At 44.1% G+C, this 61,035-nt stretch overlaps 1 protein-coding gene across 1 annotated transcript; it reads right to left on the reverse strand.

Moving 5' to 3' along the window:
* Positions 1–1,620: 1,620 nt before the first annotated feature.
* Positions 1,621–25,752, reverse strand: LOC310776547 (vasodilator-stimulated phosphoprotein-like). Its single transcript, XM_083636727.1, has 13 exons — positions 25,502–25,752; positions 19,805–19,976; positions 12,942–13,122; positions 9,597–9,639; positions 8,261–8,627; positions 7,175–7,272; positions 7,036–7,084; positions 6,101–6,137; positions 5,618–5,660; positions 5,351–5,431; positions 2,576–2,645; positions 2,322–2,379; positions 1,621–2,153 (listed from the first exon to the last, which is right to left on the reverse strand). Exons 1-13 carry the CDS (start codon positions 25,504–25,506, stop codon positions 2,104–2,106), a joined length of 1,254 nt encoding a protein of 417 aa, XP_083492853.1. The 5' UTR covers positions 25,507–25,752; the 3' UTR covers positions 1,621–2,103.
* Between the last annotated feature and the right edge of the window lie 35,283 nt (positions 25,753–61,035).

Raw genomic sequence — 61,035 nt, forward strand, 5'->3', positions numbered from 1 at the left:
AGACAAGAGATACACATGGCAGGCGAATAACATTGGGTTAGGCAAAACGACCGGAACACGGGAATGAGAGTGACTGCAGAGTGACAGTATTCACCTTATCATTCGCCCATATCAGGACGCTTCTGCATGACGTCATTTTGTAATCGTCTTTATGTTTTAGACCCGGAAGTAGATTACTCCCACCTTTATCATTTTTAGACTTGCCAAAAAGCAGTTTTCAAGCAAAAAAACAAACTGTTATAAAATTTTAATATTGATGACGGATGAGAACGTAACATTCCAAATATGTGACCAGTTTATCAGAATAACGCCTATTTGGAAATTTCTAACGAGCAGCGAGGAGCGCGCTGGCTGTGTGACCGGTCGGACTAAAGCTAGCTAGTCTATCTGTCAGCCCCTACTGTACTGGCAGTGAAAAAACACTATCGACGTGCTTTTATAACTAACGTTAAATGCTGACCGGGTACAGCCATCGGCTCCTCGCAGCAGTAACGCTATGAGTATGCAACTGAAGTTGGCCACAGTGTAGCTGCTGAATGTTGCCAAACTTCATTCATAGTTTACAGTTTATCGATGTTTACCGGCCGGCTAACGCTGAACCTGAAGAACAAATACAATTGCGTCTTACACAGAAGAGAAAAAGTGGGCGTGGCAACATAAGGTGAATATCGGTAAGAAGCCAACCATATAATAAAATACAAACACTTCAAATACTCTCAAACGCTTTAGATTATTGGGTTCAGCGGCAAAGCGAGGGAAGGAGATTGCTCGAACCCATTGGCTATTGATGGCGTGGGAGAGCATGAATAATTGTGATTGGATAGGAAGGAGTATGAATGAAACTGGGCGTGGCTAACTGAATGAATAGGGAGGAATGTGAATGAACGGGGCGTGGCTAAGTAAGTAGTCATTACATGATTGAAATTAGTCGAAGACTTAACATAGTGAGACTGCATGTATGCTTCAAAGACGGAGAAAGAAATCAAACTATTAAGACATAATTTATTTTCCACATTATGTCTATAGTCTGTAAAAGAGGATTTGTGTATTATGTCTGTCTAATTTAGAAAACAAATGCATTGACTCACAGTAATATTTCTGACATTTCTAACATTTTCATTCAAAACATTAGCAGAACCTTTATGTGTGTGTGTGTGTGTGTGCGCGCGCGCGCAAAATGTGGACCTGGAGACACCTATTGTAGCCTATATTATTGACATCTATATGCATGCAACTACCACAGCAGCGGTTTTGAATATTTTGCCAGGTGTTTATATGTCTCTCTGTCTCTGGATAGATTTAATTCGATGACACCAAAACCGTGCAACCGTATTCTTTTGATTTGTCTTATACTTGTCATTGTCGAAAACAATGATTTATTTGAATTGATATTATAATATAGACTATACAGTATGACTTAATGACTAAAACATATCCTGTATACGGCATTTTGTGATGAAGGATAGGTTAGCTATGCCGCCCCACTAAAAGAGTTTGTAATACACTTGAAAAATATATTTTCAATACTGTAACTTTGTTTCTAAACAAAATATTGTTCTTATTTCACAAAAGATGCAGAACATTTACCACAATTTGCAAGAAAGGCATTTTTTACAGCATTTTTATTAAATTTGTAAAACTTCTCTAAAAGGAAACAAAAAACTTTTAAAGAAGAAAATAATGATTTATTAAAAATAATAATATAATAAACTCCAAAAGTACGATCTGCTGTCATTTCGACAATGCTTCCAATACAAATAATCTAAACATAATTCTCAAACTTTTTAACTTTTTAAATAGAATTCTATAATTGGAGGAGTGCCGAGACATGAGTCACAGTCACCCTTTGTAAAGCGGTGTAGAACAGCAGTGACTCAAACTGCAGCATAGTAATACCATTTACCAATTTGTTCTCTCTTTACCTCTGTTTCTGCAATAAAGCTTCATTTTGTGCATTGGCCACTCCTGATTATGGGAGCTTGGAAATATTTTGTAGATGTAAAGAAGAATGCTACATTATTTCCAGAGGGTAAACATTATGCAGATGGCCTGAGCAGAGCATGTCCCTTCCTTCATATTATTCTCTGTCCCTTCCTTAGTCTTTCAGGAGTCTTCAGTCTTGATCTGTGCACTTTGTAGCTGCTGAATCAATGCTGGAAGACAGAGAGGAATAACAGATTAGGTATTCAATATTAATAATAGAGCTTCTGAATTTGACATTTTGAGGTGCTTCATTATAAACAAAGTCTATATATTTGGCATACATTGTCAAATTAATCCTGGATTAGAATGCGATATACGGCATGCAAATTCGAACCCACCTGTGATAATCTCATCTTTTACAATGTGAAGTTCTTTTTTCACTTCTTCAAGGATTTCCTTCACACACACACACACACACACACACACACACACACACACACACACACACACACACACACACACACACACACACACACACACACAGAACATTATACCTTTGTATGAGAAGCTTCATAAACTGCTTGTTGCAGGGTATTGAATGTAGGCATCAGATTAACTGTGATGTGTCTCAACTAAAAGCAGAGGAGCCAACCTGTTTGATTCGTTCCATATCTGTTCCGTCACATGCTGAACCATCAGAGTTCTTTTTCACCACCTTCATCCTGAGAGAGAAAGATGAACCTTTAACCTAACCTTTACCTAACCGGCTTAGTTTCCTTGAGATCAAGAAGGTATTTTTCAAGAAAGAAGCAGCACACTTGTGTCAGACGGAACACGTATACAATCTAGCAAAAGTTGGAGAAAGAGGGAGACAGAGAACAGCAGCACAGTCCTATAACAGTGGAGTATCTTGAGAACGTTTGTCCGATCTACTGTACTTCACACTTGGGGAGTGCGTTGCAGGGAATCTGAGGAAGTGCAGTGTCGAATTTAGGGCAATTTGGACATGTGCATAGTCATAGCGCCAGTCCGCCACCTACTGGCAACACAGTAAGTGGTTTGTAACTCGACATAGTCCAATTTGCCCCAAACTTCACGTTTGACATCTACATGCCAAAATTCAGTTATAGTCATAGTGCCACCTCCTGGCTACAGTAAAAGTGGTTTGTAACTCCATACAGTGTCAAATCTGCCCCAAACTTCAGTTCACATCCTTGATGAGAGTCCTGGCCTGAAGACATCTACAGCAAATATTCAGTTATAGTCATAGCACCACCTACTGGCAACAGGACATAACATGTTTCATACTTTGATGTACTCCTAGTGGGTTGACTAGACCTTTTCATGATGTGATCTACTCTTGATATACTGGAACATGAGGCATACTTAGTGGGTGTTCTCTAGCACCACATGAAGCAAGGCATTTCTGTCTGTAGTGTGTGTGTGTGTGTGTGTGTGTGTGTGTGTGTGTGTGTGTGTGTGTGTGTGTCCTTCGCATATCTCCAGAACTGATCTACTTCACACATGGTGGGTGCATTGCTGAGGACCCAAGGATGTACAGTGTCGGATTTGGTTCAATTTGGACACACTCAGTATATTAACACTTAACAAAATTTACATAAAACTTTGAAAACAAGCGACATAAAACTTTGAAAACAAGCGAAGAGCACTCTGTACAGCAGCAGGCATGCCGAGCAGCGCTCTGTGCAGCAGTGGGGTGAACAGGCACTGCACTAGTTGTCAAGTCTTAGTCCTAGCCTACCTAGGCCATTCTATTCAGAGAAGCGATTGTGAAGACTGCATTCAAGATTAAAGACACTAAATTACAAACTCAAAAAGGGGCATCATCTCAATACCACTGAATGAATAGGCCTACCATTTGCCACCAAAGTCTGGAAATGTGCTTGCATAGACTGAATTCTTTGGGACATTTGGCACAATATGATGGTGATGACCAACACGTTATTATGGTAACACTTAGTTCCTTAGATAGTCCAATGTTAATACTCATCTATCAGGTGACAGAAAGTAGATGCTCAACAAAGTGTCACCGTTTTCCTGTATATCTACAGACTGTGTAATCCCCATGACCCCATTCCAAGAGAGGATACAAGGCTCAAACTTTAACCCTTTATGTAACCCTAACCCTAAGATTAACCATAACCCAGAGATTAAATCTCTGTAGACCTTTCACACTATTGTTTGTATGACCTGAAACTCATAGACTATTTAGTGACACATTATAGTCACTTGATAGTAAGATGAATATCAGCATTGGAATATCCTACTAAAGTGTGACCAGTTATCATTTGGTCAGTGTTATAAATTATTAGACATAGGCCACCAACCCACCATTTTAGAGGTAACATTGGTCCAGAATGCTCCCTGATGTGATTTATTTAGCCATGGCTGGTTTCCAAATACATTTCTGGTCAGTTTTGCTTTATCTTAGGGAGGATGAGTTGACACCCATGAAGTCAAAGAAAGAAGATGGACGCAGCAACAGGGACGTTGCACCATCATGGCAACAGATTGCAGTGGAGCAGAAGCTTGGGTAGCCGTAGCCCTTCTCAGGACGCTGGTATATTCAGATGACCTGAATCCAGCGTCCTTTATAAGACAAGCACCCAGGGTTCAGAATTAATTCTCAACCCACAAAGACGTCGTCCGCGCTAGACAAATGTCGCACCGAAATTTCAAACTCACCACAAGTTACCGGACAGTCTCATGTGCAGAGTTTCGAAAGTCCGCAAAGCTGATAAACATTTTTTATTATTTTTTTAAAATGGGTCGACTGGGACCACTATCTCTTCTTGTTAAAACCCGCCCTACTCTGCATCTCATTGGCTTAACCTGGTATTCTCAACCAATTGTCACTCCTCATGCCTAAACCCAACCCATCGGCGCCATCTTGAACTGCTGTTTAGAAAGAATCGACCCCAGTCAACCCATTAAAAAAAAAATATTAAAAATGTTTATCAGCCTTCCTGACTTTCAATACTCTGCACACGAGACTGCAAGACTGTCCGGTAACTTGTGGTGAATGTATATTGTATTGTATGTGATGTTTTTTGTTTGTTTGTTTGTTTGTTTGTTTGTTTGTTTTTATAACGCATACGATGCGAGAAGCAGCTGGCCCCCAGGTATTTTCACATCATCTGGCCCCCATTCAAAAAAGTTTGGACACCCCTGCTATAGCTACATAGAGAAACCAGTAAATATTAACTGATACATCTACTCTAGCGATTTGCAAGTGCACCACTGACGTAAAGAGCAGCGATACTGATTTACTGCTCATAGGGAATGGCCAAAGCGTACACAGCAGCAGGCAGTGAACCATCTCGGAGCAGGAGAGAGCATGGGCAGTAGCTGCAGACCAGCAGTCATTGTGCCGGTGAGCGGATATGGACGGAGAGAGGACAGGTACCTGGAGGCTGGGGAGTTACAGGGGGCTCGAGTGGCAGAGGAGGAGGTGTTGTCCTTTTGAATGGTGGTTAAGGAATTAGCCCTGTTTCAAAACATGCACATCCTTCAAGACAAGCTGCTGATTTGGCCTATGGATTTTGTCGGCTCCACAGAGAATGGTTATCATGCATTCAATGTGTGTCGATCACAGTGGAAATGTACTTTAATTGAGCGATTGATCAGGTTGATGGTGCAAGCAAGATTGCGCCTCATGTATCATGGCTCTTACCTTGGCATGGTGGCAGATTTGTCCCTGGGCTTTGCTGGAAATTCTGGCAAAATATAATTATACAGTATGTATTAGGGCATGTCTGCAGGATCACATTATGCCTGTGTGTGTGTGTGTGTGTGTGTGTGTGTGTGTGTGTGTGTGTGTGTGTGTGTGTGTGTGTGTGTGTGTGTGTGTGTGTGTACAAATGTTTGCACCTGTGTTTATGTGCATTTTGCATCAGTATTTTTCTCTCTTATTTTAGTCTGAAGTGACATTTGCCATGGTATGGTATAGTAGTCATTACTAATCAGCCATAAAAGCATGATCAACTGTAGATTACCCTTGCTGCAGTAATATTAGCAAATGTGAATTGTTAAATATACAAATGTACTTTTTTGACATGACTGTTTATAGAGTTCAAGATGATAAAGTCTAGTTATTTATATAGAGTTCAAGATGATACAATCTAGTTATTTATTTGGTTGTATGACAGTAACTCACCTCCCAGTCCTAATTTTGAGATAGAGTCAGAATCCTCCTGTGAAAGGAGACATACAGAGTTTTCATCCCTTCCCATGTGACAGCAGATACACAGCCTGGTCGCAAGAATAAAATGTCTGCATTGTTCAATCCACGGATACGTAGGATATCACGTTTCTCAACCAAAAACACATTACATATCAGGTTTCTAGATGTGTATCAACGTTATACTGTACACAGAGTGTCACATATATTATACACATAAAGTTATACTGTACACAGAGTCTGCTTTTGAAATAGTGTTATACTGTACACAGAGTCTGCTTTTGAAATAGTGTTATACTGTACACAGAGTCTGCTTTTGAAATAGTGTTATACTGTACACAGAGTCTGCTTTTGAAATAGTGTGGTGGCAACTGGGGTGTTGCGGCCGGGGTGGACTGAAGGTGCAAGTTGTTTTTCACACCAGAGAGCCATGTTCAATCCAACGTGTCTGAAGTCTACATATCAACTGTAAGTCACATTTAACATTTTAGTTATGCCTAGCCCAAACCATAATTTTACTTGCCAAAACATAACCAAAGTTGTTTTACTTGCCTAAACATACCCAAAGCTGTTTTACTTGCCTAAACATAACCAAAGCTGTTTTACTTGCCTAAACATAACCAAAGCTGTTGCCTAAACATAACCAAAGCTGTTAAAGTTGTTGTATTTGCATTTAACATAGGTAAGGAAGCAAGGTTTTCAGATAGGTTTTCAGAAACGTAAAATGCCACATTTTAGAGACATACTTTACCAACATTTTGTTTCAAATTTATGTTGATATTCTACATATCCCGGTTTGCAGGCACGTGAAATGCCAATGTTTTATTCTGGCGACGAGGTTGATATACGACACCTAGTCTGATGAGAAGAAACCCCAGGCATTATTAAACAATCACTGACTGGGGACTTACATTGCAAGGTCCTTCATTCTTTGTGGCTGGAGCATCCGAAGCTTTCTTCCTATGCAGACAATCAGACACTGGGGTATGTTATACACATGCACACATAAACATCGACCTCTGTCATATGTCTCCACGACTATCAACTTACCGCCTGGCAAGGATATTGGCCATCTCTCCCATAAATCCTCCACCTCCTCCACCTCCAGATGAGGGGGCTGCTTTGGGTGCTGATGCTCCACCATCATCCTATATACACAGAGAGACAATTAATTCCAGCCATTATATTAAATAGATTAAGATAGATTAAGAATATGACAACTATTGAGTTGTGAGGGTCATTAAAGAAATGATTACAGCAAAAATATCACAATAACTGAACATATTGAATTATCTCACTACTATAATAAGGCGAGGGGTTCCACACATGGTGCGGTGCACAATTGCTCAACAGTTGAGCAGACGAGCACGCAAAGTGTGCAGGGCACACTAGAAATGAGTGTGCGAAGCGTGCAATATTTCTAGTTAGTATTATCAGCAGATGGAGGTAATATGTACAGAAATGTAACATGTACTACATAATGTGCAGAATGTGAATATGTACAATGTGGGGTGAAAAGCTTGTATCTCCCACATGACAACTTTTAAGTTACTAAGAGCATCCTTGTTTTCAGATTCACCCCAATGTGTTTTGAGCAAGGGGCAACCTTCGGTTCTGAAAAATGAAGCCAATGTGTAAGTGCGTTAAACCTGCATTCTTTCTACTGGCCAGCAGGTGGCAACTCTACTGGCTGCAAAAAGAAGTCCGATTGTATGGCTAGAAGTCAATATGTAAAGGACCCCACAGTTCTCACTTAATTTATTACCTCAGTAAACACTTTCCTAATGAGTTGGTCTCAAACATTCTCAATCGTTTAAAGTCTTCTTCAATACAGCATGATGTTAATTTTTTAAATTATGGTCCCATTTCGAGTAAAATATACGATAAAGCAGATTTTGGGGCATGATTGACAGGTTGCCTGTCCAGCGATCGGGCAGCTTGCCAATCAGGACCAATAGCAGGTGGCGCTGTGGCCACTGTGGGAACCCTGTGTGGTTTCTTCTTAGGAAATATACGTTCTTGTTTTGTTTTTCTGTACCGCTTAATGTATGCATGTGCGCATGCAAGTGTCCCAACATAATTAATACTAGGGTACCCGAATGAAAAGCAGCAGTAGGCCTCTCTGCAGACTCTCACCTTGGGGGGTGCTTTACGCAGCTTAGCCCCGGCCAGTGCCGACGCCAGATTTGCCATTCCTCCTCCTCCATCCCCCCCACCTCCACCTCCACCTCCACCTCCACCTCCACCTCCACCTCCTCCCCCAGGTGGGGGAGGAGGTGCGGGTGGTCCTGAGGCAGGGGGCGGGGGTGGGCCCGGGGGAGGAGGAGGTGCAGGTGGTCCTGAGGCAGGGGGCGGGGGTGGGCCCGGGGGGGGTGGGGGCCCTGGTGGCGGGGGCGGAGCAGGAGGGGCGGGCGGGGCGGCCGCAGCCTGTCTCTCTCTCTCAGCTTGTCTCTCTCTCTCCAGACGCTCCCTCTCCAGCTGCTCCTGCCTCTGCTGCTCTAGTCTGGAGGGAGGATGGAAAGAAGAGAAGGGACAAAGACAGGGAGATGGCTCAGCCCAGTCTCAAACAAATTGTGACATAGCAAAGTTGCAATGTGTGTGTGTGTGTGTGTGTGTGTGTGTGTGTGTGTGTGTGTGTGTGTGTGTGTGTGTGTGTGTGTGCGTGCGTGCGTGCGTGCGTGCGTGTGTGTGTGTGTGTGTGTGTGATATGAGGGATAGAGTGGGGGACAGAAGGACCTTTGATGTTCTTTCATTTGTATACTCTTTTCACTTTACTAGTCGTCTTGGACATGATATGACATTCGGATGATATTGATTTATCTAAATTCACTCTTTATTGAAATTTATACTGAATGCTGTGTCCTAAAATACTTGTACATATCCTTGGACATCTGATGCTGTTTTTTTACATTTAATAACCTAAATAAGCGAGCCTCCTAGCCACTAGGCGGAGTCGAGTGCACCCATGTATGTACCTAAACACTTCCTGATATGTATGTTTCACATGACCTGATAAAGACCCAACTTCGATCGAAACGTTAAATACATTTATAATTTTTGGGGAGCAGAAAATTTGTGTTTGCGAGAATGCCAGCCCTCCTTTCTCCTTGCTCCACAGCCCAAAAACGTAGTTTCACTAAAACAGCTTTAAAACTGCACCATTATTTTGTGTTTAATTCATTTTTAACTTTTGTTTTCATTATTTCAATCCCTTTGCTGGGTGTTATACAGTATGCAAGTATTTCCCTTCTCTACATGAATGAAGGTGAATGCTGCGATCATACAGAAAACACAGGTCCACATATTTTATAGACTGACAAACCAGTTGAGAAGTGTGGGGTTTTCAAGTGCCTGTTAGCAGTCTGTTCTATCCCACCTATCTTTGGCAGTCTCTCCTATCCCACCTATCTTTGGCTTTTCCCACATTTCAGTCCAAATTTGGGAGTGTATTATTACACCTGCGATACAGTACCTCCTCTGGTGTTCCAGCTCCTCTGCAGAGGGTCCACTCTGACCTGAGGAAACATGTTTTCAGGGATGTAGTGAAAACTCAGCTTACACACCATTTTAGACTCACATCAATGTTGATGGCATAAATTCATAGTATACTAGGTATACTATAGGTGGTACCAAGCTGATGTAAGTTTTTTTTATTTGATTTGATTTATTATGGATATAAAGACACACCATCCAAGGGAGTAAAACATGCAAAAGTGCAGACACTTATTTCCAACATGGTCCCTGGTATTATAAAAACATGACATACATATACTAGAACGTAAAAGAGCAATACAAATCAATCAATAATAAGATTTAAATAAAAGTTAGGCAATAAAAGGCAATACAAAAGCAATAAAAGATATAAAGATTAAAGTCCCTGGAAACCAAAATCCACAAAAACTTATGACTTACTTAAAACTTATGTTAGTAATTGTGTGCCTCAGAAATTATGATACATTACTTTCAACCCAAAGCCTTAAAATCGCCACTTTTCTACAAGGTCTGGATTTCCATTTCCTCATAGAGAGCGGAGCGCGCGGTGCTAAAATGCAGGAGCTTATCACGTCATAAGATTTAATCGAATCACACACACGCATGCACGCACGCGCGCACACACACACTGACACACACACACAGTAGCGCTGTGCACTCGCAGCGCAGCGGCGAGTGTGTTCGCCGAGCAACGCGCGAACACACACACACACACACACACACACACAGTCCATCTCTCTCTCTCTCCTTCTCTCTCTCTCGCTCTCCGTTAACGGAGAGAGAGGTCTCCTCTGAGAGAGAGAGAGAGAGAGGAAAATACCTGCTGCAGACGGACACGCCCACACAGTCCGCGGGAGAAAATACACTCTAAAATGTAATTGATTCTCATGACTTTTGCCATGACTGTCAAACCTAAATTTATATACTTTGCGACGTTCATCATCGTTCAAATTTGGCTGGTGGCTTATTAACATAGGGTCCTGTGATGTGATGAACTCAAAATGCTAAATAATAATAAAATATTTCTGGTTTCCAGGGACTTTAAGATAACTATATAAAAATTAGGATAATTGCTCAAGTAGAAATAGATAAGACCCCCTAGTTAAGGCAACACAAGGTTAATTACATAGGCACCTTTTCCAACAGCCATGACTAGTTATACCCATTTAAAGTGATGAAGAGTGGGAGCAGATTTGATTTGCAGATCCAAACTATTCCACTCGGCAGCTCCAGTGTAAGCAAATGTGCTCTTACCAGTAAGACTTTTAAATCGGAACATACACAGGTTAGCAATACTTGATCTTGTAAATACACTATGTGCTTCCCTGACATGGGTAAAATACTTATCTCAAAACTCAAGGACCAGACCATAGGGACGCTTCAAGGACCCCACCAGGGGTCCTTGAGGGCATCCCAGGGGGTCAAGGCAAATTGATGAATAGTTAAACTCCATTATTTCATACAGAACAATTATAGAATGTAGGAGAATGACTATTTTGATCATAAGTCGGGTTTCCATCCACCTGTTTTTATGCGAAATTTCAATTTGCGCATAAAAAAAACAGATTCGCAAAAACCTCCAAATATCGCAAAAGGGAGGTGGAAAAGTCGGGTGTATCGTGAAAGGAAAATGCGATACGTGCAGTGGAAACAGATTAAGCGATATTCCGCTGTCTCTGCATTCAAAAACCAAGCAGTTTGCCTTGATCACTGCAGAACATGACATGCCGTGTAGCCTACACCAGGGGTTCCCAAACCTTTCCGACCAAGTACCACTACGTACCAAACCAAATTTCCCAGGGACCACTTCCACTGCGTATATCCCCCCCATAAAATGAAATTTGCTGATTTAACCATGCAATATAGCAGCAGAAAGGCTAAATAACAATATAAGGCTACTAGCTGGTTCAAAATGGAGACACACGGACACGGACACTCACACACACACACACACACACACACACACACACACACACACACACACACACACACACACACACCTGCCAACATTAGGCTGTGAAAAAGCGGACCCCTTTGAAAAAGTTTTTTTCCCTCGCCAAGATTTAGCCTAACTTTTAAGGAATCGATTTGTACCAACCATGTCATGCTAGCTTGTCAGGGAGGTAGCTAAATAACACTCCAGTCTTCTAGTTTCATATGATACCAGAAACTTCACTCTGGCTTTAAAACTCAGCCTGCTGCAGCCTCTGAAAGTAAATGTTCAAAATTGTGATGCTTCCCAAATATCGCGATATTTCCGAAAATCGGCCCAATCCGGCAACTGCTCAGGGTTATAATGTGTATGTAAAAACTGTTGTCTTTTTTTCTGCAATTCTCTGGCGGACCACCAGGCCGAGCCCCGCAGACCACAGTTTGGGAACCAATGGCCTACACAATAGGGCTACACATGGTAAATAATGTTAAATACGCAGCACAATACCCGCCGTTGTAAACAGAAGAAGACTGGGATATTAACTTTAAGGCGACTCACTTATATAGAATTGAATGAAATTGTATTCGCTTACTATCTGCTCCGTGGATTATAACGTTATGCTTGCCAAGTCGCACCTGGTAATCCAGAAATTGCTTTATGGTACCTTTGTCTACTTGTAGATCACCAAGAAACTTTAAATGAATAACGTTAGATGTGTTTAATAGATCTCGGGTCTAGCAGCTGATCAGCAGAGGCAGACAGCCTCAAACACGAGGTGATTGACAGCTTTATAATTTGCATAATAGCAGCGGAAGGAAACGCATTATTTCGCATTTTATTTTGCCGACTTTCTGAAAATTCGATTAAAAGTTGCGATACCTTTGGATGGAAACCCAGTTTCACTGTTATCTATCTCCCTACAATACAGATGGTCAGAAAGTTCTGGACAAAATCATTTCTAACAATACAAATATTCTCAGATTTTGGTCCAAGGGAAAAAATTGCATCAAATGTGGTCTGTGACCCTAATGTGGACTAAAGTACGGTAGTGTTCCTTGATATGGAAAAAGGTTGAGAACAACTGAATTATAGGATCAGGTCTTCTAAGGAAAGAAAAACATTTTCTGAATGTAGTAGAATTATCCTGTAATAAGAACTACAAAGTCTCTGTGTGTGAGTGAGTAGAAATTGTGTCCGGGCACAGCTATGCCATCTTACGTCCGACAGCACTGAATCTTTCAGGAAGTGTAAAGAGCATCTCTGCTGGTGACCTAATGGAGCTGGATCTTTTTTAATTAGGTAATTAGGGTTGACTAAATGGGCAAAAATAGCTAATTATTGGTCAAAGTGAGTCTGAGAACTGAGATCTACCTCTTGCTGTGTTGTGCTCACCTGGGTCGGCCGGTGCGTTCATCGACTCCAGCGCATGCTGCATGGAGTTTGCAAAGAGGGCGGCATCATCCTTGCTGCTAAAGTTCAGCCCCCACACCTGTCTCGAATCCCGCCACTGGTGGAAGTTTGGCGTGGCTTGGTTGTACTTAATCCCTTTGACGATCGGACAGTTGATCACCACCTGGAAGAAAACCGATTATATTGATTTTGTGTCTCATGTTCTCTGCCTCCAAGTCTGAAGGTTTGAACAGAGTGCAATGAGACTGAAATTCCCGTAGATGGCATTGAGACTGTATTGTTCAAAAGAAGCACTGGGAATGGTGCTTATTCCCTCTTTGATATTTGACTTTGTGCTGCATGCGTTTGTATGAGAAAATGATCTTCCTAGTTGGGGGTGGTGCACTGTGCACACAAAAAAGAAAGACACAACGCAAAATAACACGAAAGCAAACAATAACAAGGCCAAAAAAGACATTGACAATAATAAACAACACAATCTATAGTCTATCAAACTCAGTCAAGATTTAGTTAAAAGTCTACTCTGGACTAATGCAAGATGCCATGGAAAGCAATTGACATTGACTAAATAGCTATTGATTAAATATCAACTTAAAACTGTTGGGCATAGGCTACTGGGCAATAATGGATGCACATTGATCATTAAAATGACCATCAAGTATTCAGCCAAGCCATAGTATAAATGTTTTTTTTATTTGAACATGTACAGGAAATCTGGGGGAGAACAGTTTGTACAGGGCCAGATGCAACTGATAAAATTAATAAAAGTGTTATCTATAATTTACAGGTTCTATGCTTAAATTTCTGGGTAAAGGAGATGCTGGATCATCAGCCGCAGCCAGTACCAGCACACCAGAGGTGCACAGCCTGAATCAGATACAAGCAGCTGAGTCAGATTCGAATAGAACAAGTAGAATAGAACAACTAGAGGCAGCCACAGCCAAAGCTCAGTGTTGTATTTTTCTACATTTTATATTTTCTACTATTTCTTGTTTCTTGTTTACCGTATATTGATGTTAATAGACCCTTTTACTGTTTGTAAAAAGCATGACGTATTTTGTGGGCCGGGACGAATTAGTTGCAGAAAGTTACAACTTTACAACTAAATATGGAAGATCCTGATCCACCACCAGAACCACTGGCTGCAAAACAACAACAAGATGGCGACGGTCAAAATGCTAAACTCGAGGCTTAAAAACATCCACAAACCAATGGGTGACGTCACGGTGGCTACATCCATATTTTTATCTATGGGGATAACATGTTGAGCCTGTTCGTTGATCCTTCCAACAAGTTTTTTTAAAAGCGTTTATAACTGCTTGTCGTCTGACTTATTGCAAATAGTTAATAGCTCCCTTCTGACCGGCACTTTTCCTGAGTCCCTGAAAACTGCAGTTATTAAACCCCTACTAAAAAAGCGTAGCCTTAATACATTGGTAATCAGTAACTACAGACCAATATCTAATCTCCCCTTTATAGGCAAAATAATTGAAAAGGTTGTTTACCTACAACTCAATAGATTCCTAACCTCAAATGATCTCCTAGATAAACTCCAATCAGGCTTTCGCCCCCATCACGGCACTGAAACCGCACTTACTAAAGTCATAAATGACATTAGAATGAACTCAGACTCAGGCAAAATTTTGATTCTAGTGCTATTGGAGCTTAGCGCTGCTTTTGACACTGTTGACCACTCAATATTATTGGACAGGCTGGAAAACTGGGTTGGGCTATCGGGTACGGTCCTCCAGTGGTTCAGGTCCTATCTTCAAGACAGGAAGTACTTCATTTCCATTGGCAATTACACATCTGACCTAACTAGTATGACTTGTGGGGTGCCTCAAGGATCCATTATGGGGGGCCCGTTCTTTTCAACCTTTATATGCTCCCTCTAGGCCTAATTATGCAAAAAAACAAAATAGCTTATCATAACTACGCAGACAACACTCAGCTGTATATAACTCTTTCCTCATCTGACTATACTTCCATAGAATAATTATGCCACTGCATTGACCAAATAAATAACTTGATGTGTCAGAATTTCCTACAGCTAAACAAAGACAAAACAGAGGTGATCGTCTTCGGTCCCAAAGAACAAAGGCTTAAAATCACTGCACGCCTTGAGTCTCGATCCCTGAAGCCTAAGGATCAAGTCAAAAATCTTGGCGTTATTATTGATTCCGATCTCAACTTTAACTCCCACATTAAGTCAATCAGAAAATCAGCTTTTTATCATCTTAAAAATATAGCAAGAATTAGGGGCTACATGTCCAGACAGGATCTAGAAAAACTAATTCACGCCTTCATCTATAGTAGGTTAGACTACTGCAATAGCCTTTTCTCTGGTCTCTCCAAAAAAGAACTTAAGCAACTTCATCTCATTCAGAATGCTGCTGCTAGAGTTCTAACAAAGACTAAGAAAGCTGATCATATCACCCCAGTTCTTAAGTCCTTACACTGGTTGCCAGTGTGTCATAGAAAATATTTTAAAATACTGTTATTAGTCTACAAATCACTTAACGGCCTAGGCCCAAAATACATCGCTGAATTGCTCCCACGCTACGAACCGTCTAGACCTCTCAGGTCAGCAGGGTCCGGCCTGCTAACTGTCTGACTGACTGCATCCTAGGATCAAATCAAATCATGGGAAGGCCGCATTCACCCACTATGCTTCTGCTAGCTGGAACAAACTGCCTGAAGACCTCAGATCTGCCCCAACTTTACTTACTTTTAAAAATAGACTAAAGACTTTTATGTTTACCGTCGCTTTTAATTGCTGACAGCTGTTTTTTAGGAGATATGTGTAGCCTATATAGGTTCCACTCCAATAAAGGTTTTCCAATCATGTGTTTGTAATCATGTTTCTTATTTAGTCATGATGTCGGTGGATTTAATATAGAAAATTTTATTTATTCTATGTGTGTAATCATGTTTCTTATATAGTCATGATGTTGAGGGATTTAATATAGAAAAATCGATTTATTCTATTATGCAAACCCAATGAGTCCTCTATAAGTTTTTAGCTCTTTTTTTAACTGCTGCGCCTGTCGCTTAACTCATTGAGTGCCAGCCACTTTTGGAAAACGGATGCTCCCAGTGCCAGAGTTTCAGAGCGTTTTCAGTGATTTCTCGAGGCCCACAGAATATTGTGTGATATTACTATGTAAACACCGAACACGCACAAAGAACGATGAGACTCTCTTCTATCATCAGCAAAAAAAAGTTTATTGATATCATTTTCCGTTCTTTAGTTATCAGCCGGAGAAGATAGGTTGATTTCAGCAAAAACAGACGTTTGAAATTAGAAGCTGAGATAATGAGCCTTTTGTGAAATGAAGCATTTCAAGCACATCACTGACTCTGAAGCTAATATTTTCTGACCTGAAACATCTGAACAGTAATTTCCTCCAATAAAACAGCACCCCCACCCCCCTCAACTCCAAACTCCTCCTCCTGGGAGTGTCTCTGGTGTCTCTGCTCGCTCTACTGCGTGTGTCAGGCGACGAATCTCTGCATGGAGCTGGGATAAACTCATCCCCACTAACACACAGCTTGCATGCCAGAGCTGGGAGAAACTCACCCCCACACCAACACACAGCATGCATGCCGGCGGAGCTAGGAGAAACTCATCCCCACACTAACACACAGCCTAACACGCAGCGTCTATTTTCGGAGCGCTCCGTTTTTGTGCGCCGGCTCCCAGCGCGACACCGAAAAGCCAAACCGGACTGCTGAGAATGGTTTGGCCCTTCGGCGTCGGGTGCTGCTTTTCTGGCGGCTAATCGTGTGGAGAAACTATGCAGCAGAGACAGAGGGGCTCAGTTGTGGGAGCGGATTGACTGCTGTTCGCAGCTAACGTTAGCTCCAGCCAGAGCAATCTATACGGCTCTGGCTCTGGCTCTCATCGGTTTCCGTTTCATCACGGGGCTTCTTCTGCTGTTTTTCCTCACCTTTCTCTAATCTGGAGAGCACTGTCGCCACCTAATGGGTCCGTAAAATAGCTTCTACACATTCGACATCCCCCATACTTTCACAGGAGATGCATCAGGCTTTGATCCACGTCCCACCGTCAAAAAACGCAATTGACGACAATCGTCGTCATTGGCACTCTACGTTACTATTTGAATTGACGACGATTGTCGTCATTGGCACTCAATGAGTTAATGCACTTTTTATGCTCTTTCTTAAAGTTATGCTTTTAAATGTCCATTTTATTCTCTTCTTTTATTCTTTTAATTTCCTGTGTCAACCATTTTATGTGAAGCACTTTGAATTGCCTCTATGTATGGAATGTGCTATACAAATAAACTTGACTTGACTTGACTTCATTAAAGTCAAAGAGAGAACAAACGCATGTAGAGCAACACCAGGAGGGGGGAGGGGAGAAGTAGCAACATCCTCTTTGTGACAGGAAGTGTGTGTGGGAACTGCGGTCCTAATTTAGAAAGAAACTCAACTAACAATATCTGGTGTGAGACAGAAGCTACCAGCCATCTCAACCATGGTCTCACTTGTTTACAGCATTTATACCACGGTATCACAAATCATTTGACAATGATCTATTGATGTTCAAAAATGAAACACACATCACCTTTAACACCAGACCCATCTGTTCATATAACACTGCCAGCATGCCTGTCTTCTTAGAGCCTGAGAGCGGTCCTGAGTTGTAGAGAACCAGTGCAGGGAGTATGTGAAGTTCACAGAAGTGAAACGAGGAAGTAGGAAAGTGAGGGAAGGTACTCAAAGAGTAGGAAGTGAGCTATGGGTCTGCCAAGTTACTGCTTGAAATACAGAGATACGCTATTTCTAGTTTTATTTTTTATTTATAGACAGACAGATTCTTTTAGAAATGGATTTCTGGAAATTCTCAGCTCAGAGCAGAAAAGCAGAAGTTTGACTAGAGGGGGCATCATTTGAATTTCCGGTGATTGGCAGATATTGTTGTTGTTTTTTATTATGTTTTTCTGATCCCCCCCATTTTCTCCCCAGTTGTACTTGGCACATTTTTCCCTGTGCTGCCCTGGTCGCTGCTCCACTCTCTGCCGATCTGGTGAGAGCCAAGACTAGCACCATGCTTCCTCCAAGACATGCGCAGTAGCCAGTCTCTTCTTTCCACCCGACAGCGGGAGCTTCACCGGTAGGACGTAGCAGGTGGGAGGATCACACCATTCCCTGACAGACGTTGGTTAACAAGAATTTCTCACTTCATTTCCATCATTGATTTCATGACCTCCGCCAACAGAGTTGGTCAGGACTGGAGGTATTGCCCCTCCCCCATTTCTCTGTCTGTTTGTCTGCAAAAAGTGACCACGAAACTTTGTAGAAAGGTTGGTCATAGGCCAAGGAAGAACTGATTAAGGGCGTTTTCAAATGGGAATTGCTTTCGTTCCGTGCCTGAGTAGGATTGCCCCCCTCCCCTCTCCCCCGCTGCTCAGCTTTAACATTACAAATGTATTCCGTGACCGGGAACACTTGCCTATCTGGTTGGCTTGCGATCCGCCAATAAACACAACACAGAAGAACAGTAGGCTAATACGTTAAATTTCAACATTTGCCAAGTGTAATATGTGTAAACCAGTTTATCCTATGGTTTGGACTACAAGAGGTAAATACAGGCCCGGTTCTACGGGGGTGCAAAAGCATGCATTGCACCCTTATTTTAATTGTCTGCATGCTCAGTTGAAAAGTTTTTTTTTTTTTTTTTTTTTAATAAATGCTACAGCTGCACACTTACGGTTTAAACTTGAATTATAGTTGTTGTTTTTCTTTGTTCTTTGATGTGATTTCATGGCTTTTTGGCACCTATATGTAACCTTTTAAGGTTGAGATAATTGTATTATCATTATATGGTCCAAATATTTCAGTAAAGCACTTGAAACACTTGAAATATTCTTGTTTGGGTGGTATCATTCTACTTGAAATGATGGTCAAATGCCTTATTTTTAGTAAAATAACATGTCAAATCTTTCGGGCGGCCGGCCTTTGGCCGGCCACCCAAATGGGCCCGGCCTTTGGCCGGGCATCTGCACCCCTTCCTATCTGGGATGCACCCCTAGTCATCTTGTTCTGGAACCGGCCCTGGGTAAATACAAGTTTGTGTATTGTTTGTTTTCTATACAGTGACAAAGTAGCCTGGCATTGCCAAACCAATTCACATTGCACTGCATTGCATTTGCAAATGAGCTAGCTGGTAGCTAGCGTCAGGTTCCAAACCATAGGATAACTGGTCATCACACAGTAAAGAAATAAGCACTCCACTTCAGTGTTGGGTATGCTTGTGTTCACACTCAAGTGTGCCCGAAGCCCGAGCACGCCTGAAGCGTTCCCCAGACCACCTTTTCAAATAGACCCAGGCATGGTTCGCCCGAGTATGGAACACAGCGCTCACACTGATCAAACGAACCGGACCTGGCGTCAGTTTGGGGTCAAGTGTACTTGGAAACGGTCCCTGGTCCCCAGTGTAAAACCACCCTAAATTTCCATGCCCACTGGCCAAAAGAAGGTGCGGGCATGGTCAAACACAAAAGGTGTCTAACTTCCAAAGGGATTCATGTAACACCATGCAACTTTGTAGAAAGGTTGGCAGAGGCATGCACTCTACACAGTGCCCTCTAGATGGTAGATTTGTGGTCATTCACATTGGTATTGGAGTGGCTCAGATTTAGGAGGCAGACTTTCTTAGAATCTTGTCAAGGAAAAATGCATAAATGAATGCTTTTGTTTATATTGGTGGTCACCTACTGGCTCTCATACAGTTTGTCCACCTTTTTATTTGCCACTGCCAGACTGGATAAAAGTGTGTGTGTAGGCATACACTTTGCAGACTACATACTGTACTGTACCTGCTGGTCGGCCTGCATCTTGCGGCCCACCACCCGGAAGGTGTTGGCCGTGGGGTTGTGATAGATCTGGACGCGACTCGCAGACGTACCCTCAGACCCTGCTGGCACCCAGCGCTTGTTGGTGTCGTCGTACAGCATGACTGTCGCCCTCACCTGACAGATACTGGTCTCACTTTGAGAGAGATGGGGAGAGAGAGGAGGAGGGGTAAGAGCATTTTCGGATTATGACATGATGGGCTCCTGGGCCTGCATGCATGCATAAAAGGGCCCCACTCACAGCGCACATACCGTAGAATTTCATATAAAAGCTACATGTTTTGGTAAATAAATGGCAGTCTCAATTAGTATTTTTTTTGTATTATGGTATGTTTTTGTGTTGCGCTCAGACTGAATTCACAGACAAGGTAATGACGTGGGCAGTGTGTGTGTTGTTGGCGGAAGTCAGTCTGGTTTAGTATAGGCGAGAGGAGAGAGGAGAGTAGGCTGCTTTCTCCCCCCTGTCAAACAGTTTTACGCTTTGTTTCTACATAACATGTTTCATGTATGCATACTGCATTGTTTGATGCTACAGACTGCACAACATAAACAAACAAAAAACAGGTTGAGTGGCCCTATATGTTCGAATCATTGCACAGATTCGGGTTTGGTGAGTCATTTATATCCTGGCTGGGTAAAGCTCATATATGCAGTCCAACAAGCTCAGTTATAATCAATGGCGACAAGTCAACCAGGTTTCCATTACTTTGCTCGGTCCAGCAGGGTTGCCCTCTCTCACCGGCCCTCTTCGCCGTCGCACTCGAGCCCCTTGCCTTAAAAATACATAGTCACCCAAGCCTTGCAGGCCTGGAGGTCGGAGGCATTGAGAACACGTATCAATTTGTACGCCGACTATGTAATATTATACCTACATAATTCAAAAAAGTCGATCCCCCCTCTCCGGATACTCAATTAATTGGACAAAGAGTGACTTTAAGCCTCTCTCTCATGTCTTCACTCTAGGGCATTCACAGACTAGTCGACTAGTAAAACCACTAGTCAACACTGTGCTTAGTAGTCGACTAGTCGTTTTAGCAACATTTTTTTTTTTTTTTTTATCTTTAAGAAAGAACATGAGGTATTTACCCATATCCCACACAAAGAACATCAAAACACAACAAAACAAAACAAGAAAACTGCATAAGATACACAATAATCCAAGAACAAACAAGACTATTGGACAAACAACCAAACAAAAACAATGCATTCAAAGTAAATACATAGATCTTGCCCTGTTGGCAGCTAGGAAATGCATAGCTTTAAATTGGAAAGCATCCAATCCCCCAGCTGTAGTTCACTGGTGGAATGAACTCTCAAGCTACCATACGTTGGATAACATTTACTACAAGAGCAAAGGCAGATTCTTAGACATCCCCAAAATATGGCAACCGCATACAGACTTTAACTTTAAGAACTTTTTACCCCAGTGTCATTAGGCTTATCAGGATAGGAGCTGAATGCATTGTTTTTGTTTGGTTGTTTGTTTGTCCAATAGTCTTGTTTGTTCTTGGATTATTGTGTATCTTATGCAGTTTTCTTGTTTTGTTTTCTTGTGTTTTGATGTTCTTTGTGGGGGATATGATAGTCCATGTATGTCGTGTAAATACCTCATGTTCTTTCTTAAAGAGATATATATATATATATATTTTTTTTTATTAAAAACGACTAGTCGACTAGTCGACTACCTTTAGGGACGACTAGTCGACTAGTAAAATTCACTAGTCGTGAATGCCCTACTTCACTCCTGGTTTCCTGGAAAATCTCCCATTCAAATTGGCAAAAGACTTCTGAAGAAGACGAGAGTGACTCGTCGAAACTGTCAAGGTAAATAAAAATCATCTATAAACCTATGTCTGAACACAAGAAAACATAAATGTCTAATGGCAAAAGACTGCCTCACCTATATTGGCTTGACCATACCCAGAGACCCTAAAACTAATATTTAAGTTGAACTTTGCAGACTTTGTTTCAAGACTTAAACAGTGTATAGAAAACTGGAAAATCCTGCAAGCCGCTCCGAAACCACCCTCTCCAGCTGGACCGAGAGAGTTACGTCGACTACGAGGGCGAGTGGCATGTTCACACTGACCCAGTTGCGCCGTGTTCGGCCCCAAAACTCAGTTAAGTCGACTTAAAACGTTCCAGTGTGAAAACGCCCTAAATGATGGCCTCTCGCCTATAGGCTAAATGCAGGATGTCCTCACAAGGAAAACGATTACATTGGTTTATTTTCAAGTGGGTTAAAACGACCGATGTTTCAAATTAGGGTTGGGCGGTAATAAGGTAATACCTTATTTGAAAATAGCAACGGTAAAAAAAGGGCTCTGCAATATAATAAATGGCAATGCCTTAGGCGTGTTTGTCCAGCACCACAGTCTGTGAGGTTGATGTGATGAAAGTGATGGCATAACTTTTTGTAAATTATGTGTAATTTGTCAAATAAATAACCTGTGACAGGCCAAGCAATGCGCACAATATAGCCCATTAGTGGCAACAAAGAAGCGCAAATGGCTCTCCAGTGTGAAGCTGAAAATGTTGATGGCACAGAGCAGAAAACACCAACACGCTGCAGAGAAGATATACTGTCTGTTTTACCTGCGTGTCAAACAAACATCACTCTGGAACGAAAGTGAATGCAGTCGGGCACCAAGCGCAAGTGATTGATTGATTGATATATTCACCCCAATCACCCGACATTACTTGTCAATTTAGCGGAGGTGAAAGCGCTCGAATGATATGTGTAGGACATGAATAAAAATGCTTACCACAAATAAAGTATAAAGCCAAGTAGGAGCCTTTACTCTTTGGAGGAGCGAGTGAAGAGAGCCTCGTTGAGACGCAGGTGCAGGGAGAGAGATGAAGGTATGTTGCTGGAGATTCCAGCACACGCGTATACACCTCTCCTCCACTGGCGTGACAATTATGTTTTAGCTGCATTGTTTTTTCATCAAGGCAATGTCGAGGAGATATTGCCTCATAATAATTGTGTCCGCAAATGCAGATAGGAGCATGCATGTTGTCTGTGTTTCAATAACGAATGCGTCTTTGCTGAGAATGACTGTTGCCTGCCAACCAATTAAATACTCCTGCTGCAGTTAATGAAAACACTGGAATAAAGCTAGACTATAAAGACTGTAAAGGATAGACTACTAGAGTAATACATGCAATTGAAATGTTTATTCAGGAACCAATTAATTATTTAATGATTTTTTTAATGAGCATTATCAGACGGTAATACCGTATACCACGGCAAAGTTGGTGGAAGGTTTAAACGCATGAAAAATGTAATACCGCCCAACCCCATTACGAATGTGACCTCTTGCGGTCATGTGAGTAAGTGCATGCGTGCAGTGCATACACCAGAGTCAGGAGCTGTAACCAGGAAGTAGCGGCGACCTCTGACGGTCTTTAACGTAACGACAGTCTGATATTGAAATAGGTCACTGACACATAAGGATGAAGGGGTGGGATTGGTAGCTTCCTCGTCTTTCAACTTCCTCGTCACGACAGACCCGGTTTGCCTCATGACGTGTTCCGTTTTGAACCATAACCCAAACCATAACCTTAAAGTCGAAGTGAACCGGAACGGAATGCAAGAGCGTGAGCGTTGGAGACTGAAAACAAATCTTGTCTGAGATGACAGGGTTGAGAGGCGGACCATATAGGGTGTTGATGATTTGATTTGACAATTCTGGGGACTGGCTTTGGCATTGGCCAATCCTGGCGTGTTCCACCCCCAAATCCAGTGGGATTCAGCGTGTTGTCGTGCTACACGAGTGGGATCCGCCGAGTACCAGGCAGCCAGCTGATTCTGTGCGGAACGAGCGGACAATCCGATGCATGGGTGCCCGCCCACCTGGAATCTCCGAGGGGCGACCCCTGACAACCAGGCTCTCAGGCGCGCGCCATTATCGTTATTGCGGTAAATACAATTTTCCTGCAATACCAGTTACATTTCTTTGCATTCTTAAGCAATACCATTTTCCTTATTGTGTATATCAACATACAATTGGCCAAGTTAGTAGTTAGTTTATGGGATAGGAATTCTGCCAGATGACAGGCACTAGGTGCCATTTTCTCTTTCATTTGGAAGAGAAAATGATCCTGAAATGAAGATTTGATTGACAGCTGCCATGTTGTGATATGATTGGTTGAAATGGGGTAGAAATTTGATAGTACTAGGTGATGTCAGCAAACTGTAGATTACTGTTATGAATGAAATCTTGAAAAATTAACTTTTGATGTGAAAAAGTGTGAAAAACTAAAGAAATTAGATTTTTGTGATTTCTTTTGCATACATTATTAAATAGGTGCACTGCATACCCAGGTATTTGAACTAAAAGAAAAGAAAAGTCATTTTTGGGTTCAGCTCGAATTTAACCTCCTCCTTCTCCTGCTCTCTCCTCTGCTCTATCCTCATTTCTATATTTTTTATATTTCTCCATCAATTGTTCAAATGTTATCTTTATTCTGTATATTCTTGCTACTGTTGTGTCAGCTAGAATTAGCTAGACATATTTTCTGTGAAGCCCTCTGAGACATGCTTGTGAATTAGGGCTATATAAATAAACTTGACTTAACCTAAAACCAAGTGGCTATTTATTTGCAAAAACATAACCCATGTATGTCATTTTTGGAGTAATTGGAAATCAACTTATTCTGTCGTTTCGGTATGAGGATGTGTTGACTAAATGCGATATTGTGTTTCATAGGCTCTACTGATAATGGCATATAGCCTATGTGTGCTTACTTATGGTGTCATATGGTGGTTTGCATGTTTTGCAATGCATTAATTCTAGGAACTTTTGCAACAATTGTGCAAATAATAATTTTTCATTTAGGCCTGTGTGGAAATTAAACATTGTCCTGACAACCCGTCATCGACAATAGAAAGGAATATACAAAGCTTTTTGAGGTGAAATCCATGGTGAAGTCTCTGAAAAGTCTATTAGGCCTACTTCCTGCTTAGAGGTTTTGTGCTCTGAGCCTCTGACCACTTCCTGTGCTCAGTGTGTTTCTGCCTAATATGGACTGGTTCAGTCTACCTGACTGATAGTCACTGTATTTCCTGGGTTCCCATTTGACATTTTGCTCTCAAATGATATGTTTGATTTTGATATATGTGGCTGGATTTGCTTGATTATAGTTTCCACAAACAATGTGAAACCTTGAAAGTTATGTCAATGGCAAGTGGATCTTATTGATCGCATTGAGTATTTATGAACATCATTTATGTAGAAACTGTAAAAGGAGAACATATGCTGTGAGCTGCAGACACTCTGCAACACATGCAATATTTTCATGATAGAGCTGTAACACAGTCAAGTCTAACATGCAATGTTTTCATGATAGAGCTGTAACACAGTCAACTCTAACATGCAATGTTTTCATGATAGAGCTGTAACACAGTCAAGTCTAACATGAAGAGGAAGCAGCACCTATTTAATTTCTCTGTTCACTTCTTGCATTAGTCACTGAAATGCTTGAGAATGTGTGAGAACAATGCCTGTTGCAACTGAGGCAAGTGGATTAACATTACCACGCACACGCTAACTGCACATCCTGTCCTGTCCTGTGTGTGCATCTCTCTTCTGTCTTGCCTCACATTTCATACTATCAATGGACCGTCAGAGCTGAGTGACCATTAGAAAAAAGACTCACCCCATGTTCCGGCTGTAGTCTGACTTAACTCTCACTTGCTCTGAAACGATCTGCTTCTTCTCATCACTTTGAGTTGCTTCCTTGTCCCTCTCGCAGGCTCCTGTTCTCTAGCAGGTCAGACGCACTGTCACTGTCACAGCTTCCTTCACACCTCCACCTCATGTCTCCACATTGTTCAGCAGCAGCACGGACCACTAACCACTTCTGCCTTTGTTTACTCATTTCCTACACACGTTTTTTCCTCCTCCCACCCTTTTCTCATCTCCTCTTCTCTTCTGTCTGTGCATGTCTCATTTTCACACTTCCTCTTTCTGTCTGTTTGTGTGCGGCCGGGGCAGGAACTGTTTACACTACACTTTCTGTATGTGTATGTGTGTGTGTGTGTGTGTGTGTGTGTGTGTGTGTGTGTGTGTGCGTGTGCATGTGCGTGTGTGTGTACGCGTGTGCGTGGTTTTATGAGTGAGAACGAGACCTCTCACTCTAGTGCTATTTCGCTGCGCACAGCAGCCAACTGGAAGAATATCATTTTGCTCCAAAAATGACCTTTTTATAAAACCAACCATCCAGGTGCGTGGTAAGCTTGGGAATGAGACGGCCACCCACATACCTTCCCCCGTTACACGTCACATCCGCTCAGTTTCCCAAGCCATCACTCCATCTTCAAGCCCACCTGCGCAACAACGCATCGACGCAGCAAGGCTGGGTAGTGAGAGCTCTCGTTCTCACTCGTAAAACCTGGGTTGTAGCACAACCCTAACGTTTTACTTTGTTTGTACTCAAGCTCTCACTCTAGTGCCAAATTCTGTATTGTCAGAGCGGATCAGAACATGGCGCCCATGTATGAGCCGCTGGAAGTGAAGCAGAGCCAGGCGAATCGCCTCCAGCTCTAGCACGCTTATGTGGCGAAGCTCCTGAGCTTCCCACCAGCTGTTCACAGAAAAAACTCAGCACACTGCGCCCCATCCCCAGAGGGAGGCGTCGGTGCGAATGAGCAACCTGAGCGGGACAGGGCCCAACCGAGTGCCCCTCGAGAGGTAAAGGGGGTCCGCCCACGTGGCCAACGCCTGCTGGGCCGGACACGTCAGAGGAATCCTGCGATGATGGTCCCTCGCTGGGTCCAGGCGATGCCTGAGAAACCAGATCTGGAATGGGCGCATGTGTAGCACGTCCACCGCTGAGGCCATCAGTCCCAACATGACCGTGCACTGATGCACTGACACGGAGAGACCCAGACTTAACGCCCTTGCCGCCCGCACTGTGCATGCCTGTTGCTCTGGCGAGAGGCGCGCCAGCATGGTCTGAGAGTCCAGCTCGAGTCCCAGGAAGGTCGCAATCTGCGCTGGGACGAGGCAACTCTTCTGCCAGTTCACCAAAAACCCCAGGGTCAGCAGGTGATCTGTCACCGTCCTGGTGTGCTCCAAGGCGCGGACCCTCGAGTCCGCCACTATGAGACCGTCATCCCACTCACGCGGAGGGGAGCCAGGGCTGTCTCCACGCACACAGTGAAGGTTTGTGTGCTCAACATGCCGAATGGCATGGACGCAGAACTCGTAAGCTTTTCCAAGGACCTCAGCTATTTCCTGTGCCTCTGAACCACGGGGACATGGAAGAATGCATCTTTCAGATCCACGGAAGTAAAGAAATGCCCCGGCCTCAATGCATTGAAAAGGAGGGGGAGAGAAAGCATAAGGAACGGGAACTTCCTCAGCGTCCCGTTGAGACGCGGCGCCGAAGGTCCAGAATCGGACGCATGGAACCGTCCTTCTTGGGTACGACAAAGTACCTGTGATAGAACCCCGAGCGCTCCTCCGCCTTGGGGACTGAGCGAATCACCCCCTTGGCAAGCAGCGCAGTAACCTCCTCTCTGAGTATGTATAGGGACCTCCCATCCACAGCCGAATCGGGGACACCATCGAATGCGGGTGGAGGTCTGGCAAACTGGAGAGCGTAGCCCTTCCAAAGGGTGCGCCACAACCATGGGGTCGGAGAACATAGGAGCTTCCAGGTGCTGAGCCTGTTGGACAATGATGGTCTCTCGTAGCAAGAAGGAGCGGAAGCCACGCCTTTGGTAATGTATATATTGGGCACTGGGACCTGATCCGATGCCCCGATGGGGGGAGAAATTGGGGGGAGCAGGGTGTGAGAGGCTGCGCCCACCTGTCGGATGGCTAGCTCCGCAAACGCTAGGCATGCCGGGGGAAAGTCCTCTACGCAAACTCTGACTACCGACGCGCCCCGGGGGTGCGCTCGGTGTGGATCGCAGGCCTCCCGCTGGGAGGGATGTCATCCTCAAGAAAGTGCGAAGCTACCTTGAAGATAGCACAGCGGCTGCAAGACCGAGGGTTCAAAAGCGCCTGTGCAGCGTGCTCATGCCCAAGGCAGAACACACACCTGTCGTGTCGGTCATACTCGGCCAACGTAGCCTTACACAAGGCGCATCCCCTCGCTGACTTTCCCTCATCCATGCTTAGTAGCATAAGAGAAAAGCAGGAAGCTAATCACTAAAGTAGCAAGCTCCCGCCGGCCGCACCCTGTTAGCGGGAGTACCGTTTAAGCAAGCTAGCAAACTAGCGCAAACAGAAGCTAGACAGTAAGCCACCTGGAGGCTAGCGAGCATGCGTGTGCAACGGTAACATAAGCGGCAATAGCCTAGCCCGAAGGGAAGGCAGCAAACACACACAACCTGTTAACTCGAGAGCACAAGCGTGGAAAAGCCACTAGCAAGCTAGCGTAAGTACCGAGAGACAAGCGCGAGCTATTACACAAGCCTGCTCACAAGCCTGTGAAGCGAGCCTCTACCCTGAGTAAGCACAGGGAAGCAAGCGTAACCGCAAGCTGAAGCTAGCGGCTAGCAGGCCCGCGGGAAGTAGGGGTGCTGCAGGTGCTGCAGCACCCCCTAGATTTTTTCCAAAAAAAAAAAAAAAAAATTTTTTTTTTTTTTTTTTTTTACAAATGTAATTAAAAAATATTTTGCAGTGCACTATGTTCCTTTCTTGTTTAAGAATGTTTCGGGAAATGAAAATGTAGCCTATTTAAATAGAATTATCAACAATAACAATCAAGGAAGTTACATGCTTGTAGGCTAGAGAAGAAGAAGCGCGCATGCACGCACATGTTGTGTTGAACCAACCAACAACCAATACGAATTGTTTAATCTGGCAATAAAGAAATGTGAACTTGACATGCTATTTTAATAGCCTACTCAAAAATGCACCTCCCACTATACAGCAAAGAGAGGAGTCAATGTTTCTTGATATATGCCATTCAGATCAGAATAATTAGTCTAGTCATTAAGTTTGCTGATAATATTTCTATCATGTTAAGTCTGTGTCATGTTAACTGGTGTATTCAGAGCAAATAGGGAGATATAGAGCATTATCATCATGCTAAATATCTCCCTCTTTGCTCTGAATGAGTGAGAAAAGGAGAAAATACTGAATAATTACATCACAACAGTATCCTAATGTTGATTTAAAATGAGATATTCCTCTAAATATGGCAAAAAAAAATGTAAAAAAAAAACGCCCAAATTTTTTTCGGCGGGGCCCTTGCGGGCCCCGCCGAGAGTCCCTTCCTCCCAGCACCCCCTGCTTAAAATGACTTCCAGCGGCCCTGGCGGCTAGCGAAGCTAGTCAATCTCAAAAGAAAACTCCTCAGCCGAGGAGAAGGTCAAAAGTAGTAGGTGCTATTTGCCCGGCGGCAAAAGCAGTACGGAGAGAGCGGCAAACACACTGGTGTGAAAGCTGACCTAGCTAGCGTATTCGCTATGCTAATATCTCAGTTAGCGTTACCCCAGCCGGGGTAGGAGCAAGCATTAGCTACATGGCGGTAGCCTACAGCAGTATGTGCTAACACACAATACAAGGCAAGACACTCTTAGCTTTTATATGAGCTGTGACCGCCGCCCTTGACGAAGAGAATGCAGGATCGGGTCCCCGAAGCCTGTTGGATCGTGTCCGCAAACGCATTGGAGTTTAGTCGGGGCAAGTTTAGACGGAATTAGCTCGGCCTCTGAGCGCAAACTGTGTTAGCACACGGAGCTTTCAATGACACGTTCTACAGGTGGGCTGGAAGAACGAAGAGTGACGGCTTGGGAAACTGAGCGGACGTGATGTGTCACGGGGGAAGGTATGTGGGTGACCGTCTCATTTCCAAGCTTACCACGCACCTGTCGGTGGTTGGTTGGTTTTATAAAAAGGTCATTTTTGGAGCAAAATTATATTCTTCCAGTTGGCTGCTGTGTGCAGCGAAATGGCACTAGAGTGAGAGCTTGAGTTCGAAACGAAGTAAAACTTCTTGTTGTCATATTTGGCAGCCTGGATCACGTACATAAGCTGGTTGTGAGATGCCTTCAGATGACTGGTCTCCCAAAGAGAAGGGCCAAGCAGTTAGCAAGGTATTGTTCAATATCTGCTATTATCGGTAGCTGCTCAATATGGAGAAGGCGCTGCTTTTTGTACCCATGAAGTGGATACTGACTGTTATCATGTTTTACAGTAAAACTGTATTTGTCGACCTGCCATTGTCATCATCCTGTGTGTTGTTATCCTATGTGTATGCATTAGGCCATTGTGGTTGCCGTTTGAGCACTTATGTAACTGACTGACTCCCAATATTTATAGTTTATGTAATTTGCATACTTGTATTTATGTGGACATAAATAACTTATTCAAATGTATGTGTGTGTGTGTGTGTGTGTGTGTGTGTGTGTGTGTGTGTGTGTGTGTGTTGAGGGAAGGGTGCACAAGTACACTGGTCCTACTCCCTTCACATATATTTAGGCTACAGAAAGAGAATTAAGGAAGTTGCAAGTTTCTCTTAGGCAAAGCTTTGCAAAACATACAGCAGAATAACTCAATAAAATAAGATACAAATGATGAAAAAATATAATGAAAGTATGTTAAATACAGGCCAAATAAATATATTGTCCTCTGATCTCCCAGTGTTTGGTCTATTATAAAGGCTAGTGTCATATGTACTGTATATAATATGGCATTGCATTTGTCTAATTATAACATATGGTCTAATTAAGCTAGCATTGGTAGCATTAAATGTGTCCAATTACAGCATAATTTATAGGAGGCTAGTGTCTAGCAGTGGCTCTGATATGGCAATTGTAGGTTGTAATTTGATTTCTAAGTAGACTGATCTGGTAAAATGGTATATAATAATAGTGTATTAAGAGACCTATTTGGTTTCTAATTAGTATAATAGTATAATTTGGTATTAATAGTGTCTAAGTATAGTAATATTTTGAGTCTAATACGGCATTATATGCGGCTAACTATTGCAGGTGTATGTGTCTAATAGGGAATAACTGTGTGTTTACTGTCTAATAAAAGAAGGAGGTATTATTTCTAGTTTTTGTTTAATTTGATACAAAGTAAGGCTTGTTACGTCTTATTAGTGCACCGTAAAATAAAGTGCGACCCATTTCTTCAGCCTTGTATGTCACACATAGATCGAAACCATGTAGCCTACTGCAGCTGTATCCAGTTCAGACACAAAGCGGAGATGAATAGCGAGGAAACTATTCTGACCCTGAAAACAGGAAACTGCAAAACTAAAAAAGAAGTTGACTCTGTGGCCTGAGTTGCACAATTACTCAAGTCTAACCTTTCTCAATACCTTAATAACAGAAATGCAGACATACGTAGTTCTTTTCATGTAACATTATGTGCCGACAGGTCGCAATGCCGATAGCCCACAAGCAGAACCAGCTGAGCGAGGCGGCGTGCAGCGTGTCGGTGGAGCTAACCTCTCCCAGCCCCCACGCCAAACCTAACCTCCCCCCATGCCTAAACCTAACCTCCCCCAGACCCTAACCCAAAACCTAACCTCTCCCAGCCCCCACGCCAAACCTAACCTCCCCCCATGCCATGCCTAAACCTAACCTCCCCCAGACCCTAACCCAAAACCTAACCTCTCCCACCCCCACGCCTAAACCTAAGGTCGGCATTGCGGGTGGTCGGCATAGCGGGTGGTCGGCATAGCGGGTGGACCCCATGTGCAGCTGGGTTTGCTGATCATTTGTTAAAACACTGTTAAATAGGAACGGTAACTTCCTATTGGGCACATGCTAATGATGAAAGAATTAGCTACTACCTGTAATGCAGTAAATGAGGAACTGTCTGATAAAATATTTTAAATTGCCTCATACGTTGATCAGCCATTTCCAAGGTGCCATGTATCATACATGTCCAGCCTGCATGGATTTGCATGAAACCATTGCACAGATACAGTGTAAGTAAGTAATTCTTTATTTCTATAGCACCTTTCACAAAGTGCTTCACAGAGAAACAGTCGAAATTACAATAAAACTGAGGTAAAAAAAAAAAACTGTAGGTAGGCTAACTAAAGAATCGACTAACTATATTCTTTGCCATGGTATACCAACAGAATATAACATTTTGTAGAACATAGATGTATTGTAATTTTCTTTCTGTTAAAACAAAAACAGTATTCACGTTTTTAATAATAAAAATAAAATAAAAAAGTTACGCACAAATCACATCAGTAAACCTGGGTAGAAATCCAAGGATTATGTTAACATCTAAAACAGTAAATTAAGTTACTTGAATTAAAACACCTTTGAACCCTTGTGTATACAGAACTATCCAGTAAGAAATGTCAGTATTGTCAGAAATATAGCCTTGCTGTCTTTTGGGCATGTATATATGTGCTGCTGTATATTTAGTCTGTGTGCATGTTTACACAGTTAATGTTGACGGCTCTAAGTTTATGTGTGAGACTTGAGCTTGTCAGTGACTCACCACAGCCACTTCATTTTAACAGCTAGCATTGGCCCCAGTGACCTCTACAGTATATTTTGTTAATTTCCTCCCTGCCTTCACCTCCTACCAGGCAGGTCCTCTTTTTCCCCCATCTGTCAATATCAATCTGAAAAATACGAGTACTATTCCAAATAAATATATTCATATTCATATTATACAATCTATGATATAGCCTCATTAACTGAAGTTTATCATTCAAACCTGCTGAGCAAGTTTACCTATAGCCATTTAAAAGATTATTAAATGGTTTACGTCTAGTTTAAAATTATTAGGTTTTAATAGTGACGTTGGGTATGACAAAATTAAAGCATTATATGGACTTCTCTGGTGCACATTTCTGACATTTACAGCTGTTTATACACTGTTTAGATATGCAATAATGTATGATTGGTTTAAAATTGGGTTATACACAGCCAAGAATTCCCCGCTATTGCTGCTTAGTGGGGAAATGTCTTAAAATGTGTTGTTTTGCTCTAATCTTGTATTTGTTAGCTGTGTGCTATTGCTAATGTAAGACATTTTATTACAGCAGGCTTCTCTCATAGTTCCCTCTTTGTCAGAACAAAATTGGTTTTCCTGCATGGGCAATAAGATGCTTCTTGTTATCATTCAACTTGACCAGCAGCAGCCTTATAGGATGCTTGATGATGATTGTAGTCAGAAGCGTCATGCCCATTGTAACTGAGGGGGCAATTGCCCCCTCAGATTTTTGAGAGGTAAAAAAAAAAAAAAAAAAAAAATTTTTTTTTTTGAAATAAACATAGGCTATATTATTATAGGCTGTGTATGGTAGTTGAAACATAGTTTCAAGTTTACGTTTATGTATGTTTGTAGTTAAAACAAAAACATAAATACTGTATAGGCTACATACAGTACAACACAAAAGGCTGTTATTTACCCTTTGTCGCCACCTGGTGAGTAAATATATATAACTAAAACCATTAGAATTGACAACCTGTCCGCGACTTTTTTTTCCCATGTATCTACCAGTCCTTGGCACAAAAAAGGTTGGGAACCCCTGCTCTAGAGGAAAGATTTCTACCTTCTGAAAAGGCAATACCAGCCAAAATAAACATTGTGTTACATTGCTTTGAAACATGTGGTCTCCCTTTTTTGTCAAGTCCATTGAGCTTGGGCAGTGGCAATGTACTTAATCTGGTGATTATGGATCTTTCCAGGAGGCTGAGCAGTTTGGAAAATAGCCTTATGGTTACACCTGCTCAGTCTGTTCATTTAAAATTAGATATTCCTCTAAATCTGGCTTCCAACCCCCCAAATTTTTTGACGCCCTCCGGGCGGCGCCAGAGTTCGCCCCCTCAGATTTTTGGCTTGCATGACGCCCCTGATTGTAGTCAGTTTCAGTATATTGTCACTATGCTGTATGCACTGATAGGTGGGGGGCAAATCCATCCCCACAGCCCACTCTGATAGCCTTACCTTGATCAACATTGTGAAAGCAAGAGGACATATTGTTTCCCTTGCCATGATGCCAATTTTGAGGCGCTGCCATGCTGTGGTGAATTCCAATGTTGTGAAGCATTTGTATATCTTGGAAATAAGTTTTAATCAGATGTTTTATGACATTTGATACTCTAAACACATCGACAGCTACCCAAATATGGTTATGCATCACTGAGCCAAATGCATTTTCCAAGTCTAGAAATACAAAAGGGAAATCTCTATTCTGTTCTGTTTGGCTGAGTGAAATTGATGATGTTGGTGTGTTCTTAACACTGTTGAGAAGCCACACATTTCTGATTTTATAGTGAATGTGTCAAGTAGCTAGTAGGGCACGCTAACAACTAAAGTAGGAATCACTCATTGTACAATAATTAGTACAATTATTAAAGCAGTTTCTCAAATGCTAAAAGTCCTATTAAGTTACTGGGGAAATAAAATCTGAAAAAAAAAAATGTTTTTCGTTTCACCCATTGACCATCCTGTGGATTTCACTGGCTTCAACCTTTTCAATCTTCATTCATTCCTATTTCAGTGTGTCTCTAAAGTTGTCCTGTCATGAGCTATCTTGTTTTAAAGTTAGGCTACTACATGTTTCATTTAATGATATTTATTTTCTCATGAGCCCAGTATCGTATCATATGAAGCCTGCATTAGTTCACTCAAGACATGGAAGTCATAGGCTACGCCCCAGCTGTAACCAGCTGACAGCCGCCGATTGGATCATCGTTTAACCATTCGCCAATCACAGCCATTCTCACAACAAGGTGGTCTGTTTAAAAATGGCCTCCTCTCTCACTCTGTTCTGCGCTTCACCTATGCTGACACTTCACACTATGGCTGCCTGCTGGCAAAGCTTTGCCTCCACCACCCCAGCCTCCATCTTCTAGCTCAAGTCTGCATAGCTCAAAGGCTAATCATGTATTCTAGCTCAGAGTCTGCATGGCTCAAAATGTGAACATGTTTCCATGTCTTGCTTAGGTTCCCTCTGTTACTCATTATGGCTCCCCCCCCCCCCCGATTTTTTATCCCATTTTTACCCCCCGTTAGTGCTAACTCCAATTTATTTATCCTGGTTGCTACTCCACCCTCTGTCGATCTGGGGAGAGCCGAAACTGGCTCCATGCTTCCTCCGAGACATGGGCAATTAGCCAGCCGCTTCTTTTCACCTGACAGAGGAAGCTTCACCGGTAGGACATAGCACGTGGGAGGTTCACGCTATTCCAACCAGTTCCCCTCCCTCTGAACAGGCGCCCTTAACGACCAGAGGAGGAACCACATTAGCAACCAGGATATTGCATGTTTTTGGTGAAGGGGGTTCCTATATGAAGGAAACCCCCGGGAGGCACGGGGAGAACATGCAAACTCCACACAGAAAGGCCCTTTTGACGACCCCACCCGGGCGGTGGACACTCGAGGACATGCGGACGGGGCACGCATTCCTTCAGCGTTCACAGCGTCCCAGCTGGGAATCGAACCCAGGACCTTCGAGCTGTGAGGCGACAGCGCTTACCACTGCACCACCGTACCCCCACTCATTATGGCTTTTAAATTTATCTGGAATCCTGTATCCCCAAGGGGGATTTTCGCGACCCTCCCTCCTCGGCGTAGCATGCTGCTGGCCTCTTCAGGGAGGAGCATCTTCTGTAAAGAGCAGAGCCTTCAACGCCAAACATAACTGTATTCTCATTTATGCAATAAATGGTTAAATCTATGACGAGAGTGTTCTTGAATGAAATGATGTCTTGGACTATTTTCAATAATGAAGACTACATTGGCAATGTAGGTTATCAACCCATTCATTGTATAATCCCATTCATTGAATTGCATGCTAATTTCATTTTCTCCCTCTCCCTTCTGCAGCCACACCCCAGTCAGTTATATCGTTCTCATTGATATACACGCCCCCTTTATTCCTTGTCCAATCACTGTCTCCCACGGTTTCCCTCTCTCTGAGTCGGGCCTATACCCAATCAGCTAATTTCCCTCGTTTTTCTGCTGGCCAATCAACTGAATGAGTTGTATAAAAGTTCCCATGTATCTTGCTGTAACTCACCTATGTGCTGTCACCTCTCAGTTGCTGAAACCTCGGTGAAAGCAGTGTTTCGCCCCACCTCCTCCCCCGATCACCACCATTGTCATGGCTCCTGATGAATTCCCTATGGGGGAATTCTCTACCCTATAAATCACTGGCGTTCTCCGCACATCTCAGGAGATACGTCATCAGATCATGGAGTCATACGCCAAATCTAATTACTATCAATAAAGTTTAATTGTACCTTCTCTCTAGTCTCTCATTATTGAAATGCTATTATGAGCTGAGTGTACTGTTACACAACAAACATGTCAGATGCAGAATATATCCCCGTGACACTGTTACCCTGTTTGCCAAATACAAATTGTAACCAGATACATTTAGGGAAGAAGAAGAAGAAGAGGAAGAAGAAGAAAAGAAGAAGAAAAGAAGAAGAAGAAGAAGAAGAAGAAGAAGAAGAAGAAGAAGAAGGAGAAGGAGAAGAAGAAGAACAGGACAGGAGGAGGAGTTGGAGTGAGTGCAACGTAGGGCACAACCTGGGACCTTGCTGTGAGGTGACAGTGCTAACCACTGAGCCACCGTGCTGTCCCAGCCTGCAGCCTCGCCTGCCCTATTGGTGCACAACACGCGGGTGTGTGTGTGTTGCTCACTAAATGTTATTGCACCAGTGATGTCACAATGCCTCCGTGTGTGTATGTGTGTGTGTGCCCCATTATGATATCACTGATCAGTCTTGTCACACTGCCTCCTTGTGTGTGTGTGTGTGTGTGTGTGACATCACTGATCAGTCTTGTCACAATGCTTCCTTGTGTGTATGTGCGCGTGTGTGTGCGCCCTTATGACATTACTTTTGACATCACTGATGACATCATCACTGATTACATCACATCATCAGAATCAGAATCAGAATCACTTGTATTGCCACAGTATGCAAGTTACATGCGAGGAATTTGTCTTAGTGTCTCTATGCAGCGTAGCGGTCACATCAATATACAGAGATAAGAAGTAAGAAGATAACTAAGAGTAAGTAAATAGTAAGTAAGTAAATAATTTATTTCGGTCAGTTTGTCAATTTCACATGAATGCATTACAGTAATAATGTGCGTTTACATATAGGAGACCGAAAAGGTGTAGGCTGAAGCCGCAGCTTATGAATGCCTACCCTTTTTTACATTTCATTACATCAAAAATCAAAAACAAAAAATAAGATAGTTGCAAGAATCAGTTGACAGCGAGAAGGAAAGTTTTCAATAGATCTTAGAAGCCCTAATGATAGCTTTTAAGTACTTGATTGTACTAGGGTTTTGTATTTGTTAAGTACTCTTAGTTTAAACATTTTTTTAAGACAATCACAAAGTTGCAAGTGCAATCAAATCGAGTAAATATATACAATATGTACATGAGTGGTGAACTGTTCTGTGGATGATAAATATGAATTTACGTTGAATTTACATGAGATTTACAGACTGAGTTAAATAGACGTTAAATAGGCAGTGGATTTACATGAATTTACAGTCCCAGTTAAATAAGAGTTTACATTGAATGTACATGAAATTTACAGGCTAAGTTAAATAGGCATCAAATGTGCAGGGAATTTACATGAATTTACAGTCCCAGTTAAACAGGCATTAAATTAGATATGAGTTCCAGTTTTATGGGGGGGGGGAGTTCAGTTGAGTTTAGGAGGAGGTAGTGAGTTTGTGTGTGTTTGTGTGTGTGTGTGTGTGTGTGTGTGTGTGTGTGTGTGTGTGTGTGTGTGTGTGTGTGTGTGTGTGTGTGTGTGAGGGGGGGGGTTGTTGGTGAGGTCCTTGGCGGAAGGGGTTTCCGGGCCTTGTTGGTGAGGCTGATGGCGGTTGGGAAGAAGCTGGTCTTCATTACCTAATTACCCTAATTAAAAAACCGGCTCCATGAAGGTTTCAGCCCGATCCCACATAAAACGGCATAGCTGTGGCCGAACACAGAACTTGAAACAAACATTTCCCACATACTCAATTTTATAAGATAGATAGATTATGATTATTATGATTATGATGATGATGATGATGATGATGATTATTATTATTAGGGGTTCAAGATCCGAAGGGGATGAAGCCCTATTGTTTTTGTGCTGGTGTATTATTGTCGTCCTTGTTCTTGTTCATCTGCCTCGACGCAAATTCCCGTGAGTTGGTAAATCGCAGAGACCTGAAATTTGGCACAATGACAGATATTGGTGGCTAGTTTCTGCTCAAGAAATATTTTTCGTATCGGCCTGAAGGTGGCGCTATAATTAAAGGTTTTACGTTAAAGGCCATACTTCCACGCCGTTTGTCCGATTTTCAAGCACATTTTTTCCACATGTTCAGGTGAACCTGCTCTACAAATTTGCCTCAAGGACCCTCAAGGTCCGCCTGGAAAGTTTTTGAGATATTTTGAAAAGTTTGGAAAACACATTTTCGACATCCCCGTTTGACCGTAAACATTTTGTGCAATTCGACCAAAAGGGGCCGCAATAAACGCCAGAAATGGGCGTGACCTAACACAAAAAAGGCCGTAACTCTGCACCTGTTCATGCAATGATCGCGAAACTTGGCAGATAATATCAAGGAGGATGTCCTAGTCAAAATGAGAAGTTTTGTCATCATTGGTGAAAGTGGGCGGGGTCTATGGTGTAAGCACGTAATAACGGTAAATCAAGTCCAGTCGCATAATAAATGGACTGCATTTATAAAGCGTTTTACAATGTGCCTACATTTACCCATTCACACACCGAAGGCGGCCAGCTGCCACTCAGGGTGCTGGCACAGCCATCGGGAGCAATGTGGGGTTCAGTGTCTTGCCCAAGGACACTTCGACATGCGGACTGGAGGAGCCGGGGATCGAACCACCGACCAGTTGGTGGACGACCCGCTCTACCTCCTGAGCCACAGCCGCCCCAAATCAGTCCCAAACTGCTCAGCCTCATCTGGAATGACATTTCGGACATGCTATTCTGTGATTTGAGCAAAGGGGCCAAGGGGGTGACGCAGATGCCAAAAGGGGGTGTGGCCTAACACAAAAATGCCGTAACTTCACATCTGTTTGTCCAATGATCGTGGAACTTGGCAGATATAGGAGGTTTTGTCATAATTGGTGAAAATGGGCGGGGCCTATATAGTAATCACTATGTAATAGCATGCAGGTAAATCAAAATGAGTTGATACAAAGCAGAGACATGAGGTTTGACCCAATGACAAATATTGGTAACTATTACTACAGCAGTTCCAGAAATATTTATCGAATCGGCCTGATGGGGGCGCTGTAATTACAGGTTAAAATTCCCAAATTTGAAAGACCATAACTCCCATGCCATTTCTCCAATTTTCAAGGAGCTTTTTTCCACAAGTTCACCTGAACGTGTTCTACAAATTTGCCTCCAGGACTATAGGGGTTCAATTTGTGCAAGGCTTGAACCCGGCTATTGCAGCTTGCGGCTATATCTATTATTATTATTATTATTATTATTATTATTAATATTATATTTTTTGGCATAACAAGATAATTGTAATTGGGTCACTATCCCTTATCTCTCAACATTTTGACATTGAACACATTTTCATTACTTTTTTCCAAAACATTTGGTCGCAATCAGTTTTGCCTATGACCCTATGACCTTTGCAGACAGTGTGCTAGTGTTGACCTTAGTACTTTCCCCTCATCATTCTATATATTCAGGAGGATAATCCAATAATATTTCCATAAAGCATCTCCTGCAGTGGAAACATGAGCCTGGTCTTGATGATGTAATCACATCATCATTGGGATGGCTGTTCGTGGAATCTGACCACTCCAGAGGGTTATAGGGTTAGATGCCAGAGGGGCACTTTGGTTGGGTCCACTGCTGGAAGCATTAATGCGAGCTGCTCTATCAGAGGGAACGTCTCTCTGGTCGCAGTTTAACACCTGCTCACCCAAGGTTACTATCGTAAACTAAAATTAAATTATGAATTACTAAAATTTAAGATTTTAATATGTAATGTAGGCGGAATGATTTTTAGGTTTTTGCATTTTCTTTATGCACATGGTAAAAAAGATAAATAATTTAAAAATGCCAAGAATTGACAAATCTATTAAAATACATTTCAAATAGTTAATGATTTATTGTCTGTACTACACAATACCTGTTGCAATTATTGTATACAAATGACACCTGTTGTGGACCTCTGCCATTACATCTTTAAAACATGCCACTCCTTCCAAAAATACAAAAACTAGAACTAGAACTGAAAAAAGAAAGAAAAAAGCTATATGTGAATAAAAATCAATGGGGAAAACACAAAAACTACAATAACCCTGGTCTCAACATTTAAAAGGAAAATGTACAGATGTTTTCCCAGCCTCAAACCTCCGATCAAATCATACCATGCATCATGGTCTCCACTTTCGATGACTCAAAAAAGCAGTTTCAGATGGCTGCAAACAGAAAACAACACCTCCGTGAGGCAATGAGGAAACACAAACAGACAGGCTGAAATGCAAATGACCACAGACCATTCTACTATAAGAGAGACTTGACACAGGAAACAGTGACAGTCTAGAAAAGTTACAGCTAACAGATCTACATGCAAACAGTTCTAATGTGTGCCAAGTTATTTACTTGCAACATCTGCATCTGCCAGCAATCCCTTTATGAGCAATGATTATTGAACCCACATTTTCCAACAACAATACACCAGCACTTCTGCTGGGACTGTAAAAATATGAATTGGAGAATTTAAGCAGCACTGTGCTACATAAACATCAAACATCATGGAGAGAAACACAAAACACAAAACAAAAGTGCTATAGAAAGTGATTGCAGCTCTCTTTTACAAATGGTTTATTCTCACGTGTCATTGCCATCAATCACTTGCAGAGCAATTTCATCAACTGGGTAAATTACAATGTCTTCCATAAGAGAATGACACATACTGTAGTGGAATGGTAAAGACATTGCAGTTGGCCTTCACATGCACATAATTGCAACAGAATGTGCACAAATCAAATCTTCCAGCTCCTACCTCATGGTGAAGTGAGCCAAAATCCCTTTCTTCAGGCCAGATATCTGTTGGCAGCTTGCAGGCTGGTTTGGACAGTCAGAAAACACAGCTGGCTCAATTTCCAGGTTCAAGGGGAGGGGAGCTGAGCTGCAGGGGCGTGGCCTCTCACTGGACTTTACACTTTACATAGGCCTACTGTACTGCTTTTAAGTGAAGTGTATTCAATTGGAGGTGATTGTACATGCAAGCTTTTAACAGGTTGTCCTCTTTAAACAAACTAAACCCATTTCAATTGGGCCAAAAAGACAAAAAAGCTCAGCTGTCTTTGCATTCATAATGTCTATCTTGAAGACTCAGATGTTTAGCTCTGTTGAGATCCCACTTCACTTTCTTCCTTTTTGGCATGCAATATTTATGATTCTTTATATAGAAAAGAGGCAACATCACATATGGGCCAAATCTGGTTAGGCTTCTCATGATCTGTCGGCAAACCCTGTATGATGAGCTCATTTGGCTGTTGCAGCCATTAGGCATTACACATCACAGCAATGTTTGAAACATGTAAGGCACTTTTCATTCAGCCTTGCCAGCGGACACAGAAAATGTGTTTTATGCAATAATTGTAATTTATCCATTGGGGCGTGCTGATTTTTTCTCGATGAAACACTTGACTTTATTCCATATGTGAATCACCTATTCCACAGAGTACAGTAGTATCCAAATGCAAAATGCTACAGATGGCAAAAAGAAACACACTATCTAAAACAATGATTATACTGCATAACTAAGCACTCATATTTTATATGATCTCAACCACTCCTGATCTTCCATCGTTATCAGTAAATTCACTTTAGCACTAGAGGGCGATCAAATGCCATGTTGTAGCACACAGCTTCAACAATAGCCCATAGAGCGAGACTGGTCCACTGATCACAAAGCATAGACATTTTGTTGAATTATAACATTTTCTTGGCATTGGGGATCAAATGCGTGAAGATGCTCTTGGTTTCCAATATCTCTCATTAAGATTTGCATGTGATACCATTTAAAAACAATGGCTGCATGGCTGTTATGCCCGGCCTAGGGGACACCTAGCATAAGATAAAAAAAGTGACTCCCCCCTTTGCCCTCTCCCAAAGATGACCATGCCACGAAAGGTTTGCAGTCCACAACAAGGTTGTTTAATGAAGTATAGCAGCAGAGAGCATCAGGGTGAGCCCACCCAACATAACAAACAGAATCTATTTTGATGTCTAAGCTTACCTGCAAACCCCTCCAAATAAACAACATACATCTTACCTGCTTAACTAATAATAAACACAGGACAAAAAGTAACTAAAGAGAAATCAGGGCTTCTCATCCCTACATGCCGCTATACAGACTGCCTACAATTATAGCAGAAAAATAGCAAGGGTACAACAAGTTTCAATGTTAACAGCTAAGCTTCTTCTTCCTCGTGTCCGGCCGTCCTCTATATCACGTCTTTCCAGTGGTTGGCGCAGGCGAGTGCAGCGGCATTCGGCTCGGCCAGATCATCTCCAGTGCATTTCGGAGCATAGCTACATCTCATGATGTGTTCCATTGTTTGTGGTTCGCCGCACACACATGCATCAGAACATGTTAGTGTCCATTTTTTCATGGCTGCCTTGCAGCGTCCTTCGCCGACCCGCAGACGGTTCAATGTTTTCCAGACGGCCCAAGGTTGGTCATGGCCAGTCGCTAGGCATTCGTCTGGGGTGATGCCTCTCTCTGTCCATTGGGTTGTCTGGCTGCCCAGGCTGTTCCACTGGTTGTGCCACTCTGTAATCCTGGCAGCAGATGGTGTGGTCTCCAGTTCTGCAGTGGCATCCAGGAAGCTGCTTCTGGACCTGAGCCGTTTCTGGGGGGCAGAGTGTTGGTGGAGTGAGTGCCGGTTGTCATGGGCCTGCTTTTTGCGCTCGGCTTTGGCGGTGACTGCTCTGCGGATGTCAGGGGGGGCGATGCCAGAGAGGGCATAAAGGCAGGGTACGGGGGTTGTTTTAATGCACCCAGTCACTATCCTGCAGGTCTCGTTGAGGATAGGGTCTATTTTGCGTGCGTGGCTTGATTTATACCATGCTGGGCAGGCATATTCGGCGGTGGAAAAGCACAGGGCTAGTGCCGTTGTGCGCAGCGTACTTGGGTGAGCTCCCCACTTTGAGTTGGTAAGTTGACGCAGAAGGCTGTTCCTGGTGGACACCTTAGCCCTCGTCTTCTGGATGTGTTCCTTGTAGCTGAGGGTACGGTCTAAGGTTACTCCCAGGTAGACTGGGTGCTGGTGGTTTTCAAGCCTTGTTCCGTCCCAGGTTACATTGAGCTCCCGTTTAGCCTCCTTGTTTTTGAGGTGGAAGCTACAGATTTGGGTCTTCCCAGGGTTTGGACGTAGCTGGTTTTCCAGATAGTATGAGGACATATCTGTCAGTCCTTGTTCCAGGGTTGACTCGGCTTCTGGGAAGGTATGCTGCTGCGTTGTCATGGCTAGGTCATCTGCGTAGATAAACCTGCTGCATCCTTCTGGTAGGGGCTGGTCGTTGGTATAGACATTGAAGAGGAGAGGTGCCAAGACACTGCCCTGCGGCAGCCCGTTGTTCTGGTGGAACCATCTGCTTTTTTTATTGTTGAGTGTGACATAGAACATCCGGTTGCTCAGAAGACATCTTATTATGTTGCACAGTTTGGCATCCGCTGTCATGTCGAAAGGTTTTTTGGTCAGCAGCCTGTGTTAGACGGTGTCATAAGCTGCCGAAAGATCTACAAAGGCAACGCCTGTTATCAGCTTCTTCTGGTAGCCGTCCTCGATGTACTGGGTGAGGTTTAGCAGTTGGCCTGTGCATGATTTTCCCGGTCTAAATCCAGCTTGGTCCTTGATTAGCTCAGCGTCTATCTGGGGGGATAGTCGGCAGAGGAGTAGTCGCTCGAACAGCTTGTAGGTGGTGCAGAGTAGGGAGATGGGCCGGTAGCTAAGCTAACAAAAGTGAATAGGCTAGCTCCTGGCATGACAGCCTGGTTGGGAGGAGGAAAGAAGAGAGTGAAGAGGCCTAGGCCCAGGATCCTTTTAAGGCCAGCCCCATCAGCCTCCCAACCAATCACCAGCCGCACCTGTAGCAGAAGAACACAGGGGAATGGAGTGACGTGTGATTTCTAACCCCACATAGGATAGGCAATAACCACGCCCTGTGCCCGCCTACGCAGCAGTCAAGCGCCGGGATTGGCCGCTCACGTGAGCCAATGGGACGATGATTACTTGACAAGCTCCTGGTGCGTGATAAGCAGACTGACAAGGCTTCAGCCTGCATGCAGCTCAGCGTGCTGCTACAACATGATTTCAGTAAAAGGGTAAATTAACAATGTTTTAACTAATTTTTCTCCATCAAAACTTCTTAGCAAAACTAACACAGTTAGATTGTTCTTATAGCACAACTTTTTTCATCTCATCTTAATCTGATATTTGAGGCAATGTTTTTGTAGATTGTGTACATTGTGTAGATTACAATTATTATGCGACCATAATTCATTTCAATGTCCGCTCTCAATGTCCGCTGAAATCGCTGTCCGTTCTCAAGAGTTATTCAGTTGGTTCATGAAATCGCTGGGCTGCGTGCCCTCCAGTGTTTGTGGTGGGAGATTCCAGCTGTCAAAAGAAGAACACAAAAGACTTGCTCCTGGCCAATCCCGGCGCTTGACTGCTGCGTAGGCGGGCACAGGGCGTGGTTATTGCCTATCCTATGTGGGGTTAGAAATCACGCCTCCACCGGGGGTAGGGAGGAAAAACACATGTACAACACATACAATGATTTGAGAAATCCTTTATTTGAGAAAATCCAGTTGAAGAATCCCGATTTGTTTTGGCTGTCAGAAGGTCATATGTTGAGTTGGCTTTTTAAAGGAAATTTTTGTTTTAGCCAGATTTATAGAAAATGCCTGGCGACTAAGACAGGGAACATTGTACCCAGTATAATTGTTTTTGGAAAGTGAATGTCTCAATGAAATGCCCTTTTCTTTTCTTTTCTTTTCTTTTCTTTTCTTTTCTTGATTCTGTACAAAGGTATATTATGATTTGTTGTGTGGCCATCTTGGCGATTGTAATTATGATATAGTGTCTTGTAAGCCCATATGGGCTGGGCACCCAGGTGCATGACACTTAAATAAAAATATCAATCAATCAATCAATCATGTACAATACAATTGTATAGTTTCTCCCCAGTGTAGACTATCATGGCAATGGCCCACACTTGGCTACCAATGACCCATCATAACAATGACAAATTCTATAACAAAATATTGTTGCAGATGAAAATATTATGATTTTTAGGATGCATGAATTTGGAGTGCATAAGATATCTTCCAAAGCCAAGTCTGATGAGATTTCTTCGCTGTATGTGAGAGTATGCGGCACGGCTGTGTTTAACATACTTCCGAGCAGCCAGATCAACAGCAGTTTTGCCTAGAGTCTCTACTGAGAATGAAACTCACCCAGGCTAAAACAACATGCTAAGTTTGTTTTGGTAATCTACATTGATGAGCAAGACAATGCAAATCACGGACAAGCGTTTTCAACCACTGCAGTAAACCAGCCCCCACTGCACAAGATGAACCAGCAAAACCTGCTAAAGGTCTAGCTGCCACGTGAAAAGTAACCTGCTAAAGGTCTACCTGCCACATGAAAAGTAACCTGCTAAAGGTCTACCTGCCATGTGAAAAGTAACCTGCTAAAGGTCTACCTGCCATGTGAAAAGTAACCTGCTAAAGACCTGCCACATGAAAAGTAACCTGCTAAAGACCTGCCACATGAAAAGTAACCTGCTAAAGACCTGCCACGTGAAAAGTAACCTGCTAAAGACCTGCCATGTGAAAAGTAACCTGCTAAAGGTCTACCTGCCATGTGAAAAGTAACCTGCTAAAGACCTGCCACATGAAAAGTAACCTGCTAAAGACCTGCCACATGAAAAGTAACCTGCTAAAGAGCTGCCACGTGAACAGTAACCTGCTAAAGACCTGCCATGTGAAAAGTAACCTGCTAAAGGTCTACCTGCGATGTGAAAAGTAACCTGCTTAAGACCTGCCACATGAAAAGTAACCTGCTAAAGGTCTACCTGCCACATGAAAAGTAACCTGCTAAAGACCTGCCACATGAAAAGTAACCTGCTAAAGGTCTACCTGGCACATGAAAAGTAACCTGCTAAAGACCTGCCACATGAAAAGTAACCTGCTAAAGGTCTACCTGCCACATGAAAAGTAACCTGCTAAAGACCTGCCACATGAAAAGTAACCTGCTAAAGGTCTACCTGCCACATGAAAAGTAACCTGCTAAAGACCTGCCACATGAAAAGTAACCTGCTAAAGGTCTCAGGCACGTGCACACATAGACATGAAAGGGGGCTTGAGCCCCTGCCTTTTTTTCAGTCTGTAAAAGTGCCTTTTTTTTTATTTTATTTTTATTATAATACATTTTTCATTTTCATTCCAACAACACATGAACAAAACAAACAGCTCAGACACATTAAAAAATAAAATAAAAAGTGCCCTTTCCTGACCATGAATGCATTTCTAATGGTGCTTTGTATGGAAATTGCCCTTTCCATGCCGTCACTGAAGGCAGCATTCAAAGAGAAATGCCTTTTCCGAGCTCTCTTGGCCTTGAATGCACCATTTGTAATAGGCCTCTGCATGGAGCAGTGTTTTTCTAAACTGCCCCTGAAGGCACCAACCCAAAAATGAACCCAAAAATGAATGAATAAATAAATACATAAATAAATAAACCACCCAATAAATAAATAACCAAAATATAGGGAACAAATGCAGAATTGTTGCTCTTGAAAATATTTTTTACTTTACACTATTGGAAAGGGATGTTGTGTTGTTGAATCCGCAAAAAATAAAAAAAATTCTAATACACCTTATCTAAATCTTCTGTCTTGCTTTTTAGAATTATGGTTAAAATGCATGGTATATTACAAGCCTCACTCAGTATCGTTCAATGTTTCTGCCTGTGTTGCTATCTGTTGTAGTACAACAACCTAAAGGGAGAAAAGGAGCAAATACATATTGATGCTTAAATGATTTCACAACAGTATTGCAACAGCATGCAACTTTTATATACTAATATTATTCAGTTATGGAGTTATTTTTCCGTGACAAGTCTCATCCTAAAATGAGATATTCCTCTAAATCTGGTTAAAATCTGAATATTTAAAATGAGTTATACCCCTAAATTGGCCTTCAAATTGCCTCAAATTGCCTCAAAAAGTGCCCTTTTATGAATTTGAGCCCCTGCCCCTCTAATGTTCTGTGCACGTCCCTGAAAGGTCTACCTGGCACATGAAAAGTAACCTGCTAAAGACCTGCCACATGAAAAGTAACCTGCTAAAGGTCTACCTGCCACATGAAAAGTAACCTGCTAAAGACCTGGCACATGAAAAGTAACCTGCTAAAGGTCTACCTGCCACATGAAAAGTCTAACCAACAAAACCTGCTAAAGGTCTAAAGTAACCTGCTAAAGGTCTACCTGCCACATGAAAAGTAACCTGCTAAAGACCTGCCACATGAAAAGTAACCTGCTAAAGGTCTACCTGGCACATGAAAAGTAACCTGTTAAAGACCTGCCACATGAAAAGTAACCTGCTAAAGGTCTACCTGCCACATGAAAAGTAACCTGCTAAAGACCTGCCACATGAAAAGTAACCTGCTAAAGGTCTACCTGGCACATGAAAAGTAACCTGCTAAAGACCTGCCACATGAAAAGTAACCTGCTAAAGACCTGCCACATGAAAAGTAACCTGCTAAAGACCTGCCACATGAAAAGTAACCTGCTAAAGGTCTACCTGCCACATGAAAAGTAACCTGCTAAAGGTCTACCTGCCACATGAAAAGTAACCTGCTAAAGACCTGCCACATGAAAAGTAACCTGCTAAAGGTCTACCTGGCACATGAAAAGTAACCTGTTAAAGACCTGCCACATGAAAAGTAACCTGATAAAGGTCTACCTGCCACATGAAAAGTAACCTGCTAAAGGTCTACCTGCCACATGAAAAGTAACCTGCTAAAGGTCTACCTGCCACATGAAAAGTAACCTGCTAAAGACCTGCCACATGAAAAGTAACCTGCTAAAGGTCTACCTGGCACATGAAAAGTAACCTGCTAAAGACCTGCCACATGAAAAGTAACCTGCTAAAGGTCTACCTGGCACATGAAAAGTAACCTGCTAAAGACCTGCCACATGAAAAGTAACCTGCTAAAGGTCTACCTGCCACATGAAAAGTAACCTGCTAAAGACCTGCCACATGAAAAGTAACCTGCTAAAGACCTGCCACATGAAAAGTAACCTGCTAAAGGTCTACCTGCCACATGAAAAGTAACCTGCTAAAGGTCTACCTGCCACATGAAAAGTAACCTGCTAAAGACCTGCCACATGAAAAGTAACCTGCTAAAGACCTGCCACATGAAAAGTTACCTGCTAAAGGTCTACCTGCCACATGAAAAGTAACCTGCTAAAGACCTGCCACATGAAAAGTAACCTGCTAAAGACCTGCCACATGAAAAGTTACCTGCTAAAGGTCTACCTGCCACATGAAAAGTAACCTGCTAAAGACCTGCCACATGAAAAGTAACCTGCTAAAGGTCTACCTGCCACATGAAAAGTAACCTGCTAAAGGTCTACGTGCCACATGAAAAGTAACCTGCTAAAGGTCTACCTGCCACATGAAAAGTAACCTGCTAAAGACCTGCCACATGAAAAGTAACCTGCTAAAGGTCTACCTGGCACATGAAAAGTAACCTGCTAAAGGTCTACCTGCCATGTGAAAAGTAACCTGCTAAAGGTCTACCTGGCACATGAAAAGTAACCTGCTAAAGACCTGCCACATGAAAAGTAACCTGCTAAAGACCTGCCACATGAAAAGTAACCTGCTAAAGGTCTACCTGCCACATGAAAAGTAACCTGCTAAAGGTCTACCTGCCATGTGAAAAGTAACCTGCTAAAGGTCTACCTGGCACATGAAAAGTAACCTGCTAAAGACCTGCCACATGAAAAGTAACCTGCTAAAGGTCTACCTGCCACATGAAAAGTAACCTGCTAAAGGTCTACCTGCCACATGAAAAGTATAACCTGCTAAAGACCTGCCACATGAAAAGTAACCTGCTAAAGGTCTACCTGCCATGTGAAAGGTAACCTGCTAAAGACCTGCCACATGAAAAGTAACCTGCTAAAGGTCTACCTGCCACATGAAAAGTAACCTGCTAAAGACCTGCCACATGAAAAGTAACCTGCTAAAGACCTGCCATGTGAAAAGTAACCTGCTAAAGACCTGCCACATGAAAAGTAACCTGCTAAAGACCTGCCATGTGAAAAGTAACCTGCTAAAGACCTGCCACATGAAAAGTAACCTGCTAAAGGTCTACCTGCCTTGTGAAAAGTAACCTGCTAAAGGTCTACCTGCCACATGATAAGTAACCTGCTAAAGACCTGCCACATGAAAAGTAACCTGCTAAAGACCTGCCACATGAAAAGTAACCTGCTAAAGACCTGCCATGTGAAAAGTAACCTGCTAAAGACCTGCCATGTGAAAAGTAGCCTGCTCCTGCCATGTGAAAAGTAACCTGCTAAAGACCTGCCACATGAAAAGTAACCTGCTAAAGACCTGCCATGTGAAAAGTAACCTGCTAAAGACCTGCCACATGAAAAGTAACCTGCTAAAGGTCTACCTGCCTTGTGAAAAGTAACCTGCTAAAGGTCTACCTGCCACATGATAAGTAACCTGCTAAAGGTCTACCTGCCACATGATAAGTAACCTGCTAAAGACCTGCCACATGAAAAGTAACCTGCTAAAGACCTGCCACATGAAAAGTAACCTGCTAAAGACCTGCCATGTGAAAAGTAACGTGCTAAAGACCTGCCATGTGAAAAGTAACGTGCTAAAGACCTGCCATGTGAAAAGGAACCTGCTAAAGACCTGCCATGTGAAAAGTAACGTGCTAAAGACCTGCCATGTGAAAAGTAACGTGCTAAAGACCTGCCATGTGAAAAGGAACCTGCTAAAGGTCTACCTGCCACATGAAAAGTAACCTGCTAAAGACCTGCCACATGAAAAGTAACCTGCTAAAGACCTGACATGTGAAAAGTAACGTGCTAAAGACCTGCCATGTGAAAAGGAACCTGCTAAAGACCTGCCATGTGAAAAGGAACCTGCTAAAGGTCTACCTGCCACATGAAAAGTAACCTGCTAAAGACCTGCCACATGAAAAGTAACCTGCTAAAGACCTGCCATGTGAAAAGTAACCTGCTAAAGACCTGCCATGTGAAAAGTAACCTGCTAAAGGTCTACCTGCCACGTGAAAAGTCTAACCAACAAAACCTGCTAAAGGTCTACCTGCCATGTGAAAAGTCTAACCAACAAAACCTGCTAAAGGTCTACCAGCCATGCATGGGCGATTATACGTTGGTGCACTGGCTGCACGTGCAACCCCTAGTGGCCAGATGTTTTTTATTTATTTATTTATTTACTTTTTTTTTAACCTTTTATTTATACAGGGGGAGTCTCACTGAGAGCAATGCTCTCTTTTTCAGGAGTGCCCTGTTCACATTCACACACACATACATACCTGGAAGCTGACCAGTACAACCACAGTCTGATCTGTTGGCCACTGAGCAGCTCCACTGGAGCGGTTGGGGTTAAGGGCCTTGCGCAAGGACACCTCAGTGGTGGTAATGAGGGAGGGGCAAGCGTATCCTGACGCTGCCAGATGGACGGTTTAGCTTCACATTACGTTTCACTAAACCAGTCCATCTGGGAATGCAGTAATCCAACCCGCTGACGGAGGCGGGCAATTTTTCCAAGCTACTTGGCAGGTGATTGGATGACCCATCTGTCTATCACCGCTGGTGCGTGTTAACTTCAACCAATCAGATCGCCATGCCTCTGATGTAACGTTTGCGACCGGAGGACTTGTTGAAATGTTTGTTGCTAATTAGCGGCTAACGCCTCGTGCACATCTACAATGGCAAAATCGCTTTTCCGCTGTGCCGCAGCGTTTTGTGGGCGTGGAAACCAGCTTCCAGCTTGGAGCTGTAGAAACGTTTTCAGGTAGATGTCCACAGAAGGGTGGGGGGACGAAATGTGTAGGAAGAGCTGTCATTGGGTAGCTTAACGAAAGGTCCCGCCCTAGTCCCGCCCTTCAAGCGTTAAGCCGCTCAGAGACAAGCCGCCTCTAGTCTGCGACAGCGAAACGCAGGGCGGTTCCTGCGGCAGGGGCGCGAGGTTGAAATGGACCAATCAGACGCGGAAATAGAGCAAGACAGCCTATCAAGCTGCAGCGTCAAAGAGGCTTTCACAGGAGGCATGCCGCCTAGCGTTTCATGGTGTGCATGAGCCGTAACAGCAGCCAGCGAATTGAGGAGTGGCCGTCCCTTGCGCTATTAATAGTTCATTGATGAAAACGGAGCAGTGCCACGTGTGTTTATTTACTATGCTGCCTCGCTATCTCCGTATAAGAACGTAAAGCGATTTTGCGCAGTTTTGTGTGTGTTTTGTGGAAGCTAATGTAGGCTAACATGTGCTCCGGCTAGAGTGATGTGGGCTGGGGCCAGAGTTATGATTATTGCATGGGAATTTCCACAAACTAACGATTAAGCGATTAATAATTGAATTGGATTAATAAACGTTTTGATATTTTGGAAATGTTGTCCAGTTGAGAAATAACTGAAGTTATTGCTGCATCTACGATAGCCTCGCTAGCTTTTGCTTCCGCGGCTGCAGCCATGTTGACGAGTGAAAAGAACTACAAAGACCATGTACCCACTTGCCCAGACGCTTCTCAGTAGCGTCACACAGAAAGCCCGCCTAAGGCTGCCGCTGATTCGACGAGCCGGCCATGGTTCGGGTTTCTAAGCCAATCATCTTAAAGGCCGGCTTTACCGTGGGGAATATGAATATATATTAATTCTTAAAAAATCTTAAATTTCGAATCCGTTGAAATTTTTGAAATTGCTTGTTCACAGCCAGAGAAAAAAAAAAAAAAAAAAAAAAAATGGGCCAGGTGACGCGTTTCGACGCGAAACGCGTCACCTGGCCCAATTTTTTTTTTTTTTTTTTTTTTTTTTTTTCTCTGGCTGTGAACAAGCAATTTCAAAAATTTCAACGGATTCGAAATTTAAGATTTTTTAAGAATTAATATATATTCATATTCCCCACGGTAAAGCCGGCCTTTAACTGCCTGTGCATATCAAGATGGATTACGTCAGGTTATCCATCTTGCAAGCAAGGTTAGGGCAAGCGCTGCCTTTTTACTTTCCCCACCCAGATTTATTCTGCCGGTCCCGGGGATTGAACCGAAGACCTTCTGGTCACAAGCTCGCTTCTCTGACCGTTGGGCCACCACTGCCACATAAACGATTTAAACCAAATCTAATCGAATATATTATATATATCATGTGTTGTAGATATCTATATGTCGTTGTATTCGACATTATTCAATGCAATTTCTTGATTCATTGTGTTTCTGAAGAAAATAAATCTGTACTTGACCTCTCAACTCAGCTCACGTGATGTGCGCTGGTCGTGGTACTACGTGCTTGCGTCAGACGTCAGCGACAGCGTGTCAACAAAGGAAACGTACCGAGACAGACGAGACAGAGATATTTAACATGGCTAAAAGGGTAAAACAAACTGTTGACCGATTTTTCTCTAAGAAAACTAGGTCTGATACAGAGAAACATGACTGCAACAATAACACCATGCCGGTCACCTCAGCAGCAGCCGGCGGCAGCAGCAACATTGTTCTCAGTTCGGACGACGAAGAAGAGGGGGGAAGCGGCGGTGGACCACCGGTGATAGTGACAACCACGCAGGCTGCACCTGTCACAATGTGGCAGTTTGAAAGCTCCACCTCTGCTTAGATTGAACTGTCATTTCTCCAGACAATAGTGTGAGAACAGATCGAGACATCACCTGACTGCAGCTTGGGTAAAGTTGCATCTACTGTAGATGTCATTCAGCATATTGTGATATGTTGTTGGAGAATGTGTTGTCATAGTTATCTATTTGTGGAGGTACACCACAATAGATTTTGAGCACCAGAAATAGATTTTGACTGCCACATATTAATTTCAAGTAGTTGACTGCAAACACCTGCTTTAGGAGCCCACTAGATGGTGCTCTGAGGCCCACCAGTGGGCCACGGTTCAGTGGTTGGGAAACACTATCATGCAGATAGAATAGGCTATATAAGGAGACAATTATTTTTTCATCACTGCAAAGCCACAGCATAGTGAAGAGGATATTTATGTGATGTCTGTAGTTCTTCATATCTACCCCACTAGCCTCTTCATTTTGCTCTCAGAGTGCCCCAGATTAATGCATTTTATTTTAAAATTTACAAAATGTCTTTATTATTTATTTTCTTTATTATTTAGGTTTACAAAACCTGCTAAAGGTCTACCTGCCTTGTGAAAAGTATAGCAAATGCACCCAAAAATGTATCAAACGCCCCTCTGTTACACCCAACAGGAGTATGCAAGCCTGATGGAGGCAAGGATGAATATGCCCCTCTGAGTATTGGGTTATTATGTGTTCTTATTATTTACTATGCTTCAATAGCACTTACTAAGCTAGAGCCACACCTTGTTTGAACACTACCTTCACTTGATTATGTAAGAGGTAAAATCATAATTGTGGTAGATGAGACACAGCATACAATACATTTGATAAAAGAAAATTGTATTGCTGAACTTATATTCTGGTAGGCTAAGTACTTTTATTTTAAAAAGTTTTTTGTTGGCAAATAGTTTAGATATAATTTAATTAATATACAGTATGTGGAGTTGGGGCAGCTAACAAAACATGTTGTCTAATTGCAGCCTACTCCAGAAAGACAGCAAACCTACAAGAGTGTAGCAGTAGCCTCTTATAAAATAAGTTATTATTGTTCTTCACAACACCACATTGGTGAATAATGTGGTTATGATTCCAGTGGCCTGTACCACGAAGCAAGATTAGTGGCTTAGCGAGGTAACTTCAGGTTTAACCCTATAGGTTTGCCGTACCACGACGCTAGTTAACTTCTTACCGAGATAGATCACCATAGCAACTTATGCTCTACGGCTAAGCTGCTTTGTAGGTTCAGAGGATAAGATCAAAACCCATGAAAGACCCACCTTCTTACCAATCAGCTCTCTGGAAACAGCGAGTCACCATTCACATGGTCCCCATATGAAAAATACATTGCATTCAAATGAAAAAGAAAAAGAAAAGGCTCCTGTTGAATTAATCAAGGACTGAAACCTTGCACTTGTTGCAGGCTACATTTAAATTAAGCCCTACTTACCACTTTGTAATATGTTTTTATATATTCATTTTTGTGCTCCCAAGTAGGCTAGATACGTTTGCCGATCGATTGCAGCTCAACGGTGAGTGGAGAAATAAACTGGCGTAAAAAGGTTACATAAACTTCTCCAAAGCGCATGGTGCCGTGTGTGCAATGGAGCTGAGGCTGACGTTGGGTTGGACATGGTCATACATGCCAGAATAGCCTACTACATCTAAGCAATTTAATATGGGATCACCTGGACACAGATGATTCATATATAGGCTACTCCTCCTGCATTTTGCAGCTGCAACTGTGTTGCTTTTGGCCTGTATGATGTGATTGAACTTAATATTTCCAGCATAGTCCTTGTATGAAATATGGAGATATGCGACTCTGCTGCCAATAGCCTATACAGTATGTGACCACAAAATAGGCTATTTTTTATAAATGAAATCTATGCCCGCACGTACCATGTCGATTCAGTTCAGCAGCCTTTTTTAATTTTATTATCATAATTTTTTTTATTGATAGTGTAGCATTCCTGGTATTTATGGAATCATGAGGCTTCTTGTTGGTACAGGGTTCTTTATTCACAGTTGTTATCTTACAACTCTTGGCGGTTGCTACGCCCATAGCTAGCTAGCTGCTTCCTTGTTAAGCTGCTCATGGAGACTGAGGCCCAATCCCAAACCAGCCCCTATCCCCTAACCCTATCCACTACCCCTCCGTTTGCGCGTTCACGCGGAGGTCCGCCATATTAAGGGCCGTCCCAAACCAATTCCTACTGAGTGCAGGCGGCTTGTCAAACCCTTAAACAGCGAGTCTGCACTGGTGCAGGCTCGCCGACGGTTGCTTCAGAAACTACAACACGTACCTTTATTTCCCTCACAGTGACTTTACATCTCGAACTAAATCATGGAATATGTCGAGTTATTAGTCCACAATTGAGAGGGTATAGGCTACTGTATTCAAGTGGCAAAATGAGAGCTAAGCATAGACCTAATATAAACACAGTCAAGAGCGATGTGAATATACGGCACGAAATTGCGATGCGAGTTTTGACCCACCTGTCAATCCACAGATGTGTTCCGACGCGTCAGAAGCGAATTTCTGAAAAATCGAAAAAATAAACACCGCAATAACGTTCAGCGAAAAGGACTTAGAAGCTTTATTTTGTAGCCCATGTGTGTCTTTTTCATATTTGTGGATGGTTATTAATTAAAAAATATATACATTTTGTGTGTAGTCTAAAACATGTCTATGCATAGACAACATTATCCTGGGCTAAATGAGAGCTAAGCATAGACATAACGTTAAAATCTTGTGCTCAGATAAATTACCTTTTATGCTAACGTGGAGGACTTCTCTAGTGTATATTTTTGTATTTACTGCTAATTATTCATTTTAATAATGTATTTACTGCTTGGTCTAAAATAGGTCTATACATTAGCCAGCTATATGAGAGCTAAATCATAGACGCCCCGTTGAAATCACATCTATTGTGGAACAGCATGACACAGGCAACGCGTCTGTCCATCTCCATGGTGACGGCTCCTTCCTGTTTCCGGTAAGGTAGCGAGGGCGTCTCACTTGTTCGGCTTCTCTTTTATGCCCTCCCCTTAATCAGCAGTGCCCTCTACAGCTGCGAGTGGAACTCCATTTGGAGTGGCACTCGGTAGTGAAGTGGTAGTGAGTAGGGAGTGGTTTGGGATTGGGCCTGACTCCACGCATGCTCTGTCTGACAGGAAGTTTCCCCCAAGCATAGTGTTCCCCCCCAGGAACACTCCCACACATCAGTTCCTAGCTGCAATCGAGACACTCCCATTGCACACCACATTACATGTAACTCCGGATCGCTACATATTCCCCGCCCGACAATAAGGCCAGCTCCCACGCTGGCACCACAACCTACACATCCCCCTGTACCAAAACACACCCACAACATTTTCTTTTGAACACACTTTTTTTTCTTTAACACATTTCATCACATCATTTTCCCAGCCTTCTTTTAACTTTTCTCCAACATCTTTCAACCCCCACAATATCTCATGCCATGTACATTATCTTTTCTCTACAGCCATTTCCAAAACCACCAGCATCCTCTTTTTTTTTTAGTACAGCACAAAGTCCCCCAAATGTCCTGGAGCCCGTTGCTCTCTGCACGGCCGTGTTACTCCCTGTGATTCTGCCTGCGGGACCGACCCCGCCTGCAGTGTCTCTGAGACCTCAAGTCCCTGGGTGGTGGCCGTCCGGTCATAGCCGGACCCCCCTCTCCGTGGAAACGGATTCCCTCTCCCAGCGAGTCTAGGTGAGACCGCTGGACGGCTGAGATCTGGAGGAAGGATGCACCCCCCCCGGTACGGGGCCAACCTGTCCCGGTGGAGTACCTTCCTGCCACCAAGTGGCATCTGCACCCGGTACACCACCTCCCCCATTCTCTCCAGGACCCTGCACGGCCCTGTCCAGTGACAGTCCAGTTTAGGGCATCACCCTTTCTTCCTCCGGGGTGCATACACCCAGACCGACTCCCCCTCCCGGAAATGTTTCCCCCTCGCCCTCACATCATAGTTCCTTTTTTGTCTCATGCCCGCCTTTCCCAGCTGGCCTCGAGCGAAGTTATGAGCGGACTCTAACCGGTCTTGCAGCCTCCTGGCGTACTCTCGCCCCGGGGGCGCATCTGGTGCGTCCAGTGGTTTGCCGAACGCCATCTCCGCCGGTGTCCGCAGTTCTCGGCCTAACATGAGCAGAGCGGGTGTGCAGGAGGTGGACTCTTGGGCGGCAGATCTGTAGGCCATGAGGATGAGGGGAAGGTGCGTATCCCAGTCTCTCTGGTGTTCCTCGGTGAGGATGGCCAACTGCTTCCCCAATGTCCGATTGAATCTCTCCACAAGGCCATCGCTCTGGGGGTGCAGTGCCGTGGTCCGTGTTTTTTTTATGTTCAGTCTATCGCACATGGTGGCGAACACCCGTGACTCAAAGTTCCTCCCTTGGTCACTGTGGAGGGTCTCCGGTGCTCCGAACCTACTGAACATGCCCACCACCAGTGCGTCGACCACCATTCCCGCCTCCTGGTCGGGCAGCGCGTATGCCTCTGGCCATTTTGTGAAATAGTCCATGGCGGCCAGGACATATCGATTCCCATTCTCCGTGCGCGGGAACGGTCCCATTACATCCACCGCCACCCTTTCCATGGGAGCTCCCGCTGCTAGTTGATGGAGCGGGGCGCGAGACTGGTCTAACGGACCCTTGTACGCTGCACAAAAGTCTTGAACGTCTCTCCTCCTCCTCCCCCAGTAAAAACCCTGCCTAAGGCGACGGAGGGTTTTATTGACCCCAAAATGTCCGGCCCCTGTAGTCCCATGGCAGCTCCTGCACACCGCCTCTCTCAACGTCGTCGGCACTACTTTCCGCCACTTGCTCTCTCCCGTCGCTGGCTCCTTCCAGGACTTCAGCAGCACCCCGTTGTTCAAGCTCAGGGTTTCGAACTCTGACCACAGTCCCTTGGTTGCGTCAGTGGCCCCGGCCACCTCTTCCCAGGGCGGCTTCTGGCCCTCCTCAACCCACTGCAGGACTGGCCACAACTCCATGTCGTTCTCCTGATGGGCCCTCCAATCTGCCGCTTCTGCCACCTGCAGCGCCCTGCACACCGGTCCGTCCCCACTATGGTTAGGGCATATCCTCGCTTCCTCTTGGAGCTCTCTCTCCCTTCCTTCTCTCTTCTCGCAGTACACACACCCTCTCTCTGCGCAGGGCCGTCGTGACAGGGCGTCTGCGTTGACATGGCGCGCTCCTGCCCTGTGCTCTATGGTGAAGTTGTAGTCTGCCATCCTTTCTAGCCAGCGGCACACCTGCCCCTCCGGCTCCCGGAAGGACCACAGCCACTGCAACGCCGAGTGATCGGCCCGGATGGTTAACCGAGGCTGTCCCAGGAGGTAGTATCTGAAGTGCCGTAATGCTTCTACGATGGCGAGGAGCTCCCTGCGGGTGACGCAGTAGTTTCGTTCTGTTTTGTCAAACGTTTTGCTGAAGTACGCCACCACCCGCTCCCCGTCCGGCTCCGTCTGGGACAGCACGGCCCCCATACCCCCATTGCTGGCATCAGTGTCCAGTAGAAACGGCAGTGTGGGGTCTGGTGCTCTAAGCACCGGAGACTCTGTCAGCGCTTTCTTGAGGGATTCGAACGCTAGGTGGCATTCTGTCGTCCAGTGGAAGTCTGTGTTCTTTTCCTTCAGCCGGAACAGTGGCGCTGCGATTTTAGAAAACCCCCTTACGAATTTCCTATAGTATGAGGCTAGCCCCACGAAGCTCTCGAGTTCTCCCTTGTCTCTGGGGGTGGGCCACTCCACGAGCGCCCGTGTCTTCTCTTCCAGGGTACGGATGCCCCCCGCGCCGATGCTATGCCATAGGAACTCCACTTCCCTCTTCATGAAGTGGCACTTATCTGGGTGTAACTTCAGGACCTTTCGTAACCCCCCCACTGCTGCCTGAAACGAGCCCCCGTGTGTCAAGATGTCATCTAAGTACACGACGCATTCGGTTTGGGGAATGTCCGCCAGCAGCTTCTCCATTAGTCTCTCGAACGTTGCTGGTGCGTTACACAGTCCGAAACTGAGTACTCGAAACTGCCACAGCCCCCTCTCGGTGCGGAAGGCGGTCTTTGGCTTGGCCTCGTCGCAGAGGGGCACCTGCCAGTACCCGCTGCGGAGGTCTAGGGATGAGAACCAGGATGACTCCCCCACCGCATCTAACAGCTCCTCGATGATGGGCAGCGGGTACGCGTCTTTCTTAGTCACGTTGTTCAGCCCCCTGTAATCTACGCAGAATCGCATCTTCAAGCTATTTTTCTTCTTTACCAACACCACCCCCGACGCCCACGGGCTCTCTGATGGCTCGATGATCCCCGCACGCAGCATGTTCTCTACGGCTTCGTTCGCTATTTCCCTCCGCGCTGCTGGGACTCGACGGGGATGCGACCTGATGGGCCGCACCCCCTCAGTGTCTATTTGATGCTGCACCAGGTGGGTACAGCCTAGCTCATCATCGGACATCGCGAAAATGTCTTTATATTCCTCTATTACTCGCCACAGTTCTTCGCTCTGTTGGGGTTCTAAACCCTCACTCTGGCGTTGATGCAATCTTCTCAGCACCGCTAACCTCTCGGTCTCCCCCTCCGCATGTAGCGGTGGCGGAGGGGAAGTGTTCGGAGGTGGGCGAGGGGCATGGTTTTGGGGAGGGGTTTGGTGCGGGGCAGGGGTCTGGGTTGGGGAAGGGGCTTGGTGCGGGGCAGGGGCTTGGTTTGGGTGGGGGGCTTGGGTCGCTGGGTGGGGCCCGTGCTCAACCGTGACGCGGTATACAGTGATGCTATTGACGTTTGGTTGCTCCCCCGGAGCGGTGGGAGGGTGGCCCATCTGGACTACTGGCCCCCCTGCGAACGTAAGTGTCCTCTTTCCCAGGTCTACTGTGCATTGGTTTAGCGTCAAGTAGTCCTCCCCCAAGATACAGGGCCCCGCCATCTCCACTACCCATACTGGAAAGTTCACTGTCTGTCCCCCCACAGTTATCATCATGGACCCCCTTCCCCTCATCGGCATCAACTCACCGGATACTGTCCTCTGCAGCTGTGCCACTGGCTGCTCCAGAAGCGCTCCCTCTGGCATCATGTTGGAGTTCACCAGCATTGCCGTACACCCCGTGTCCAAGGCGACACAGGACCTCCCCTGCAGGAAGACTGGAACATGGCAGCCGTTCATCGTGCGCGGCCCGTTCTGCATGCTGACAGCTCCGGCGATGTCGTCTGCTTCGGGGGAAGGCGGAGCCCCACCTCCCCGTCGATGTCGATGGGCTCCCTCCCACGATGACGTGGCCACGGGGGATACGACATCGGAGACCCGTCTCGCCCCTTCTAGACGGGCCCCGTGCTGTTTCCCTGGTTCCACGTTCTCCGGCGGCACTCTGCTTCCCGATGTCCGGGGCGCCCACAGCCCCAACAGATCATGCTCCCAACCCCTCTGGGCCGGTTATTGTTCCGCGGGGTGGGCTGCAGAGCGGGGGTGGGCTGCAGAGTCGCGCTTCGGAGCAGTTGCTCTTTTAACTGCTGCACCGACTCGGACAGTTCTCTCACCATGTTGCCTTGCTCCGCCAACGCACTCTTCCACGCTGGCTCTTCTTGCAGCGGGCTCTCCGCCGCCATTCTCACCACGGGGGCGGCCCCCCTCGTGCCGCTGCTCACGGCCCAACCCTCCACTGTCTCTCTTTCAAGCGCCAACTCCATCGCTTCCTCCAGTGTCTTTGGCCGTTTCAGCATTACCTGATCGCTTAAACTTCGCGGCACGATTGCCTGGATAAAGTAGTTTCTGGCCAACTCATCCAGAGACTCTGGCGGCAGCTGGCTGTATGCGCGCCGGCTGAGGATCTCAATGTCTGTTGCCAGTGCCCGCAGCGACTCTCCCGGCCGTCTAAGCCTGTTACACAGTTCCGCAACCACAATGCCTTTCTCTTCGCATCGGCCGAAGCGCCTCCGCAGGGCCGCTACCACCACATCTGAGTCTTTTGTATCGGCCATCGCTGCCACGCACATTATAGCATCACCCTCAAGGGACATCACAAGATGGCTGGCTCTTTCCTCTCTCGACCAGCCATTTATGTCCGCCGCCACGTTAAACATTGTGCAGTATGACTCCCACTCGCCTTTACCGTTGTATTTCGGGGGATTAATTTCCTTCTTGCCTCGGCGGGCGCCGTCCCGCGCCGCCTCGGTCCGCGCCATAGCTCCGTCACTGGCCCGCGAGATAGCTTCTCTGGGCCGCGGAATAGCTTCCGTGGCTACGGCGGCAATGTCGTCTGGCTCGGGCTTCACCCTCACCAACACTCGGCTTTCCACTGCCTGCTCCGCTTGGATCTCTGCAGGAGTGGCCATGTCTGCCTGGCCGTGCT

Source organism: Poromitra crassiceps, assembly GCF_964638095.1.
Source record: "Poromitra crassiceps genome assembly, chromosome: 1".
Taxonomy (NCBI): Eukaryota; Metazoa; Chordata; class Actinopteri; order Beryciformes; family Melamphaidae; genus Poromitra; species Poromitra crassiceps.

Coding starts and splice junctions, on each gene's coding strand:
- LOC310776547 (XM_083636727.1), bottom strand. Junction 6,138..7,035: donor AGAATGAAGGACCTTGCAAT/GTAAGTCCCCAG, acceptor CTCCTTTCACAG/GAGGATTCTGACTCTATCTC. Junction 5,661..6,100: donor CTCAAAATTAGGACTGGGAG/GTGAGTTACTGT, acceptor ATATTTTGCCAG/AATTTCCAGCAAAGCCCAGG.